Source organism: Larimichthys crocea, chromosome XIX (genome assembly GCF_000972845.2).
Source record: "Larimichthys crocea isolate SSNF chromosome XIX, L_crocea_2.0, whole genome shotgun sequence".
NCBI lineage: Eukaryota > Metazoa > Chordata > Actinopteri > Sciaenidae > Larimichthys > Larimichthys crocea.
Genome location: NC_040029.1, coordinates 12,602,497 through 12,673,833, shown reverse-complemented (window position 1 = coordinate 12,673,833; position 71,337 = coordinate 12,602,497). Strand labels below are relative to the sequence as shown.

Below are 71,337 nucleotides of genomic sequence, written 5' to 3'. Positions count from 1 at the left end.
ACTAAAAGACTATTCAACAAATGTAAATGTCTCCAACATGCTGGTATTCCTCTCAATATTTCAGCCTTAGGATTCATTTTAAAGGAGACCTTCAAAACATTGTTTGTCTGGAACATAACCAAGTGCTTACTCATGGTGGAATTGTTTGGTCTCTATAAATAATATTAGAACAAGTTCCACCCAGACCTGTTCTGTATGGAGAGTGTCATGAGATTAGTTATGATTTGGTGCTATAAAAATAAAATTGAATAATCAGAAAACATGAACATAGTTTATTTTTTAGCAGTTTGATGTGAGGAAATATTTTTGTATTTAATATTTTCAAACATGTGTCTTTAGGGCAGTATGTTCAGGCCTTCCAGACTCACCCCAACAACCCGCTGCACAGCCTGTGCGTGGGTCTCACCTTCTTCCACATGGCCTCTCAGAAATATGTGGGCAAACGACACACGCTGGTGCTGCAGGTACGGTGTTTGTTTCATGCAACTTCTTTCAGCTTTACAGTCACATCCCGTAGTGTGTTCAACATGCAGCACATGTATGTGTTTAGGGTTTCTCCTTCCTGTGGCGGTACGTGGAGCTGCGTGGAGAGTGCCAAGAGAGCATGTACAACCTGGGCAGAGCGCTGCACCAGATGGGCCTCACACATTTGGCCATACATTACTACCAGAAGGCGCTTACACTCCCTGCACAGAAACTGGAGGTCTGTATGCATACGACAACCAGACGAGTGTTTTTATAGTGACTTTTATCCAGAAGTGGAACTACATCCACAGCTATTTTGCAGCCCTATAAGATGTTTCCCTCTTGTCCTTTCCTGCAGGGTATGCCGGACGATCAGGTGGATCTGAAGAGAGAGATCGCCTTCAACCTCTCCCTCCTCTACCAGGCGAGCGGGAATGTGGAGATGGCCCGGCAGCTCATCAACACGCACTGCATTGTTTGAAAGTGCACACAAAGTCTTCATCGTCTGAGCCAGTGTTTCTTTTTATTTAAAGGACTAAAAATGATTTATTCATATGTTGATAAATGCTGAAATAAATAAATCAATATTTTAATAAACCAAACATTTTTTGGGTGTTTAATTAACAAATAAATATTTTATTTCATTCATATGTATTTTTTTTTTTTACAAAGTACATTCATTTTTTTTTTGTATTTCTACTTTTCCAATCGATTTGATTTATTGGTGTTAATAAGCAGATGATACTTCGATTGGTCACATGATCCTTTCAGCTGTATTTCTTTTGGGTTCGTCTGGCTGACCAATCGTGCTTTACAGTGAGAGTGACACCACCTACCTTATTAACATACAACATAGAAAAGATCCATTCAATCATTCATGGATGTATTCATTTGTTATATATTTGCTGTATTTAGTCATTTTTTGTCCTCCATATGAAAGCAGCTCTTGTCTTGACATTAGAGATTTTATACAGTTAGGTCATGTATGTAATTGAATATGCTTTCATAGCTTTCTGATTTTACAGCTCTGCAGACACTGTTGCTAAATGAATGTAGATGTAATCTCATCAAATACACTCATGTCTGATATTGGATTTTCTCATGTAGGATTAAACGTGTACACGTTCATACACTTTTAACCCGTAATGCTGTTCTAACCCATTTTGGCGAGACAGTTTTAATAACTAAACAATCTCCGCCTGATATGTTTCTATATTTGTAAAGAATAAAAACGTGGGATGTCGCTTGGACGTGTTTTTTCTTTATTTGACAGTGATGTGACAAAAAGATGGACGGACAGACTTTTTCTTTTGTTGTTGCAGGGATTAAGGCGGTGGGATTATTTGCCAAATCCCTCCCTCTCTCCTATCCCAACCGTCTGCTTTCATCATGTTTCCTTCCCCGGGTCACTGCACACCATCTAGGCCAGGGGCAGGCTAGGCCTGCTGCTGAGAGGAAGAGTAGTGGGGCTACTTTTCCCCTGACACGGACTAATATAATCAGTAATATTGTTCATAATGCAGTGTAGAAGTCTGCCAACTGAATCAGAAAAACAACAAATATGACCGCAAAGGTCCAGTGTGTCAGATTTAGGAGTACAAAATCTGGAAGGAATGGAATATAATATTCATAACTATGTTTTCATTAGTGTATAATCGTTGTGTATTTGTTACCTCAATACGAGCCTTTTATATCTACAGACACTGGGTCCTCTTCCATGTTTCTGCAGCAGAACTATGGTGGCCCTGAAGTGCAAATCACAATGGCAAATCAGAAAACACAACAGCAAATAAAAAAACACAACAACAAATAAACACATTCTTCTTAAGTCTGACAAACTCAAAATACATATTTATTTTGACTTTACACAGACTTTAATAGCAGTGCGTAAGTTGTCACTGGCGTCGCTCATATTCTGCCATTGTCGTTTCTGATTTGCTGTTGTGTTTTTTGATTTGTTGTTGTGTTTTCTGATTTGCTGTTGTGTTTTCTGATTTGCTGTTGTGTTTTCTAATTTGTTGTTGTGTTTTTTGATTTGCTGTTGTGTTTTTTGATTTGCTGTTGTGTTTTCTGATTTGTTGTTGTGTTTTCTAATTTGCTGTTGTGATTTGCACTTCAGGGCCACCGTACAGAACAGACAAACTAAACACTGGCTCTAGATCACTGCTTCTCAAACTTTGGTACGAGTACGAGCAGTGTGGCAACCTCCTTGTAGTGGTGCTCTACAAGGAATCTCTGAAATAACTTTTGAAAAAGAGACAAATTAATTTAAAAGTTTTTCATTTCCTGTCACTTCCATGCAGGTAGCATGTAGCTCCCATCCTTAGTATGTAAGTGATGGTAAACTGCTTTTCCATTCAAGTGGTCTGTACATAATTCAACTTTATATGTTCTGTCATACACAATACAATGGTGGGTGTGTCTGACAGGCTCTTAATGGGGGCCCTTTTGTGTGCTGGCCCCTGGGTCAGCTCCTGCCCATCCCCCCCCCCCCCTGCATTAAACCCGTCATATCACGTCACTGCCCTCCGTCCTGTGGATGGGATTTGATCCCAGGATGCCCTCATTAAACCTGCATATGAAAGCTGTGATTAAAATAGTAATCCTCCCCATGCTCTGTAATTGAAATCATTCCTGGTAAAATAAATCAGCTTGGAATTCTCAGCTGACCCCTCCAAGGTCCCCGAACCTCAGGTTGAGAACCCGTCATCTACAGAGTGGGGGGGTTGGAGGCTGGTAGGAGGTGTTAGATCAGTTATTTTGATGCTGAGCTCCACAAGGATGGACTCCCACAACAAGGCCTGGCGTTAAACAAAGTTCCCAACCAGAACATATACCGTTCCTGCGTGTCCCCGGGCTGTTGTGAGCAAGAGTGCGGGGCTGCTGTGGTTCGACTCCGGCATGGAGGAGCGACAGAGGACCGGGAATAAAGTGGGAGAAGCGGCGGAAACGGAGAGGCGGATGTGAAGTGTTCAGCCAAATAAATAAGATATGAACCCGTCTTTCTACCCAACCTGGAAACATAACGCCGCGGAGAGAACGAGACGGCAACCATGATTTAAGAAACGGGGATAATAAACAGCTGAGGGAGGTTTCGCATTGACCGGGGGAGGCAGCGGCGCTGCGCCCGGGCTCTGGAGAGCTGGATCCCGCTTGGAAGCAGATGAAGGGTCGGTGGTGCCCGGGCCGTGTGGACGTCCGTCGTCCATGATTAGCGACTATTTCTTTTTTGGCATTCAGAGAGGAGGGTTGAATCGCTGTAGCTAAAGGTAAGCGGTGCCTCACGTGTGTTTATTTCTGCACATCATGTTGTTGCTTTGAGCTTTTTCTGCACACCACTGTGTTTCATCATGTTTTCTCCCTCACTCATCAATCAGTCTGCACGGCTGCCTCCTGCTATTGTGAGCTGATGAAGTCATGCACTTGCAGCAACAGTAACAAACACAGGCCTTTACAGCAACAATAACAGATCCCAAATGATAAATAAAAAAAACAACCTGCAGCTCCATGTGCTGCTGTCACAACAGCAAAGGGGGATCAGCAGTGATTTGTGATTTGTGGTGTGCTCACACAATCAGATCAATCCCTGAATTACAGGGCAGCTCATCTCCTGTTTCCTCCCTAATAGCTTCATGTAGGATTCTAATCTGTGTATAATAAACTCCAGTGTAGGCTGAGGTCATGTTTGTCAGCAAATGAATTGGCAGGTAATTGATGATTGTGTTTGCCTCATCATGTGGCTTTCTTTGGGCTTTTACTTTCACATGTGTGACTAAAATCAGATCATCCGAGCGGCATAACATTTAAGTTTGGACGCTCAGTGAATGGTGCAGAGAATGACATTAGAACTGGGAGGTTTCCAGTATCATCCATATACTCCACCATGCTGCATCTTGGCTTTACACTCCAATACAAGGGGGATTTCTCAAGTGTATTAAGCCTATTTTTGACTACGAGGCGTATTGACCTGATATATGAGACCACTTTCGTTGCATTCTGTCCTGTGCTTTTCCTTGAGTCCTGATCTGCAGCTGAAAAATACATTTTCTTAATTGTTCTTGGGTAAAAACTTTGCAGCCATGTCGCGTTAAAAACGAATAAATCCTCCCGTGTTGTAACCTCATCAGTCTGTTAAATGTGCCAGCATGCGGTCGAGGTTAAAGCTGCAATAGCAATAGGATCTCATGAAAAATAAATAATCTAACCCACAAAAGTGTGGTTAGAGCAGAGAGGAATTATCTGTCACTGGCAGGAGACCCCGTAGATCAATCCTGTTCGCCCCCGCGATATCTCAATGTCAGGCACTGAATTTGTTTAACTCACAGGTGTGACCCCGATGACATCATCAGGGTTACCTCGAGTTTAGCTGTGGACAAAGCAGTGGCTGGTTAATTTGCTAACTGACTACGACTGAATACTGAAGCAAACCTTAGCTTGACGAGGTGTTTGGAAACACTCTGTCTAATTAGCAACTAACTGGTCTAGGGCTAACTAGTCAAGGGCTAACTAGTCAAGGGCTAACTGGTCTAGGGCTAACTAGTCTAGGGCTAACTAGTCTAGGGCTAACTGGTCTAGGGCTAACTGGTCTAGGGCTAACTGGCCAAGGGCTAACTGGTCTAGGGCTAACTGGTCTAGGGCGAACTAGTCTATGACTAACTGGTCTATGACTAACTGGTCTATGACTAACTGGTCTATGGCTAACTGGTCTAGGGCTAACTGGTCTAGGGCTAACTAGTCAAGGGCTAACTGGTCTAGGGCTAACTAGTCTAGGGCTAACTGGTCTAGGGTTAACTGGTCTAGGGCTAACTGGTCTATGGCTAACTGGTCTATGGCTAACTGGTCTATGGCTAACAGGTCTAGGGCTAACTGGTGTTGGATAAAGTCTGATGTTACAGTGTCAAGAACCGTCACCAGTGGGAAACTACTAATGTGTGTTAGCGCTAATCATGCTAATCAAACTATATATTTCCTGGCGTGGCGCGTTAATGGCGCGACAACCGGGCGGAGCATTAGCGCCAACATTTGACTGCCAAAATATAAATATATAAAACTCAAAATAAGAAGTGACACGACACTGGTTAAGTTTTAATAAAAGAAGTAAGCTAGCTAGCCGGACATGCTAACATTTGTAGTCCCCGCGCATTGAAAATGAAGCTACCACTAGCAGCAAGTTAGCTTAGCAAGAAAAGGGGGGAAGCAGCTAGCCAGCATATTTAGATATTTTTTTTATATATATATTTGGTTACATTTGTATAAATCAAAAGTGTTGAAATAACAACTTGTAGTTTTTATGAACCGGACTATTTCTTGACTTTGGACTATATTTAGCATACAGACATGAGAGTGGTATCAATCGTCTCATCTGATTCCCAAGAAAACAAATAACAATAATAATAATAATACATTTTATTTCATAGCCGCCTTTCTGTCACCCGAGGACACCTTATAATAAATAAGAGTAGACAGCAAATAACAGAAACAAACAAAAAGTATTTCAAATTACAAGAATAAAACATTAAAAACAGGTTAAAATAGGACAATGCAATTGAATCAGCTGGAAAAGGCTATTATAAACAGGTGGGTTTTAAGTGCAGACTTGAATTGTGAGAGTGAGTAAGTATATATCCCAACCTATTTCATCCAGACATAAGCCTTATAGTCATTACTTTAACCTCTAACCACTGTGTTGTCTTTGGGTACACATTCGGTGGAGCTCTGTGTCTGACATGTTGGACCGGACACTTTGCACGAGAAGGCCGTGAAACAAAAACACACACAAACTGGCACAGAGGAATGTGATGGGTGTGCTGAGGACAGGAAGCTGTTGCCTCTGACGGGACCGCCTCATTGTTCTCCAATCACGCTACAGCTATTTCAGGAGTGTGTGTGTGTGTGTGTGTGTGTGTGAGATAGTGGTCCTATCTCAGAGGTCTGCTTTTGTATGCCAGGTTTATACTAGTAAATGACACTTAATGATCTTAAATTACACCCAGCCAGAGGCAGAAGCAGTTAAAGGGATGGTTTATATTTCCCTGTCATGTCTGGCTGTGCCTCTCCCTGCGGGCAGAGAAGTGTACCACCCTAACACCACAGCGGTATTTGGGCAAATAGGACGAATTTCTGGCATCTTTTTACGGACTGGGTCAGTCTTCGCTGTGGCTCCACTTTGTGATTTAATTAGGCTGATGGGATTTTTTTTCTTTACATCTAAATCTTGCGTATACTGCGGCTTTTAAGCTCCGACACTTGCATCATTCAGTAATGTAGCCTTTTCCATACAAGCACAAAGCCCAAACGCTGCCCCACCTAGAAGAATATCAGCAGTATTTTGATTCCAGTGGAGAGTTCTAGAGCTGGAGGGATGAAACGCTCCTCCTGTCCTGCCCACAAACATTCAGTCTTCATAGGAAACACTTGTGAATGTGCACACATCCTTCTTTTGCCTTAGCGTAGGATGAAAGTAGGACCAAATCAAACACAGGTTTTGGGCGTATATGTGCATTACTTCCAACAAGCACACAGAGCCTATGTATGTGTGTGTAGCACCATCATCACTGGCTAGCAGTGTATTGATGTCAGTGCCTGGGTCTGTTTTCACTGGGTTGTGTGTATATTTAGTCACAAAGTCTCACCATTTATAAATAACCCGCAGACTTGAAACTGCTGCTGGAGGAAAGACTGCGCTCAGTGTATCTCTTAAACACTTCAGGTACGGAAGCCTGCATGGACAAACGAATGAAGAAAATATTTCGTTTTGGAGGTCATTAAAATAATTTGTTTGGTAGAGTTGGTGAGAATTAGCTCTGCAGTTTTTCCTCAACCCTGAGGCGTTTTAGTGACTGCAGCTGTCAGCGAAAAAAGCTCTGATGAACCCACGGTACAGTTCCTGCTCAGCACCAAACACCAGACAGACACAGTTAGAGAGACTAGCTGGTGAACACAGTGCAGCATTTAGCAGCTAAAGAGCCAGATATCTTTCTCAGGAGGTGGTGGAGACCAAAACAGAGCTGAAATAAGACTGAACATTGATTTCAATTCACCAGATGGACACGAAACAACATTCTAAATCAATGCTGTTGCTCCATGTCTGCTGGATATCTAAATCATAGACTATGTAAAACATAAACATATGATGTGATGTCACCCCTTCCATTAAAAAAATGTAATAAAATTTCAACAGGTTCCACATAATTGTTATTTCAACTCAAAAATGTTATGTTAGGATTTTAAATTACATTGGTCCCTCGTTTATCGCGGGGGATACGTTCTAAAAATAACCCACAATAAACGAAATCCGCGAAGTAAGTTTTACAATTATTATACATGTTTTAAGGCCGTAAAACCCCTAACCACACACTTTTATACACCTTTTTACACGCATTTTGTACAGTACTCCCTTAATTAATCAGGACGCAGAACACGCGTGCGGTTCTCACTCAGCCAATCAGGATGCAGAACACATGTGCGGTTCTCACTCAGCCAATCAGGATGCACAACACAATGCATGTTCATACTGTACAGTACGCTGTAAAAAAAAGCATGCAAAATTACACTAAAAAAGTCCGCGAAACAGCGAGTCCGTGAAAAGTGAACCGCGATATAGCGAGGGGTGACTGTACATAAGATTTTTTGAGTTGAAGTAACTAAATACAATTAAAGTCAACATTTAATTATAACAATAATTATTGCGTGTTGGTGGCTCTGCTTGTTGCCATCTTGGCAGTCCTGCCTTCGCCGCTAGTCAAACATGGGCAGAGATGTTCAGCGTGGGTGGCGGCTCAAACAAGCCACCTGTAATACCATCCACCTGTCAGTCAAAGTGGCCACGCCCCTTAATTCTGCATAACTTTAAGCCTTAATATAATGTGAACAGGTGAGTTGTATATAAATTCACCCTCAGTACAGTTGTCATGAACAGGGAAATTAGCTATAGAGACCAAAACAGTTTTTTGTACCAGGCTGTAAACATGTTTATTTCTGCTGTGAAGTTGGACATTTCAACATGGGGACTTATGGAGACTGACTCAACTGCAGTTTTTAGCATTTGCGTGTTGGCTTTATTTTAAAACCGTGGAAGTTTCTGCTTGGTCTGTGATGTTTCTGTTCATCTGTTGGTCTAGTTTAGGCCTCCACACACTCACACAGTTTTTGACATGGATTTGTACAACAGTGAGCCAGCGAGGCATTATGGGATTTGAAGACAAGATGACAAGATAACCGCATCAGGGAGTGGACCTTTTAAGCGGATGGGGTAGCCTTGCCTCTGCAGCAGCTCACCTCTAACGTTATAGCCTATGATAGCACACACCTTCACGAAAACCGCGCTCAGATGACCACACACACAATTAGAGTGCTGGAGGCGGCAGGGCAGTAGGGCAGCGATGAGTCAGCTACAGTCTACACACTGCATCAGTCCACTAACTGTCTCCTCTTTCTATCTGTGTGTGTGTGTGTGTGTGTGTGTGAGAATGTATTTGTGTCAAGTGGTGCATGTGTGTGCGTTTTTACCTGTGTGTGTGTGTGTGTGTGTGTGTGTGTGTGTGTGTGTGTGTGTGTGTGCAGCTAGCACGGCGCCAGCAACCCCTCCCCATCATTCAGCCTGTACAGAGCTGCAGTCTGCTGAGGCGGAAATACAACATGACATTCTTCAAATGGGGGGCTGGGAAATGTATGCAAACTAGGAGACTACTCACGATGTGTTCACTGTCCTCAGATGGCAGGTTTTCACAGCATATTATGTTATGACACAAGCTATTAGAACTTCTGATCATGGGTTAGACTCTGATAACCAGATCGAGCCTGCCATCCATCATACAAAGGCTGTGATTGAATTCAGTTTAAAGACTTCTGCAGTATAATCACATTAGGCATATTTGTCTGTTGTGTTATGACTCTAGTGTGGAACAGAAATGTATTTGTCCAGTGTAGAACCACATGACAGACTTCAAATACAGCACTAATTCTACATACAAACCAAAGTAATGATATTAAAAATGTATTAATTATAAACAGGGATTATAATATATATATATTAGATTCCATGGGAGGTTAGGCTGGGGAATTTCAGAAATATTCAAAATAGGAAACAAATGAATGGGAATTAACTGTAAATTGTGGGTAATTTAAACAAACTGTATCATATCCAAACATAAATATAAACATTTTGTTTTGTCTCCAACAGACATGCAAAATAAAACAATAAAAAAACATTTAACAGATTTATTTGTAAGTAGAACTTTATCAAGTTTGAATTATTTTATTGAACAATATTATGTAGTCCACCAGCTCAAATGTGTGTCTTCAACAGTCTCTGTGTGCTCTGGGCTCTAAAGTGTGGTCCAGGTACAGAAATCACCTGTGCAGGTAGGGGGCGTGGCCTCATTAGTCCTGTAGTAAGCAGTGTGCTATGTGCATGTGATTGAGGAATAGCAGATATTCAAGTAGACCTGCATGAAATCTAGTTGTTTTAGTAAAGATTAAGCTAAAATATATTTTCACCAACTATATTTAAGTTCCCTGTTAAGGACCAACCTTCAATTTTTAAAATTCACGGTTTATTCCTGTAAATTCACGTTAATTACAATGGAAAGTTACCAAATTCATGGAATTTTGCAACCCTAATCTGAAAAACTTCAGGAGCTGCTTTATAAAATACTTTTGATCGAGAGTGACTGGTGGAGGAACTTGTTGGCGTGTTGTTTTATCGTTAAAACGCCAGTTGAATACTCCTTTCCTCTTTTATTTTGTAGGACTTTAAGAACCGTCTCCAAGTCGAAATTTGTTTTTGTCTTCAACTAAAGTTGTGCTGAAGTCAAACTTCTACCTAAAATATGGTATCAAAGGAAACTATCAGGAGGCAACTTGCATTTGTGCTACTTATTTAGAAGTCGTTTCCCCAAACAAATAGTTACACATACAGTGTAGAGTTTCTTTAATATGTCCTAAAAAAGACAAACAAAGAGTGCAAATGGCCTTTAAATCTTAATTCTAAAACCAAGACCTGTTTGACTTGCCAGCTCTACTGCAGTCCAGTAAATCTGTGTTTCTTTCTCCAGCTGACTGAGGCTGAGATGTTTCTTCCACAAATATTTTCTCCTCTTCTCTATTCAAACTTGGTTCAGTTCAGCTTCAACTCTCAGCGGTTGAAGAATGCGGTGCTTGGCTCCGGCTGACACTCAAAGAAGTTTAGAGTTAAGCAGTTGGTGTGAGCACTGCAGAGTTTTATGTGCATGCCTAATGTGGAATGCTCGGCTGTAAGACCAAGGCTGACTGAGGTCAGAGGTCAGCTCAGTGAGAGGACAGGAGGTGTGGTCAAGGGTAGGTGGAGAGGTTTTGTTACAGGTTAGGTATTAATATCTCGACCTTTAAGTGTGACATTGAATGTCACAATGGATGGAAATTAAATTAGAGTGGGCAGTGTTAGAGGAGATGGACCTGCTCTCTAATGACACACATCACTGATGCTGCACCAGCTGACGTGGTTTAACATAACTTACTCTAACAGGGTGTAGTCAGACCAAGGACCATGTGTCATTTCTTCTGTAATGTAGGCATGTAGTGTTATTGATCCTTCACATATACTGACTCATGAGTGTGTGTTCATGTGCAGTATGACTGTCAGACTACATAGAGCCTGCAGTCACCAGGAGCAACAATTGTTACCATGACAGCGAGTTGTCTACACAATCGCTGACATGTGAATGTATCATAAATAATAGATCGAATATGTATGATTTTAATTAGGGCTGCACGTAACATTTATTTTCATGAATCTGTCAGTTATTTTCTTGGTTATTTGATCAGTTGTTTGGTCAGTAAAAATGTTTCCCAAAGCTCAAGGTGATGTTTAGTTTCAAAGGACTGAACAAACATCAAATATTCATGTTGGAGAAGAAAAAATGACTCAAAACAATTCACTTCATATTCATTTAAATGTTAATTAAACAGATCGATTAATTGACTATTGGTTGCAGCTCCATTCTGTATAAAGTATAAGTGAGTATTTTTATAGAGTGGTATTAGTATTTCTATTTAAGTAAATGATCTGCTTCCTTCACTTTTTTCCAATGAAAAAAGTTGCATTATGGGGATTGTAGGATCCAGCTTGACACGTAATTTGGACTAAAACTCAGAACATTTGATCTCATTTCTATCCTCAACGTCAAACCAGATCAACAATGTAACACATACTGATAACTTACACTGGGGAACAATTTTTGCTGTTGAGTTAGATTTTTATGCTGATTAAAATTGGCGTGCTGATTCCAAAATTGCAGTCAGTTTTTTTTCTAGCACGTTAAGTTTTTACCCTCCAGATAAGCAAAATCCCACTGATCAGCTGTAGTAAGACTTGCCAGCTGATTACGATTGGACTCATCTACAGCTACGTGGGAACTTGTTTGTGCAGTCACAATTGGGACAGTGCGGTGAGAGGTGTGCGCAGCTCCCAATAGGTCAGTACTATCAATATCTGCAAACAGAAAGCAAGCATAGTAGAATGAAGAGGATTTGTGCTGGCTCTTAACCTTGTAACCATGGGCATACCGTTGTAAGTTCTATTTGGTTTGATGCTGTTTTTGTAGTTTTAAAAGCTTGTAACTATTCCATCTTAGTGTTTTATTCCATAGGTATATATTTCCTTTGTTCCAGATCATGTCTGCTCCTGCTACTTCTTGTCGTAAACAACCCTGACTCCTTTTGCTATATTTGTGCTAGTTTCACCATTCCAAGTCAGAGGAAAGCAAACATCAGTGCATTTGTCAAACAAGCATATTTTGCATATTTTAAAGTAAAACTCTGTGATCAAGACAAGCCATGGGCCCCTCACAAAGTGTGCAAGCAGTGTGTCGAGAGTTTCTGGATGTGGACCAAAGAAACACGTGAAAAGTTGGCATTTGGTATCCCCATGGTTTGGCAAGAGCAAAAAGATCATTGCAGAGACTGTTACTTTTGTTTAGTGAAAACAAGCACATATCTGTTAGGTACAGTATTTTTCATATTTTTTAAGAAAACGGGGAACCTAAAGTTAAAAAACTTGACGTGATAGAGAAAAACTGAGATCAGTTTTGGATTCCGCACCCAAAAATTAGTTAAAAACAGCTGTCAGACCTAACTCAACAAAAATTGTGTTCCCCAGTGTTATTTAAAAGAGAACTCACTGACAGCTGGATGTGTGTGTTTCTCTATGCATGTTTGGATTGAGGTAGAGTTTCACAGCAATCTGTTGAGTTTATATTTGTTGGACAGCTGGATGGCAACATAGCTGCAGAGGCAGACGGATGGATGCACGGACGGAGGGACGGACGGGTGGATGGGTCTCCAGCTGCAGATTGAAGCCGTGTGTTAATTCACATGGATTAGAAAAGGCATTCTGTCAACAGCAAATCCCCCATTCTCTGTTTTAATCCTGCTGCTGGATCAAGGACACTTACCTCCCAACAGCTTCACGTGTGTGTGTGTGTGTGTGTCTGCGCACATTTCTGATTAGTTTTATAAGGACGAGAGGCAGCAGAGTGTGTGTTTGTGCAACAGGGTTTTAGTTTGTAGTTTGTAGGTTCTGGAGTGTTTCTGAGAAAACCGTGACGAGTGTGTGAGTGTGCTTTCATTTGTTGCAAAGTGTTCAGACACACAGAATGCGTTTGCATGTGTGTGTGTGTATGTGTGGTCGCTGTTTGGCACAAGTGACTTCAAACTCTGCCAGCTGCACCATGCTTAGCACCGAGCTCTGTCCAGAGCTATTTATAAAACTGTCCAGATGTGTGTGTGTTTTATTGTCATATCTCTCACTTCATTGTGTGTAATAACAGAATATATGACAGGACAGGAAATCATATTTAAAACTAATATTAAGCACCCAACATAACATGTAACTTTGACTTGTCATTGTCGGATGTCTCCATCATGAGCCTGAGAACTTTTCCTCCATGAGTCTATTTCTAGACGACGGAAAGTGCGAGTGATTTTCTGTGTTTTTCTGGACAGAGGTTATCAGTCACGTCTCAACTAGACTACTTCCTGTAGTGTTTGTTTTATAGTGTGTTCCACTTCCTGTGAAGAAGAGTTTCCATGGCTTTATTTTGTCCATAGGAAAAGGCGTGCCCGTCTGGGACTGTTGTGACAGAACAGTTTGGACAGGATCTGCTCTCATTATCCTCGGCATGAGCAAAATGCGGAAGTTCAAATACAGTTTTCAGCTAATGGCACTTTTATAGAAGCCGGTGCTGAAACTGGAAATCCAAAATATTGGCAAATTGCAATATTCTTAATAACTTCAGTCATCTTGTATTTATCTATCGATTACCAGGTCAAACGTCTTTTTCAAAGCCTGAATCTGAAGGCTTCCCCTCGGCCGCATTATATTAAGAGCCAGCGATTTTTGTTGGTGGAGACCAAAAATGGAGCTAAAAGACAGTAAATATTCATCGAGGCTAAAGCAGTGTTAGCCGGTGAATTATAATTTTCTTTGGAAAAATAGCTTTAAAAAGTAAGATTAAATTAAGACTGAGATTACTGATATTGATAGAAGTACAAACAGGGTCTGCCTCCCTGTTGGTGAACTCTTGTTTTATTAGTTGATTATTTTTATTATTTAGGGAGCCCAACTGATACTAGATTTTTGGAGCCGATACCGATACAGAGCATGAAAAAGTAGGGTCAACACAGGTGTTTCTAATGATGCTAATTAATATTCTGTTCCTTAATTAGCATCATTGGTAACACCTGTGTTGACCCTACTATTTCATGTGACAGTGGCTGCTGTGACAAAGATCTATTCGGGAATAAAAAGTTATTTTTACAGTTTAAAAGTAAAACTTATTGTCCAAAATGACATCAATTTAATACATTTAATAAACATATAAAAACACACAGAGAACATCTCTTTCTGCATTATGTTCTCTAAAAAAGATTGTTTTAGATTTTATTTATTTTTAGTTCTTAACATCAAGTACATCCATCATTTATTAAGGAAAAGGCTAAATAATTGTCATTTACATTTGTTTTAATCTGATGATGACACAATAGATGTAAACATGCAAAAGCAAATCAGAATGTTGTATTGTATATTACTTTATTTCTGTGCTGAGTTTGTTTTATTTTGACATTTAGAACCTTCCATAATATGCCCTGAATCTTTTTTTCTTCCTCTTCTACCTCAATAATTTATTTAGGTGCATCTCCTCTACATCCTCTCTCTCTCTGCAGTTTCCTGTATACCTCTCTCTCTCTCTCTCTCAGCAGCACGTTGCACAACTAATTTAGAAGCGTTACAAGCGTGTATGGTATGTGTGTGTGTGTGTGTGTGTGTGTGTGTGTGTGTGTGTGAGCGAGCGCACATCCATTCAGTCTTATAATGGCAAGAAGGATGGAGAGAATGAGAGGAAGGAGGGCAGTCGCGGCGGAACATCAGGTCTGACGTGACTGGTGCGGAAGCTGAGACGTGGTTTGGCGTAATCACCTCTCACCATGGCAACCGAAGGGTGTGTGAGAGCAATTGAAAAATTTAAAGATTTTTTTTTTTTTCTCTTGAAAGGAAAAAGTGAACAGGAGTCTGTGTGTGTGTGTGTGTGTGTGTGTGTGTGTGTGTGTTTTGAAAGGTCAACAGGATATGGTTTTATTTCTATCCATCCAGGAAGTGGAGTTGAACCTCTGAACTAGCTGCTGGTGGAGACAGCTTTACACACTCATTGTGTGGCTGTCTTTGTGTAGTGAAGTCATTGTAGAGTAGTATCAAAGGGATGTAAAAAAATGTATAAAAATATCCCCGTTTATTACAGAAACCATGATGTCGTAGGTTCGAAATGCTCGCAGAAGTACAAGCATTTTGTAGAGTCGGGAGATATTTTTTGTGGAGCTGCTAGTAGATTAGCTTGGTGTAAAAAACATGAAACAGCTTGATGTAAAGATGAGAAATACATATCACAGACCACGAAGAGCACAGACGCCCCTCACACAGTTAGTATAGTATAGTATAAGTCAAATGTTAGCATGAATAAGTAATGCCAACATAAAAAAGAAAGTAGCATAAAATAGTAATGTCAACATAAAATAAAGATAAGTAACGTTAGCATAAAAGACAAAAGAAATTATAGCATGAAGAATGATGTTTTGTTACAATTATGTCTAAAATATGCTATTTCTAAAAGTTTTATATTTGATTTCTGGAAATCATCTTGCAACCCTCCCTTGCTGCCGCACTGGGGTCCCGACCCACACTTTGGGAACCAGTGACTTAGATTACAGGCAGGGTGTACCTAGGGGTGGGCGATATATCGAATATACTCGATATATCGCGGCTTGTTCTACGTGAGATGTATGAAATTACTATATCGCGACCATCGAGTACTTGTCACGTAAATGTTTTAAGCCATCTGCATTTAATTCTCCGGAGTTTTGCCTGTGTCACTCACTCCTGGTGCTCCTCACAGCACGCAGCACACTTCCCTGCACACCCAGAAAAATCCCCTGCGCGCAGCGTACTTTTGTATCAAGTGAGGAGAGACAAGGCCCACTGGCCCACTCCGGAGGCATACGCGCCGCGGTCACCAGAGCAGATAGCTGCCAGTCTAGTCAATGAGAGCACTCACACAGGGCGCGTCCCAGAAGCGTCTCTCCGCGTCACGGCACGAGCATTCCGTAGCATTTCTATTTTTGACTTGAGTCGCTGCTAAACCTCGTAAATTTCAACAGAGCAGATCGCAACAGACAGGAAATCCGACACAGAATCAACATAATAAACTTCCGCCCCCTTTCAAAATAAAACACAATACTCAGTTCATGTAGCTTTTTACAACTTCACATCAACGTTACGTCATGACCGGTGGCACCAGGTGATCAAAGATCGATCAAAGGGTCTCAACGAGAGACTAATTGTTGAAGTGGAACAACACACAATCATTTATGACACAACAGATGCTTTCTATAATCTCCTCCACGTCGGAGAAGCAAAGTCAGCTGTTTGTTGTTGTTGTTTTCTTTATACACTGTTTATCGCGGGGTCTCGGGTACGTCCAGGATTCTCGCGTGATCTCGCGTGAATACGGCCGGCTCGCTACGCTGCCAAGACGCACCCGGTGTGAGTTGACGCAGGGCAGAGGACGCAGCTAAAAGGCGGCGCAGCCGTTACATAGAAGGGTCTACTTGAAGCATCATACTGATGTTATTTTTTGCATCAAAGGGTTGAATTTAACATTCATAGTGATTTACAGGATAAATAAAAATATCGAGATATATAGCGTGTATCGCGATATAGCTTAAAAATATCGAGATATTGGTTATAGGCCATATCGTGCAGCCCTAGGTGTACCATAAAATATAGTTCCTGCTCTAGATGATATAACAAAAGACAAATAGTTATTGATTAAATCCTGCCAATTCTCTAAAATAAATCTTTCTTCCTCACCAGTTTCTATGCAAAACTCTGACCAGATGCTTAATGGCTAGCAGAACATGTTGAAACAGCTGTAAATAATAAAATGAATAATGGCTGTGTTCCATTTAGTCGCCTCTGTTTGGAGGCCCTGTTACACACTGTCATATCCTACTGGGACACATGAATAGAATGTTATTAATAACACCTGTGACACTGAACATTTTCCATGCCACTCCCTTTTCATCTCCTCACAAACTTTCAGTACCTCTGCTTTGGTTTTAACGTTTTTTATACATTTTACAATGGTATCAAAGTAAAAAGTGACAAAATATTCCCACAAATACTGACCATCACCCCTCTCCTTGTCCTCCTCTTTCCCCTGTCTTACCGCCTCTATCTGTCTCTCTCTCCTTGTAGGTCTCCAACCTCCCCTTCACCCTCTCCTCCCTGTGGGTTACAGGATCGCCCTGTCATCACCCCCTCCTCCCCGGACAGACCAGCGGAAGGATTCCCGGATCGTCTTTCATCCCTGATTCCCAGTCTGTCTCTCCGCCCGCCCCCTTCATCAATTCCTTTTGTTCATAATGGGTACCTGGATTCATTTACAAAATACTCCCCCAGTGCCCTCGAGCAAGGCATTGCTCTGCCACTGACGTGTTTGTCGATATGGACGGATGTCCTCGAGGGTTCAGAGGGATAAATCGACATTCCCAGTGGAGACGTGATCTACATGACTGATCCGAGGGCAAAAAAGTAGAAAGAGAGTTCAACTATGCTTCAGACTGCCTCGTGATACCTTTAATGACGAGTGGAATCTGAAGTGCCTTGCTCAGGGGGACTCCAGCAGGACCACTCCTCTTCCCTTCATCTCCTTGGTTCTTCACTTTGGTCCTTAGGTGGCACCTTAAAGCTAAAGGGCCCACGTGTCTCCTTCCTTCTTTTCCCCTCCCTTACTTCCTCCCCCCTCCCTCTTTGTTTTCTTTCCTTGGACCGCCCACCTGACCTCCACCATTCGCCCCTCCCTCGCAACGGCCGTCCTCCCCCCTCGCCCCCGTCCCCAGTCATCCTCCCCCTCCACCTCCACCTTCTCTGCTCCCTCCTCCCCCCACCACCACCATCATCATCATCATCATCACCCCCACCACCGCCATCCTCACCCCCAGCCCCACTCCCACCATCACCAGCACCACCATCACCACCCCCAGCTCCCCTCCTCCCCCCCTCGCCTCTGGCCACCTTCCTTCTCCTCTTCCTCCTCTGGGGTAACCATGGCGATGGCTGCCACTGCCTCCACCTCTGCCGCGCCCCCGTCGTCCTCGTCGTCGACCAACGGGAGCGCCCGAGAGCACCTGCTGGCGGTGCGTCGGCGCACCCCGCACTCCCGGCCGTACACCATCGGCCCCGACAACCTCCGCAGCCTGTCGGTGCAGGGAGCCAGATCCTCCACCTCGGCATCCTCCTCCGCTATGTCGTCAGGGAACCAATCAGAAGCGTCAGGGGTGGGGCTCCAGCGGGCCAATAGCGACACTGACCTGGTGACGTCAGAGAGCCGCTCATCGCTCACAGCGTCCACATACCAGCTGACTCTGGGCCACAGCCACCTGGTCATCTCCTGGGACATCAAGGAGGAAGTGGATGCCACCGACTGGATCGGCCTGTACCACATCGGTGAGCTAACTCAAACTCACCTCCCCCCATCGAAGTGTGGAACACACAAAAGCCCCCCACACTAGTAACGTTAGATAGATAGTCACATCTAGTCTGGTAGAAGCTAGTGTTATTTCCAGTCTGTTTACCAAGCTACACTAACCTTTAAGTTTTTCGTCCAGGTCTGAGTAATTCTACATGTACTGTGTTACACGAATCTACCTTTACAGATTTAATAGTTAATTTCACTGTAACTCCAATGAACAAGCAACAAAGCAGGTTTCTAGCTGCTCCTTCTTTCCTGTCCACTAAGCTTTTAATTGTTTCTCAAATGGACCTCCATTGTGGTCTGTTCTTGCTTGCTCATCGTCCTCATTCCCGCCTGTCTTCCTGCCTCTCAAACCCATGCTGTCTGTCTCTCTGCCTGCCCGTCCACATGTCTGTCCTCCTGTCTGTGTCGGCGGTGAAATAAAAGTCGCTGTAGAACAGTGATATGATGGCGCTATTGAAGAGGTTGTGATTTGTAACTCATCTCCTCAAGGTTAGAGCATTACATCAGCCCCGCTGCTGCTACATTAACCGACTAATGGATTGTGTGTGTGTGTGTGTGTGAGAGGAAGGGAGCAGGTTATCCTGAAGAAAGTGATGCTGACTCAGTGTCAATTGCATTTAAGAGCAGTATGTTTCCTCTCATATTACACTCTTTCCGCTCACACACACACTCATCATTTTCCTGCTCGTCCTGTAGTGATGTTCTCATCAATGACAGAGGTGTGAAGTGAAGTCAAACCTGTGTACTGCAACAATACCAACATTCAAAATGAATAAGATCTAGCCAGGGACTTACCATCAGCATCATACATACCTTCATCATAAGAGGAAAGTCTTCTTCACTCTAAGGGGCCGTAAGAAAATTATTTGGACGTTGAGGGAGCTGAATCTGACGTCTCACTTTCTAAAAGGCCTCCCCGGGGTTGTTATTATATTTGTTGAACTGCCCTTGACTTGGAAAAAAAACACCTCCCTCCCCCAATACAGACATATAATAAAGCATAAATATTTAATATTGTGTATACCAATTTAAATATTTAATATCTAAACTAAAGTAGCCCAGAACAGACAAGCGAAACTAACACCGGCTCTAGAATTTTATTTTATTTTTTGCACCATTTTTCACCAAATCTCTTATAAAGAATGGACAGAGCATGAGTCACCCATAGGTTTGCACCTACCTGTCAATCAAAGTATCCACGCTCTTAATCCTGCATAACTTCAAGCCTTAATATAATGTGAACAGGTGAGTTGTATATAAATTCACCCTCAGTACAGTTGTCATGAACGGGGAAATTATCTATAGAGACCAAAACAGTTTTTTGTACCAGGCTGTAAACATCTTTATTTCTGCTGTGAAGTTGGACATTTGAACATTATGGAGACTGACTCACTTCTGGAGCCAGCCTCAAGTGGCCACTCAAGGATTTATAGTTTTTAGGACTTCCGCATTGGCTTCATATCCACCTATGAAGGTTGCTGCTCCATAGTTCTTCATGGTAGGAAGGAGAGGGCGAGGAGAAGGGACTGCAATCAGAAACGACAATGCTACATGCTGCTAAATCCTACACACTGGACCTTTAACTCATACTAGTAACTACAAGCCAGGATATGTCCTGACTTGTAGTTACTAGTCTCTTAGAATATACATTTTAACTATATTTACCAAAATGAGTTAAATGAGACACATATTGTTAATTGATGTAGCCAGTTAAGTAATATCTAATATATAATAATATTTTTTAAAAATAATAACAGTGAAGGCTGAAATCACAAATAAAAGACTCTCGAAAGCTCTCTAAAAATTCAGGCTATTTTCCTTTTCAACCCAAAGAAACAAACTAAAAATTGTTTTTCTGACTAATTATTTATGTATAGTCCCTAAACTGCACACAAGCATGTCTTCTCAACGCTACAGCACTACAGTAAAATAAATAAGTCCATAATAAAGTGTTATTCTGGCCCCTGGGCTCCATGATGCCCTGTAGTTCTCAGGCTCAGGTGTGAACCAGCAGCTCCGAGCAGCCAGTGAAATACACACCATTTTATAAAAGCTAAGGTCATCTCTAACCACAGGTGACTGGTTATGTGTGTGTGTGTGTGTGTGTGTGTGTGTGTGTGTGTGTGTGTGTGTGTGTGTGTGTGTGTGTGTGTGTGTGTGTGTGTGTTTGTGTGTGTGTGAATGAGAGTGAGTGTCTGTGGACAATCCTTTATTCAGACAGAGAGCGAGCACAGGAAAGGTGATCCCTCCAACCTCTCTGCTGCTCAGTATTGACCCACAGGCAGGGGGAATTTCTGGGGTGGTTCTCTCCAGAGGCGAGCCGTGTTTCCAGCCTGGCTGTCGGCCATGCTCCCCTGGAGCCTGAGCTCCATAACCTCTCTGCTGTCTGACCTGTGTGTGTGTGTGTGTGTGTGTGTGTGTGTGTGTGTGTGTACCATTTCTCAGGCTGTAGTTTATAAGGATGATTGCAGGGTTACCGGGTCAGACAGGTGTGTGAGGAATACTCGCTGTCACCAACAAAGATTCAGGCCTTATTGATGGTGACCGGGTGTGACTGAGGGCAAAGTGTGTACTATATACTGTGTGTATGTATATATATATATATATATGTGTGTGTGTGTGTGTGTGTGTGTGTGCGACTCCATCAGCATGGATCCATTAGGACAAGGGACATTTGTCACATGATGTACACATTAATGTTTGATGGCACAGACAGGGACGTGGTTTATAACCTGAGGGCAGTTTTCTTTCAGGAACCAGGAAGGAAAGACTGTCAGGGGTAGTGTGGCATCATGGATCATACAGTGGCCAGGATAATTATGCATAAACTTTTTATCAGTCATAAACACATACAGGATAATAACCCAGTATATAAATAGGTTAATGAGGGGAAATAAATGTTGAATAAAGTTAATATAAGCGTCAAAATGCAACATACTTTAAAATATTAATTACATGTGGGGGTCCTTGGGTTATGGTGTAGCACATTTATTTTAGACGTCTTATGACTGAACTACCTAACTGTATCTAAAATAGTTCAAACTATTTGACTACAGGCCTCAGACTGTGTGTCCAGCTGTAGGTAAAAAAGAATTGATTACAGAGACATGGAGTCAATGATTGGCAGCTTGATTGTGATTGATGGACTGATGTTAGGGCCGTGTGTTACTGGAAATTGGCTGTGATGGAGTGTTATTATAGTATCACAATATTATGGAGTAAATACTCCATGATTACGGCACCAAATCCAACTCCTAATTTAGATGTTTTTGTCTCTCGTGTTTCCTCCCATTCAGACATGTTTAAAAAACAGAACAGCTTGTAGCCTATTTACATAAATCATCATCTTGCCGAGGTGTCCATGCATGCTGCTGCCTCATTAAGTGAGTCAATAGGTCAATAGTTGGATGTGCAGCTGCAGGATGTGACCTTGCTTAAATGTTCTGTTAATTGTTTTTTTTGTCTCATTAACTATTAATGTCCTGTTATTTTTTTGGCTAATTTACAGAATCAGCAGACAGAAACACAAAGGTTCAGCCTGTGAGTGTAAATGTGTGTGTGTGTTTGACAGATGAGACGTGTGTGGCCAACGTGTGGGACTCAAAGAATCGAGGCGTGAACGGCACCCAGAAGGGACAGATCGTGTGGAGACTGGAGCCGGGGCCCTACTTCATGGAGCGTGAGTTGACTCCACAGGCTCTGAGCTTGTCTTAAAGTCTGGAAAAAAATGACCCTGATGATCATTTTGTGTCTGTGTTCTCTCTACAGCTGAGACTAAGGTCTGCTTTAAATATTATCATGGCGTAAGTGGAGCATTGCGAGCAACGACACCTTGTATCACTGTCAAGAACCCTGGAGTACTGGTATGTTCCATCTACATCTCCCTCCGGTCCCTGCAGACACTTCTCAACCTTGAATATTTCACCATCGTATTTTCTCTGTCTGCTCCATCCTTAATCCTGTGATCTGATTGAACTAGAAGTAAAAGCATTTGATCAGCTTTATTATCTTACCCCCTTATCTGTGCTGATATTTAGGACAGGCAGCTGAGCAATTACAACAAATCTAATATATTAATCTTATGTAAATAGAGTATTGGTAAATATTATAAAACTACACTTTTTATTAATGTATCCTTCATTTTCACAGTTATCTCAACAGCTGTTGGATGTTGCCATGAATTCTGGTTCAGACATTCATCATAATAATGAATTGAATTGTAATAACTGACTTTACATCTAGCGCCATCCTACGGAGCCCCTAAAGGGACATGAGGGAAAAAAAAAAAAGTGAAACGTTTCTAGTGAGCACGAGATACTTTCTCGTGCGCACCAGAAAGTATCTCGTGCTCACGAGAAAGTATCTCATGCTCACGAGAAACCTTGGGTTAAGCACAGGCAGTTGGAGAGAGGGCTGGCTCAATTCGTGGCAGCGGCAGCTAGTAGTGGCATTTAAATGCCGCGGCAGCTGCTGGTGTTATGGGCATCTGTTTTTAATTTTATTTTATAAAACAGTCGTCAGAGTTGTATTAGCCTTGTTGGTAATAGGTAGTTGGTATTACGTGAGTTCTGCATTAATTTGCAAGGTTTTAATTAATCTCTCAACTGCTGCGTGTGTGTGTGTGTCACGACAGTTGCCGGTATCTGAGGCAGCTGCCACCGCCTTAGCAGCAGGTCCGTAGCAGCTGCGGTTGAGAGAGATGTTGAAAGATTAATTAAAATCAATGCAAATGCTAATACAGAAATCACATGATGGTAATGTTACTTCCATCAAGTCCAATACAACAATGATTGTTTTATAAGATAAAAAATCAAAACAGATGATCAAAGCATCAGTAGTTGCCGTGGCAGGTCACCTGCGCCACACAGCGGCAGCAGTGGTAACTGCCCCAGACACCGGCATCACTGCGACACAAATCGCGTGATGGAAATGCCAATACCAGGGACACAACACTGACGACTGTCTTGTAAAATAAAAACAAATGCCCATAACAGCAGCATTTGCGGTGGCAGTGCCAGACACCGACACACACACATACACAAACACGCACAGGGGCAGGTCCGTGGCAGCTGCCGCGGCATTTAAATGCCACTACTAGCTGCCGCTGCCACGAATTGAGCCAGCCCTCTGTCCAACTGCCTGTGCTTAACCCAAGGTTTCTTGTGAGCACAAGATACTTTCTCGTGAGCACGAGATACTTTCTGGTGCGCACGAGAAACGTTTCACTTTTTTTTTTTTTTTCCCATGTCCCTTTAGGGGCTCCGTACCATCCTCAGGTCAATATATACTTTGTCCAGTTATTCCAAATGTCTCACCAAAAATCTGCAGAGGTAGTATTCCCATCAGCCTCATCTGTGGTTTGCATTTGCTGCTAATTATATCATATCATATCATATTATATTTTACCTACCAAACATGTTAGCCTTGGATTGTGAGCACATTAGCATTAAGTGCCAACAAGTAGTGCCTTAAAGAGCAGGTAGCAAGGCTGTAAACTTGTTCAATAAGTTCAGTTACACCTTATGATTTGTAAGGAGACTAAAAACACCCTAGAAGTCTTAGGTTAACTTTTAGTGAGTCGAAAATGTTCTTCAGCTTGTCTAAGACAGAAGCTGGAAACATGTTTTTTTGGGGATGTAGTTGAGTCAGTGGAGGGAGGTGGATGTCACTGAGGCAAAGAGACGTTTGCTCCAGTTAAGTCAGTAAAAGTTAAAGCAGTCATCTTGAATCAGAACTATCAGACCGTTATTCATCTCCCTCTCTGATGATTCCTCCTTTTAACTTTTCATCAAACACTTGTTTTTTTTCTTTTGGACTGAACTCGGTTCACTCTAAAAATGGGAACCCACTCATTCTGCTCTCTTATTGGTTGTTTTCTCATCAGGTGGGAAGCGAAGGCCAAGTGGAGGACCAATCAGGGACTGAGCACTGTCGGAAACTAGTCAGCTTCACCCTATCAGGTGAGGGGAATGATTCAGTAGAATTGTGGTTGTAAAAAAAATAAAAAAAATAACACAACATGCTGACGACTGTGTGTTTTCCGCTCCAGACATCCGGGCAGCAGGCCTGAAGAAGGGCATGTTTTTCAACCCCGACCCCTACCTCAAAATGTCCATCCAGCCCGGGAAGAGGAGTGGACTCCCCAAGTTCACCCACCACGGCCAGGAGAGACGCTCCTCCATCATAGCTAACACCACCAACCCTGTGTGGCACGGGGAGGTCAGCACAAACACACACAACTACGTGCACTATATCATCCACAAAGAATGAAATGAAAGTGTTAATATGTGGTGTTCTGATATAAGAAAATAATGAATTTAGCATCAGGAAGACGTTATTTTCATATAACAGAACACTTTAGAGTGAATTATCATGCATATACCATTTTTCAAAGTTCATGGTTGATACTTACTTTCCACTGTTAATACACTATCCACCTGTGATATGTCTTTAGTTTCCTGTCTTCACTAGAAGTGTTCTGTAGTTTGCTGCCTCCATTTTAGATCAACTTTATAACATAATAATAAAAAAAGGAAGCACTGCCAGAGCTGGTAAAACAAAAACCTTCTTCCACGGCATTCTTACCAACAATGACTGCTATTTGAGGCGGTAGCGCTGGGATCAGCTGGTCATGTTATAATGAATACTAGAATACAATACGACATTTTTTATATGGCCGTCTTTAACTTTCTAAAGTTAAACCAAACCTCTTTTGTCTGTATGAGCTTCAATAAATCACATACTTATTATTGTTCAACATGATCAAGAGACGCTGGCTGCAGACCTCCACTGCCAGGCACCTACCTCCACTGTCACGCACCTCCACTGTCAGGCCCGGAAAGGAACAGGATACATTTCAAAATAAAACTGCAGACCTCCACTGCCAGGCCCGGAAATGCAAGGGATACATTTCAAAATAAAATCGTGAATTCGTGAATGCACTTCCGGTTGAATCGTTTTCCTCACAAATTAATCAATTAGTAAACAATGACATAAAATCTTTCAATTTCCGGTCTATTGTATATATTGTTTTTATAGTAAACTTTTGTTTGGTCAGTGGTCATATATATATAGGGGGGGGGGTATGATAATATAGTAATAATAATATATAAGTATATATATATATAAATATATATATATATATATTATATATATATTATAATATATATATATAATGTTTTCATACCATGATTAATTATTAATCAAATCAGTTAGGATCAGATCAGTCAGATCTGGTTATTAGACACAGATAAATTTAAATATAAATATTTCAATATTTATCATCACGTAACAGTGTTACACACATTAGTAGCTGTAAACACTCAGCATTAGAAAATACTAGTTGTGTTGGTGCTTACATAAGGAGTAAAATTTAGAATCATCACTTTAAAAGTTACATACGTTGTTTTTGGTGCCTGTTTGTTTCCCAGATATATTAGTGTGTGTGTGAATGGGTGTATAAGAGGCATTAACTTAAAGAACTTTGTAGAAAGGCGCTTTATGAAGTTCAGTCCATTTCCTTGTATTAGTTTACGGGCAGATCTGCCACATCCAATATGGCGGACACGTTAACGTATTGCAGCAACGGATCAACCTGCTCAATGAGGCATCTGAAAATGAAAATGACCCTCTCAAAATGTCCTCTCCACCTCCCCACCCCCCAAAAAATGTCATCACTTCCGGGCCTGACAGTGGAGGTGTGTGACAGTGGAGGTCTGCAGCCAGGTGCCTCTCAACATGATGATTGCTCTAAATGATATAATTAATATAATCAGTTTCTGGCCTGATTAATCAGAAATCAGCTAGTTTATGTTTCATGACGACGACTGGTTGGGAAAGCAGATTTAATATATGATATGAAAGAGACTTTTAAGAATTCATATAAGGTTAATAACTTATAATAACTTCACATAAAATCATCTCACTGATCTGTGAGTTTTCACGGTACAAACATGAAGCTAACTGCTTCAACACGTCTTAACTTTACGGCAAACAGTCAGTGTCAGGCTATACGTCCTCGTCGTCTAAAGTTGGAAGACAAAAGCAGAAGTGTAGAACAATGAATAGAGCGGTCCAATTTATCTCCTCAGTCTATCTTGTAAATATAAAAGTACACTTTTCACTGTCCATCTTGTAGAAATACACCTTTGTGGCTCTGATGACTGACGTGTTGGAGATCGAGGTGAAGGATAAGTTTGCCAAGAGCCGACCAATCATCAAGCGATTTCTGGGTCAGCTGATCCTCCCTGTGCAGAGACTCCTGGAGGGGCCGACAGCAGAGTATGTACACACACACACACACACACACACACACACAGGTACAGGTACAGGTTTTTAAAACAGAAGCTGTGTTGAGAGATGTGTGTATCTGCACCCTTGCTTACTTTTAATGAGCACTCAGACAGACAGAAAGGACGTCTCCACACACGTGACCTTCAGCACTTAACCTTCAGCGTAGTTCAGTCAATACCGATCAATACGGACCAATCAGCTCATTGTCCAGGCATTGATTTGATATCAATCTACAACTAAAGACGTCATGTACTATGGTGAAGCGTAGTGTGTAGTGTGTGTGTGTGTGTGTGCGGTTTCTCACAGGTTGGCAGTTCACGTCAAACTATTGAACACTTCCATTCATATATAAACCTTGTACATATATAGGAGTGTGTATTCTCATATCTGCATGTGTGTGTGTGTGTGTGTGTGTGTGTGTGTGCAGAGATCAGCCAGTCAGCTACAGTCTGTGTCGTCGTCTCCCTACGGATCATGTGAGCGGGCAGCTTCTGTTCAGAGTGGACATCACCTCCACTGGACAAGAAGGTGTGTGTATATTATACTTACTTTCATAAAAGTTCCATGCTTTTATTTTGAAAGCCACATTTCCCCTAAACTATTCAGTCTTCTTCTGTCCCTCCTCCTCCTTCTCCTCCATCTACTCTTCCTGTCAGAAGCTTCCCCAGACGCCGTGGGAACCATCTTGGGTGGCGCAGTGAACGGTGACCCCGGCAGTCCCTCCGACGACGAAGACCTCCCTCACCCGTCCTCGTCCTCGCGCGTCACATACGGACCCTCTCCCACGGGCTCAGACGAGGGCTCACTGATAGTCAACAGTGCTTGTTACTATGGCGACGACAGCGTGTGGCGGGAGCCCGGGCAGATGGGAGGAGAGGAGGATCTGCTTTCTGTGGCTACAGGCGGCCACACCCACCGGCAGGTGTCACTCAACGACTACCTGGATGCCATCGAGGCGCCGCGGAGCCCGGGGGACCGGCCCTTCATGGGTCCTTCGCCGAAACTCCGCTCCAGCTTTCCGACGGACACACGGCTCAACGCCATGCTGCACATAGACTCAGATGAGGACGAGGAGACAGCGGGACAGCACAGGGAGCAATCACAGGAGGCGAGGACACAGCAGAGTACAGACTTATCTGGGAGATTGGCTACATCAGAGTCTGAACAGGGGGATGAGGGTCCAAAAGCAGAGGCACAGGGGCCGGCTGAAGCTGGAACAGGGGCCATAACAGAGGCGGATTCCTCTGCTGGAAATGAGCCTGCAGGGGCTGAACCTGAAGGTGCAGCTGTAGACCAAACACAAGCAGGAACATCAACCACCGCTGAGACTGCAGCTGGGACCGGAGAGGTCGCTGGAGCATCGGCGGAGGCTGCACCAGTCACCGGAGAAACCTCCACAGCTCCCAGCTCCTCTCAGGCATCAGGAGCTGAAGCAGCCGCAGCAGTACCCACGCCGGCGGAGGCTGTGGTGGAGTGTACCTGTCAGGAGCAGAGCAGCAGAGTGGGTGCAAACCAGGAATTACCCTGCAATTCCTCACTCGGACCACTTTCACCTATTCAGGTGAGCGGCTGTAGTTCAGGTGACTAAAAGATACATGTGATGGATGCCAGGTGTTTTTTTTTTAAAATCTTCTTCTTCGTCTCTCTTCAGGAGGTGGAGACGAGGACAGAAGTGGCTCCAAAGGCTGAGGAGGAAGGGGCGGAGTCATCGAGCAGCGAGGCGAACGGGCCAGTAGCAGCAGCTGCTCCGACCAGCGACAACACAGCTGACACTGATGGTAAATGTTTTAATTAGTACAAAGCCCGGTTACACTGATGCTTGCCCAGCTCCGGTTCTAGCATGACACTCACCTGATTACAAGTCAGTGTAGCATCAACGTGATTTAAACTCTGTTAGTTTATGTTGGATAAGTTCCATAATGTTGCTTTAAACTGAATTGCTGTGTGTGTGTGTGTGTTCATTTTAATCTACAGTCCTAGTAAGTAACCTGCTAAACACTCATTGCGGTGTCACACAGTTGTTGCCTGCGACGGTAATTTGTGGCAGCCTCAGTAATTATCCCCCACAGACAGACCTACAAGCTGTTACTCCCAACACAATTTACATGGCGAGTCTGCGAGTTTATTCCAAGCCTGCGACGGGATCTTAAAATAAAGCGTCTCACCTCTTCGTGAATGTGTTATGCTCGGTAAACTTGGTCTGCAGTGTCTCAGTCTGCTGCTTGTTTGAATTACAGGAGCGAGAGCCGGCGGCGGCGGGGACGGCCAGGCGGAGGAGGGGGAGGAGGAGGAGGAGGGCGGGGGTGTGTGGAGGAGGAGGCCGTCCATGCAGGCCTCAGGAGGCGTGGCCCAAAACCAGGAGCCGAGCGGGGCCAGGGAGAGTCCGAACGGGGCGGCGGGGGCTGAGAGAGAGCTGGGTGAGGAGAAACGGATATTTTTTCCTAACCTCTGTTATTCCAGTCGAAATAATTAACATTTTGTATATTAGTTTCACGCCTCCATCAGGTGTGACCAAGCAGCTCCACCGCAGCAGCTGGAGGTTAATTGCTCTTCTTAATGGTTCTTATTGAGGGAATCGAGGGGATTAATCATTCAATCTCCTTCTGGAGCGACTCCTGCCACTTCTCTTTAACTCAGCCAGAGCTTATTAGCTGAGCTACCACGGGCTCAGTGGATAAGCAGGTGTATGTTGGTGTGCATTGTCATAGATATGAGAGGAACCTTCCCCGTGTTAAAGAGGTTTAAGCCTTTTCTTGTGTTTGAAGCGGTGCAAAATGTCTCGCCGTTTTGATGACATCATATATCGTGTGTTTGTCTGTGTCTGTTTGTGTGTGTGCGTGCGCGTGTGTGTGTGTGTGTGTGTGTGTGTGTGTGTGTGTGTGTGTGTGTGCATGCAGGTGCCACGGCTCAGGTCAATGGCCACCAGTCTTCTGTTCGCTCCCTGCCATCTATCCGCCATGACATCAGTCGCTACCAGAGAGTGGACGAGCCACTACCACCTAGTGAGTGTGCGTGCGTGTGTGTGCATGTGTGTGCGTGTGAGTTACAGTGTGTACAGTACTAGTGTATATAAATTGTTTATAACACATGATGATGTAGTTATAAGCAGATTTATGCCAGTATCTCTAACAATCATATTTAGAGATAAATCCATCTACAAATCATTCACAGGCTGGTTTCAGTCTTTTTCGAAATGGATGCAAAATACATGAACATTCATTCTTGACTTCAGAAACCGCAGCTTGACAACTCAAGGTCCACTTACTGGTTTTTTGTTCCGGAGCTTTCAGTCTCGTCTTGTTATCAGTTGTCAAAAACATTTCTAAATATCTGCTTGCAGCTGTAATATACCGTTAACTCCTTCTGTTAAATAGGAGTGTTTTTTCCTTTTCCAGTATTCTTTGTGCAAATGATCCGTGGTGTGAGGCCAAGCTTTGTCAAAAACTCTGAGACATAATATAATGAAGCTCTGTGGCTTAAATGGATTCATTATTTGTCCTTTCAGTGGTTTTACACCTTTGCTGAAATGTATCAGTGATATATTTGTTTGTTGAGATACCAAACCTCTGCATTTACCTCCTCAGCATGGCCTTTTTTATTGTGTGTGTGTGTGTGTGTGTGTGTGTGTGTGTCTGTGTGTGTGTGTGTGTGAAAACAGACTGGGAGGCTCGTATCGACAGCCACGGTCGGATCTTTTACGTGGACCACGTGAACAGAACCACAACATGGCAGCGTCCCACCGCTCCGCCCGCCCTGCAGACCCTGCAGAGGTCCGACTCCATACAGCAGATGGAGCAGCTGAACCGCAGGTCAGAACACACACTGAACTGAACTGTTTGATTGATCACATTATTAACCGTCCTCGTGATCATTAACACATGCATGCACACCTTCACAGGTATCAGAGTATACGCAGGACGATAACCAGTGACAGCAGACCAGAGGAACAGCTGGCCAATGAGCTGCCGCCGGATGAGACTGATATGCACCCCTCCATCCCAGGTAATCTTCTCACTGCACTGCATTCTGGTCTTTGTAGTTTGAAGTCCTAGAGCCTTGATTTGTGTACTTTTTTCTGTGTGTGTGAGTCCTAGAGCCTTGATTTGTGTACTTTTTTCTGTGTGTGTGTATGTGTTACAGAGCTGCGTAGAGACAACAGTGTGGCTCAGTCCAGTTCCAGGTCTCGCCTCACCCTGCTGCTCCAGTCCCCCAGCGCTAAGTTCCTCACCAGCCCCGACTTCTTCACTGTGCTGCATTCCAACCCTGTACGGACGCTCATTCTCTTCTTCTTCTCTTTTCTTTCTTTCAGTCACACCACCCGTCTTTTTCCCAACATCCTTCTCATAGATCACACATACCCTGTTGAGCCGCATTTTGTAATAACGGTGCATTTTGTAATAAACGTCCAAAATGTAATAACTTTTTCATTTCATTTTGTAATAAAGCCGCATTTTGTAATAAACTGCCGCATTTTGTAATAAACTGCCCCAACGCATTTTGTAATAAATTTTGCCGCATTATGTAATAAGTTATTACATTTTGACAAGATTATTACCAAATGCAAAAAATCTGCAATTTACATAATATTCTCTGTTAATGCAACCTTTGAATAGTGTACTGATAGTAATTGCTAAGTAATAGGCCTAGCTTTTACAAATACTTTAAAGTAAAATAAAATACAATTAACAAACAAATAAACTATGCTTTAGAATTGTTATTACATAATGCACCATGTTATTACATTTCCTAGAAAATAAAAAAGTTGCAAGTGCATTTTGTAATAATCTTGTCAAAATGTAATAACTTATTACATAATGCGGCAAAATTTATTACAAAAATGCGTTGGGGCAGTTTATTACAAAATGCGGCTTTATTACAGAATGAAATGAAAAAGTTATTACATTTTGGACGTTTATTACAAAATGCGGCTCAACACACCCATAAGGGACTGTATGAAAATGATTGGGGGGGGGTCAGAAAAGCATGAGAGTTATGTGTTTTTTTTTATTTTTTATTATTATTTCTTTGGGAGGGAGGTGTTTTTACTGATCCCAGATTACAATTTTTTTTAAGAATAATTAAATCAGAAAGATGCCTTTTGGGTGATCAGGTTAAATATGAAGCTACATCCAAATTGCTTAGCTTAGCTTAGCATAAAGAGTGGAAGCAAAGGGAAACAGCTAGCCCAGGACTGTCCGAAAGGAACAAAAACTGAGGATTTAGCACAAAAGGAAGATTCAGGGTATCACCACCAAAGATATTCCAATTCTTCCTGAGGGGAAAATTTCATGGCAGACCATCCATAATGTTGTGATACTTCAGTGGTGGGACGAGTGACATTGCTGTCTCGAGCCTTGCTACTAAATATGGGGGCTGGAATATTCACCGATTTGTTGTTTGGAAAAAAAATCCATTCTTATTTGGGATCTCTGGGAATTGTTGTTTTCTTATGAAATGGAATTGAATATTTGCCCCTCCCCACCCAAATTGCAATATCCTCATACAGTCCCTTGCACATAACCAAACCACATATGTAATGAAGGTGATTGTTGGGACAGTTCACTTAACAAAACTTGTCTCCTTTCTCTGGTGGACGTGTTTCCTCTCTCTTGTCTTTCCTCTTTCCTCCCTCCTCTCTGCTTTCTGTTCCCTCCTGCTTTTCTCTCTCTCTCTCTCTCTCTCTCTCTCTCTGCCTCTACCACCGTATCTCAGAGTGCCTACCGTATGTTCACCACCAACACGTGTCTGAAGCATATGATCAGTAAGGTTCGTCGGGATGCTCACCACTTTGAGCGCTATCAGCACAACAGGGACCTGGTGGCCTTCCTTAACATGTTCGCCAACAAACAGCTGGAGCTGCCCAGAGGCTGGGAGATGAAGCACGACCACACCGGCAAGGTGGGGACGACACCTCAGACTGTCTCAAAGGGTCTGCGGGTTAGAGATGGAGCTAAACTCAGACCATAAGCTGTCTATTCCTGCATTATTTGGATTCTCCTTTCCAAACTATCAAGAACGTGGTACTTGGAACTTGATGTAGATGTAGCTGTGACTGAGGACGGAGTGTAGAATGGACACTTGACAGTTTCTTGTGCGTGTGTGCAGCCTTTCTTCGTGGATCATAACTGCCGTGCCACCACCTTCATCGACCCCCGGCTGCCTCTCCAAAGCACTCGGCCCCCGAGCATCCTAGCTCACCGCCAACACCTGACCCGCCAACGCAGCCACAGTGCTGGTGAGGTCAGCCCACGACGATTGGTAAGACACAGAAACACACACACACACACAGTGTTTGTTGCTCTGGTGGACAATAAAGTATCCTCTCTCTCTCTCTGTAGGTGGGTGAAGACCCTCGTCATGCCGGCCCACCCGTCCTGCCGCGGCCTTCCAGCACCTTCACCTCTGCCAACAGGGGGCAGTGCCAAGACGTTGTGCCAGTGGGTCAGTATCTCCACACACACACACACACACACACACACACTGAAGCCTCAACCCGTTAAATCAAATTTGACCTACATGAACACGTCCGCTCTTCTTCTAGCCTACAATGACAAGATCGTGGCGTTTCTTCGACAACCGAACATCTTTGAGATTTTACAGGAGAGACAGCCCGACTTCAACCGGAACCACTCACTCAGGTGCGCACACACACTCTGTCACGCACGGCGTACGGTATTTATATCTATGGCTTCCATACGAAGTGTTAATGTTGCTATGACAACAGGGAGAAGGTGCAGCTGATCCGCACAGACGGAGGTTCAGGATTGGCCAGGCTGTCAGGTGACGCTGACCTTGTCATGCTGCTAAGGTGAGACCTCCCTTCTTCCCTCTTTCCCTTCCTCGGTCTCTCCATCCCTCCCTGACGTTTGCATCCTTTTTTCATCCTTCATTTCTTTTTTCCTTCTTCTCATATACTTCCCTGTCTCCTTCCCTTCCTTGTCTTATTGTATTAGCTGTGGATCACTTTCCCTCTTTACTTCCTTGTTCCTCCTTAATGTATTCCCGTCCTTTCTCTCTCACTTTCAACTTGAGTCACTTTATTGAATTAATTCAGTTTATTCAATCTCTCTCTCTCTCTCTCTCTCTCTCTCTCTCTCTCCCTCTCCCCTGGCAGTCTATTTGAAGATGAAGTAATGTCCTATGTGCCTCCTCACGCCTTACTTCACCCCAGCTACTGTCAGTCACCTCGGGGATCACCCGTCTCCTCCCCACAGAACTCGCCTGGTAGGAGACTCGAGTCAAACACGTACAAATACATTATATTGTGTTGAAAGCTGACATTATGAATCATTATACAGAGTTATGGCGGTTGGTAGAAATGACCTCCTATGCCTTCGTATGAAGCACGGTGTGTAAAGTACCTCTAAAGCTTCAGTACGACGATCACTATGGCTGTGTCCGAAATCACTCCCTAACCACTATATAGTGACCACGCCATTTTGTAGTGTTGTCCGAATGTTTAGTGTCCACTATATAGTGCACTGCATGTATCCCACAATTCACCGCGAAATGTAGTGAACATCCGATGGTCACTAACCGAAGCAAGATATCCCATCATGCATTGCCAGAAGTTCTCTGGGCGCGGAAAGGAACATAAATACGGGAGTCAGCAGGGGGTGTAGTTTGACGGAGGACAGTTTATTGAATTAATTAAAGTAAATGATATCTACTCTAAATTAAAAAGGCACTAAAAAGTAGGCTATCACTCACAATTTGACGACGTCTTGCTAGTCTTAGAAGAGCAGCGCATCTTCCTCCTGATCATCAATAATTGAATTATTGATCAAACACAAACAGCCAGACTGACAGTAGACGGCATTTCTATAGCGCTAGGGGAGTTTTCTAGAATAACTGTGTGTTAGGAGCAGTACAACAGTCACGAGGCCAGTTTATTCTATTGTTTATTTTATTACACATTTCAAAACAAGGCAATTTAAATGGCTTTCTACATTCATTAAAAAAAAAAGTGTAAAACGAACAGCATATAATCAAACATTCCAGTAGATTACACTATAACTTTCTGTTACTAAAGAGCCAAGAGAATAAAATATAAAAATATGCTTAAATAGAAAACCAAATACGAAAATAAAACGTACAGGACAGTAATCAAAAGACTCTAATTTAATAAAAATGCAGTAGTAAATGGACAAGTATTATGTGAGACGACATTAATGTGGTACGTTTTAATTGTGCGACAGCAATGACGTAATTACCGGCGCCAAGAGAAGTGTCCGAAAGTGTCCGAACATTTTTTCTGTTGAGCTCACTATATAGTCCACTACATTTATTTCCCTATGTAGGGAGTAGGGAAGGAGTGAGTGATTTCGGACACAGCCTATGTCTACATTTGAAAAAAGGACGAACAGTTGGGAAGAGAAAGAACGACAAATAAACTGCAGGACTCAATCACAAAATAACCACATGGAACGTGTTTCTCTTTGCCTGTAGGTACTCAGAGAGCCAATGCTAGAGCACCAGCACCCTACAAGAGAGACTTTGAGGCCAAACTGCGCAACTTCTACAGGAAACTGGAAACTAAAGGCTACGGCCAAGGACCAGGGAAGCTAAAGTAGGAGGAATGTGTTTGTCTGAAGGAAACAGCCTGTTCTGTTCTCCGTCTGTCCACTCGCTCACTCGCTGTGTGTTTGTGTGTCTCAGGTTGATCATCCGTCGTGACCACCTGCTGGAAGATGCCTTCAACCAGATCATGTGCTACTCCAGGAAAGACCTGCAGCGCAGCAAGCTCTACGTCAGCTTTGTAGGGGAGGAGGGGTGAGTACGTGGGAGAGTTGCAAAAAGATGTTGTATTTTTGGCTTCTCATATCTGAATGCTTCCACCACTGCACTGCATGTAGTATAGATAAATGTGTGTGTGTTGCAGGTTGGACTACAGCGGGCCTTCCAGAGAGTTCTTCTTCTTGGTTTCCAGAGAGCTGTTCAACCCTTACTACGGTCTGTTTGAGTATTCTGCCAACGACACCTACACGGTCCAGATCAGCCCCATGTCGGCCTTCGTAGACAATCACCACGAATGGTGAGAGGCAGTGGTGAAGCTCAGATGTGATCTTTAAGTATCCCGATTACTTTTTTTTACTGTGTTAATATGTTTGTGTGTTTCAGGTTCCGGTTCAGTGGTCGTATTCTGGGTTTGGCTCTGATCCACCAGTACCTGCTGGATGCCTTCTTCACCAGACCCTTTTATAAAGGCCTGCTGCGCATGTACGTACAGTGTGTCCAGACATGTATGCACACACACACACACACACACACACACACACACACACACATTTTTTAAACTCTGCATTAAGTTAGATATTAAAGTGTACTTCTTTTTATAGCCAGAGTGGTTTAAAGGGACCTCAAACTAGGGCTGCACGATATGGCCTGTAACCAATATCTCGATATTTTTAAGCTATATCGCGATACACGATATATATCTCGATATTTTTGTTGTTGTTGTTTTGTATTGTTTATTTCTAATGAATAATAATGTCATTATTACCTTGATAGCATTGTAATTGCTCAGAATCAATGTAGAACAGTAGATTTACACTTGCTGTATGAGACACACCTCTTTTTATAGCATTTTAACACTTGTCATATTTTTTATGAATTTTTAATACATTTCATGATGTAAATATGAGCTTTAAAGCTCAATAGCTTCCAGGTCATGTGACCTATTGGCTCAAAATCAGTGTAGAACAGTCGATCTACACCTGCTATACGACACACACTCTTTTTATAGCATTTTAACACTTTTTTTAAAATTAATTTTTAATATATTTCATAATGTACATATATGAGCATTGAAGCAGTGCAGGATCATACTTGGCTTATGAGACACACTTTTTAAAATCAATAAATAAACCTTTAATACATTTAACACCCACGTCTTATTTTGAAAATCGGAAGTGTCCACACGCAGTATTTGCCATAAAGTCGGCAATAAGGGCGCACTTGAAAATATTGGAGCAGCTGACATGACCACACGAAAACGAGAGACGGCTGGCGTGACCGCAGTTGTTTTTCTTCGGAACCAAGTCGTCCGTCTCCAGGAGTGAGTGACAGGCAAAACTCTGGAGAATTAAATGCAGACGGCTTAAAACATTTCCGTGACAAGTACTCGATGGTCGCGATATAGTCATTTCATACATCTCACGTAGAACAAGCCGCGATATATCGAGTATATTCGATATATCGCCCACCCCTACCTCAAACTATAGTAACCACATGCACATATAAACCAACACTCTCACATGCACACACACGTATTCTCGTTTTCTCACCATGCAGTCCCTGTGACCTGAGTGACCTGGAGTATCTGGACGAGGAGTTTCACCAGTCCCTTCAGTGGATGAAGGACAACGACATAGAAGACATGCTGGACCTCACCTTCACCGTCAACGAGGAAGTCTTCGGACAGGTTAGACTATGTGTGTGTGTGTGTGTGTGTGTGTGTGTGTGTGTGTGTGTTTCCAAAATGTATTTTATGTGGAAAGAGAAAGAGGAAGGACTGTTTCGATTCCTCTGTAGATCAATCAGTTCAGTGTTTTTATGTGTGTTTTATAGATAACAGAAAGGGAGCTGAAGCCCGGCGGAGCCAACATCCCCGTCTCCGAGAAGAACAAGAAGGAATACATTGAGCGGATGGTGAAGTGGAGGATAGAGAGAGGGGTGGTGCAGCAGACTGAGAGCCTGGTCAGAGGCTTCTACGAGGTACGTCTGGCAGAGGTTGCATGTGAGCTGTTTGAATTTCTCTGCAGAAAATGTATGATATGTTGTGTGTGTGTGTGTGTGTGTCTTTTCCAGGTGGTGGATGCCAGGCTGGTGTCGGTGTTTGACGCCAGAGAGCTGGAGCTGGTGATCGCCGGCACAGCTGAGATCGACTTATCAGACTGGAGGAACAACACGGAGTACAGAGGAGGTATGGAAACCTTTTCCGCCTGATGTCAGCTCGGGCAGTAAATGTTTTTGACTCTGTTCAGGATCATCGTGATCTTATCGTCGTAGTGACATGACGTAATGTGCCGTATTTAGGTTACCATGACAACCACATCGTGATCCGGTGGTTCTGGGCAGCAGTGGAGAGGTTCAACAATGAGCAGAGGCTGCGTCTCCTGCAGGTGTGTGTGTGTGTGTGTGTGTGTGTGTGTGTGTGTGTGTAACATTTAGACTAATGTGTCAAAAGTAACTTACTCTTTTCTCCCTCCTTCAACTCTGCCTCTTCAGTTTGTGACCGGGACGTCCAGTATTCCTTACGAGGGCTTTGCTTCTCTGCGAGGAAGTAACGGACCCCGCAGGTTCTGTGTGGAGAAGTGGGGGAAGGTCACCTCACTGCCCAGGTAAACACATCTCATCGAGGTCATTTTAAAATTAAATTTAGGAAGTTAATTATATCATTTATACATACATATTTCTTGGAATTGTTGCTTTTCCACTTCAGTTTTTGAAGATTTTTGTTACCTTTGGACAGAACCAGGCTAGCCGTTTCCCCCTGTTTCGAGTCTTTATGCTAAGCTAAGCTAATTGACTGCTGGCCCAAGCGCATATTAAACATCTACTATCATACATACATCAATTTCCTTCTGCTTATCCGGGGTGGAGTTGCAGTGGCAGCAGGTTCAGCAGGGGCATTCCAGCGCCTCCTGCTGGATCCCAACGTGATCCCAGGCCAGATGGGCTTATATAGTCCCTCTAGCAGGTTCTTGGACGTGCTTACCTCCAAAGGAGGCATCCTAATCTGATATTGTCTGACTTTTAGGTTTCAACATGTTAGTTCTTTTAAACATAACTAGCACAAGAAAAAAAATACAGCTGACCTACACTTGTCTGGACACAGATGGAGGGCCGAAGCTGCTGCTCAGCAGGAAATAAGATGTAACCAGTGTCTGACATCACCTTCTGTGGTTTCTCTCCAGAGCTCATACCTGTTTTAACCGGCTGGACCTGCCACCGTACCCGTCCTTCTCGATGCTGTATGAGAAGATGCTGACCGCCGTGGAGGAGACCAGCACCTTTGGACTGGAATGAGGCCCTCTCACCTTTCCACCCACCCAGTTCTCAGCTCCTCCCCTAGAGGATGAAGAAGGGAGCCGTAATGAAAGCTGGGCTCTGATTCAAAAAGCTGGATTTAAAGTCTGATTTCTGGTTTAAATTTAATTTATAATGGGCTATATTTTCTATTTTAGGCTGGTCAGATCTTTGAACCATGACAGAGGTAAACCTTTTACTGCATCTGCACGTATTTCGCACCTACTTAGTAACACGCTTTCACCTGTGTGATGTGACGAGTCAAGACCCGCACTGCCTTTGGGACCAGAATCATAACTGCCAGGGTTTGATCGATCTGAGATCGGGGTGTTTGTTTTCTTTTGATATCAGGAGGGTTTAAGTTTCTGAAAGAAGATTCAACCACTGCCTTCTCTGCAAAAAATACCGAGGGGACTCTTTTATTCAAGTTTGGATGGACCTCAAAGGATTCTACGGCCTGTCCAGGACTACGAGCTTCAGCGATGCCCCTCGTTGTAGTACAGCGTCTCCTTGTGGCCTGTTCAAGTGACTGCACTCGTGTAGATAGTGCTGTTGTTTCTCAAAGCCTTTCGAGGAGCACCTGAGATAACCTTTGGTAACGTTTGTGGGATTTTCCAGTGAACTTCTCCAGCGGATTTCGGAGACCCCAAATAGAAGCTTTGGTATTGTTGTTACAGTATTTTCATCTACAAGAAAAAAAAGTGATTTTCTAATGACGTGGCAGTGACATGTTGTGATTTGAATGTAAACTAACTTTATGAAGTAGATTGTGTGGGGAGTGATTTTCTACCAAATCTGGATCAATTGGCAAAAATAAATAAATTTAGCCACAACTTACCGAGTTAGCGATGTGTTGATGAATAAATTAAGTTACTTAGAGTTTGTATCCATATCCATTGACTTTGATTGTATTTGATTGAAACTAGCTTTGATCCAGATCTGTTTTCTAAAATTTGTTAAACTTTCTCTACACTCAAGCTATGTAGACTGAAAGAAAGTTCACAAAGTACACAAAGTCAATTGAGTGTCCACACAGCAGTGGCGGATCTAGAAAATTTGACATGGGGTGGCAAGAGGTTAAAATGACCACTTCTGCAGGTGAATATCTAAATGTCATGCATTTTACCCCCTTTCCTTTTTGATTTTCTATCAGCAGTCCGCTTCAGTTACTTTGACCTTCAGTAGTCGTGAAAATGTTTTTTAAAATCCATGTTTTACATTGAATGAGCATATGACTAATAGGCTAATCAATCCCTGAACATTGAACAGTGAGTCATATTTTAACTACACAGTCCCATCATGCCTAAAATAAGACATTTATTTATTTGCTAATTAAATAAATATAACTGACCCAAGTTTCAAACATAGCACCATTTGTTAAACACTGTAAAGATTTGAGACTCCTCCATAGTGCATTTACACGTTAAATGCTAACATGCTATTGTTTAATAGGCATACTATTACACTATATTTCCATGTTTAGTGTCTTAGCATGCTAACATTAGCTAATTTATAAAATATAATTGCAATATCTTGACTCAACATTCTCAAGAGTTTCTGACAGAACACCATTTGTTCAATTTGAGACTCAAATTTTTACAGTGTTGAACAAATGGTGTTTTGTTTGAAACTTTTAGGCACTAGATGCTAACATGCTAATGTTTAAATAGACATGCTACTATACTATATTTCCATGTTTCGTGGTTTAGCATGCTAACATGTGCTAATTAGCGTTAAAAAAAACTGTGGTAATATTTTACAGTTATAGTTTGAGGAGTAAAGTAGTGGGGTGCCTCACTCACCACCACCTGCCCCCTCATGTCTCCCTCTAGACCCGCCCATGCCAGAACTGAAAAATGTCACCAGGCTTGACTACAGCTGCTGGTGTCAAAAATACAATTAGGTCCTCAGATTCTTACGTACTCATAGACGTTATCACCCTGAGACATTAAATAATATCATACAAATATCTCCTCAGCATATTCGCTGTTGCTCATTAGAATAATGCATTTAGTTTCTTTGTTATTTGCTCTTTCTTCACCTTACACACTATGACTAGAAGCTCCGAATGATGGAGACTTTTCTCTTTTCTTTGCTCTTCTACACTTGTGACGTCCCACTCGTGTATTCGTATGGCTGAATTTGATTACACATGCTGTATGTGAACTCTGTGAAATGTCTTTTTCTGACATGAGGAGTTGAACTCTGACACCTTTTAATAGTTCTTCTAGATTTGCACTCTGTCATCATTTCAATGTTGAATGAATTGTATCAGCTCAGTTACCGGGTTGTGAAGTGGAAAGCTCACAGCAGGCACACCATAAACAGTAAAAACCATACACTCCTCATCATAGAGAAGCATGAACATTTTGTATAAAATCCATGTTGAAGGAGCTTGCAGTAAATTTATTCTCTTTTGTACGACATACTTGTTACCGTCCTCTTCACTCACACCCCCCCCCCTGCACTGTGAATGTAAGCACGCCTTGAACTGCCACATAGATATACAACTGTCAACATGCAGGCCTAAGACACCTAAAAGTCAACCGCTGAGTTCCTGAACTAACACAAGCCCATCTCATTTTATACACACAGCTGTATGGAAGCTCATTTCTGCAAAGAAAACAAAAACAATACGGAAAAGTTAGTTGAAATCTGCAAATTCTGACTTACTATCTCATAATGCTGATTTTACGAAATCTAAATTGCTGTCATGATTTGCAAAGTATTTTAGAATTTTGATAGAATTTACTGGCATCTAGCAATGTAGTTGCTGATTTCAACTCCCTCCCCTCACCCTCTCCTTCCAAACTATGAAGACGTGTAAAAGATCCGGCGTATAAAGGCCTTGAAATATGACCATTCTTATTTTCAGGTGAATAGAGACCCTAAATCTGACACACTGGATCTTTAAGTAACAAATTTAGACTTAGCATTTGATATATCTGACAAAGTTCAGATTTTATTTTAGTATCTCATAATCTTCATTTAGTATGTCTAAATTAGTATTTTATAAGTAATAAAGTCCTAATTCTAATTCTAGTTTTATCTTTTTTTTGTTTTTAATGAGTCAGACTTTCCACTGGCTGATCATTCTCACGTTTCATCTTTTTGTTTCTTGTCTTGGCAGAAATGAGCTTCCGTACGACCAAAGTTACAGCAGGCAGACTTCTCCACACTCCTTTTTTATGTGTAAATGGTACAAAAATAACTCTAAAACCTAAACAGCACATTTTATGCAAAGTCAGATCATGTCGTTGTTCAAAATTTTGGAACTTTTGATAAATCCTGGACCTACTGTTTTCCTTGTTTACACTTTTAGAGAATGTACTCTAATCCAGAATTCAGTCAACATTATGTCTGTATGAAGTTGTGCAAATTGAAAGGGGATGAAATCATTCCATTGTCATAATGAAAATAATCTCTCCCTCGCTCAATGCACTGCCCTCTGTCTAACCAGAATGTACCAAAGTTTAGAGCCTAACCCGGCTGCCTCACAACTAACTAACCAACCAACCACTCTTTCTGTATAGACCACCTCACTTTTAAATATGAATGTTTGTCAGCACTCCTCTCCTGAAATAAAATGTCATCTCTCTATGCAAGCTTTTTTCTTCTTCTTCTTTCCATGTCACTTCAAGTGTAACTGAACAAACCGAGCAGGATAATAAATGGAAATCAACATCTGTGTCTGTCTTTTTCTGTTGGAACGTAAAACACAATCTGTCACGTGTTATTTGACATATTTCTATCTCTCTGTTATTTTGCTCCTGTTCTAGCATGACATAAAATGACATCACGTGGACTTCTGTGAAAAATAAAATAGAGGTGAACAGGTCCAGAGTTGTAACAAGCATACAGAAGCGGGTGGTGGTAAGACTGGAGACTAACATGAAGTAACCTGTGACAGTTGGTGCCCATCTTTTTTTGTCTCTGCTGAGGAGGCAGCAGCACCCCCTGCTGTCTGTAAAGAGAAGTGAAAAAGCTCACAGCTCCTGGTAACTGTGGTTACAAGTGTCACATACTCGTACCACCCTGAACACGCCTGATGGTGGGAGCTGAGCAGAGTCAGACCTGGTTAGTACTCAGATGGGAGACCACCTGGGAAGACCAGGTACTACAAACCTTTTGTCAATTCTTTATAGCAGACAGCAGAGGGCGCTGCTAACAACTCTGATACAACCATGTGAGCTTTTGATGGTGTGATGCAGCTTTAACTCATTTAGGTAAACGGTCTGGATGAAATATGAAAATCTAGTGGATTACTAAAAATCTTTGCCAGTATATTAGTTTATTATTAATATAATTAGTATTTAGAATATACATTATCATCTAATGAGATGGAAGATTCATGCTTGATGTTGGAGATGTACATTTCACTACTCCACTTCTTTTCCTGCCACATTTCTTGCAGAGATTTTGATACATATATTACACTGAATAAACACAAAAGACACACAGACATAGATGGCAAAATCTTTATTTAATGATAACTCAATATTAGTGTTGTTGTTGTTTTCAAAAAATTAGCTATAGAGAGCAAAGCTGTTTTTTGTACCAGGCTGTAAACATGCTTATTTCTGCATTTATCATGGGGACTTATGGAGACTGACTCACTTCTGGAGCCAACCTCAAGTGGACCTTCGAGGAACTGCAGCCTGTCAGAACAAAAAAAGGAGACTCGCGTACGTACAAGTGTTAAACAAGCTAACAGCCTGTATGAATACAAGAAGACATGAACAGGCGACACACTAATCTCCTTAAACTACACAAGCACTCTTATTGAAGGGACCCACCAGATAAGGCCTGAGTCATTAAATAACAGTGCTTCAGTTGGATTTTCCTTCTGTTCAGATAGCCCAAGTAGTTAGCCCTGTTTTGTTTTTTCATTTTCACAACTTACAATGGATGGTGAAGATGAAGCCCTCAGATTAACCCGGGTGTGTGTTCTACATTCAGAATGAAGAAGCATTTATTTAGCTTCAGTAAATGTCAAACAGCAACAGTTATGGATTTCTCCGTGTGAACTGTATTGCAAGCCTTGAGAAAGACAACGTGGAGGTTGGCGTTATTTGCAGAAGTTGTATTGCACTCGTTTTTATGAAGAAAAGTGACTTTGAAGCAAAGTACTTTTAAACTTTTGCATACTACTTGAGCCTTTACTCTGCAGTATAAGATGGCTAATGAAAAGGAGCCAAGATATCTCGAGGATGCAGTGGAACAGGGAAGGTCACGCAAGCCGACAGAGAAAGCACTACAGGAGAAATTACAAAGGCACATAGCACTGAGGAGACACAACTTAGGAGCTCTGACGAGTAAAATAAGGGACGTGGAGACAATGAGTGTCACACCACGGTGAGGTCAAGTTGGGTTTTTGTCCTGTCTCGTCATTTCCTGTTTTATTTTGATATTTACCTGCCCTCTCGTTTCAGGTGACTTGCCTTTCCTCATGTGTCACCGGTCTGATTGTCTTCCCCGCCCTGATTGTTTCCATCTGTTCCCCATTACCCTGTGTATATATTGTCTGCGGGAAACTAATCACTAACTACAAAGTCACCCACAGATGATAACTGAAACAATCTTATTTATTCACCTCTCTGTAAAAAAAAGTAGTGCATCATTTAGTCTCTAATATAGTGTCCTCCTTTTTATCCCTCAGGTCCTGAAGCTATACCAGTGGATGAACTTATCCAAAAATATTTCACTGATGGCCATAGTTATGAAATAATTTTCAACTTACTAAAAACCAAACACAACATATCAGTCAGTCTTTGCAGTCTAGAAAGAAGACTAAAAGATGCAGGCCTGACCAGGAGGATCAACTACACTCCAATTGCTACTGTGCAGGCAGCAATATCCGAGGAGCTGAAGGGATCAGGCCAGCTTTTAGGGTATACAGCGATGTGTCTTTCTTGTCGTCAGACGAGATGATGTGATGTGCCTCATGGCAGAGCTTGATCCATGTGGAACAGAGAATCGCCGCAGACGTAGATTTGTTCGAAGAGCATCCTTCAATGGGACCAAACGAAATCTGGCATGTTGATTTATTAAATTAAAACCTTTTGGAATTTCCATAAGTGGCTGCCTTGATGGCTTCTCCAGAAAAATTATGTGGCTGAATTGTGGAAAGACCAACAACGTCCCTTCGGTTATTGTTCAGAACTACATCAACTGTGTAGCTGAGTATGGAGTTTTTCCAAAGCGGCTGACGCACTAGCAATTAACATTAGCATGTTAGCATTAGCATGCTAGCAGTTAGCTTTTGTTTAATTCCTAGTGGCTAATGTTAATTGCTAACGTTAACATGCTAATGGTAACATGCTAATGCTAACATGCTAATTGCTAGCATGTAAACGCTAGCTGCTCCTGTGTCTAAATAAACATGTTAAAAATGATAATATTTGAGGTGTGCGGGAATTTTCTAGTACTGAATTTTCTGAGCAGTGTCAGTAATAATGTATGGGGGCGACGGGGCCAGAGTCAGACACACTCAAAATTTCTTTGGAAATTTTCTAGTTATAACATAATGTTTGCAAAATTAAACATAAAAAAATACCTCTGAAACACTCAGAGGTAACAGAGGCTATAACCTTTAACCTATAACATTTAAAATATGGTTGTCAAGGAAAAAAATACTTTCCATAAACAAAAATAGACAGCAAGTCTTCAGTATTTGTGTAAAACTTCAAAAAAAACACAGGGGCTTGAGTTTTGTAACCCCCTACCCCCAAGCCTGAACAGCTCTATTTCTTAATGAAAGCATTCCACTCTGCCATGGCTCTTTTGTACGAGCCTGTGGTGTCTCGCTCGTGGATACTGTCCTGTAAGACTTCTGTCTGAATGACAGAGAGAAGGGTCGCCACACACTTAGGATAGGTGAAATGCAGGGTGTAGTAATAACCCTTTAGATACAGCAAACCTTCACCAAGTTGTTCTTTGGCAAATGTAGTGACAGGAGTGTTTCCAAAGACCAAAACAGGGCTGAAGAGAGTTCTTTTCTGGAGGTAGCTGGCTCTTCTGTTGGCTGGAGAAGAAAACAAAAAACAGAAGTTTTTTCAGGGTATACTAAAAACTGCTTGGGCAAGTGAACTGAGATTTTTTTAACACCATTATGTACATCTGAGTGTTGTGTCCGGAAAAAGATGAAGCCAGAACCCAAATGCAGAGTCGAGTCAAAAAAACAGTTTATTCTAACAATGTCCAAAACAGAAAATCACCTTTCAACAGGGAAAAAACGATCGACGAAACAAACACTATAAGAAACCCAAAAAACCCACAACGGGAAACTAAAAGTAGCAACCAAATCAAAATCGCTCCACAAGGGAGGAAAAACAAACACTCACGACTACCGTGGCAGAGGAAAAAACTCAGGGAAACTCGCAGAGAATATCACGGAGGGCAGGAAGCTGCGGCTCGGGAAACTCAGCAAGGGCATGAATCGCTGGACAGGGGAAAATTGGTCTGGCACTGAGGAGAAGTTGGGCTGAGCTTAAATAGCTCTGCTGAGGAGTTGATAGGGACCAGGTGTGCCTTGTTACCGAGCCTGCAGCTCCGCCCTCCTGCACGGCTCCTAGGAGACCGAGGGGAGGAAACACACCAAAACAGAATAACAGTACCCCCCCCTAATGAACGCCACCTGGCGTTCTACCTGGGTTACCCGGATTGTCTCGGTAGAAGTCCTGGCTCACCAGTGTGGGATATATCGTGCTCTGGAGGCGGGGCCCTCGGAGTGGGATGGGAGATGGCAGGTTCCGGGATGAGCGGAGGGGCGGGGTGGAGCGGTTGTCTCCGACGAGCCTCTTGTCTCTCTCTCCCTCGTTCCTGAATTCTGTTATCTAACTTAATTGCTAGCTCTATGAGTTGATTCAAAGTCTGACTTTCCTCTCTTACTGCCAGCTCATCCTGTAGGTCGCTCCCTAGCCCCCGGCTGAAAATTGTTTGCAGTTCTAAATCCCCCCACCCGGATTCTGCAGCCAAGATGCGGAACTCTAACGCGTAGTGTGACGCAGACTGAGATCCCTGTCGGTGGTCCAATAAACGGGCTACCGCCTGTCTGCCTCGTACAGGGTGATCAAACACTCGCCTCATTTCCTCTGAAAATAGCTGATAATTGGATGTTAGCTCGGTGTGTTGAGTGGACATAGCTAACGCCCATGCTGCAGCTCTGCCTGAAAGTAAACTCATTATGAACGCTATCTTAGCCTGTGGAGTAGCGTATGTGTTCGGTTGCTGATTGAAAACTAATGTGCACTGGTGCAAAAACTGCCCACATGTGCCTAGATCCCCCCCATACCTAACGGGGATCGGTATGTAGGGTTCCCTCGAGTGAGGTGAGGCGGCGACGACCTGGTCAGGAGGCGACTGGGAAGGCGGAAGTGCAGCGGATGAGCCGAGCTGATCCCTGAGGACGGCTATCTGGCCTCCCAGCTGAGTCACGTTGGCGGAGAGCTGCTGCAGGTGCTCCATTATTTGGTGGAGAGAGGACTCATGCTGGTTAACTAGCGCGGCCTGGCTCGAAAGCGCCTGTCTGAGCGACTCCGTCTCTGCTGGGTTCATATCTGACCAGACCAATCTGTTGTGTCCGGAAAATGAGGAAGCCCGAACCCAAATGCAGAGTCGAGTCAAAAAACAGTTTATTCCAACAATGTCCAAAACAGAAAATCACCTTTCAACAGGGAAAAAAACGATCAACGAAACAAACACTATAAGAAACCCAAAAAACCCACAACGGGAAACTAAAAGTAGCAACCAAATCAAAATCGCTCCACAAGGGAGGAAATAAAACACGAGGAAAAACAAACACTCACGACTACCGTGGCAGAGGATATCACGGAGGGCAGGAAGCTGCGGCTCGGGAAACTCAGCAATGGCATGAATCGCTGGACAGGGGAAAATTGGTCTGGCACTGAGGGGAAGTTGGGCTGAGCTTAAATAGCTCTGCTGAGGAGTTGATAGGGACCAGGTGTGCCTCGTTGCCGAGCCTGCAGCTCCGCCCTCCTGCACGGCTCCTAGGAGACCGAGGGGAGGAAACACACCAAAACAGAGACAACAGAATCACAACAGTACCTCCCCCCCCCTAATGAACGCCACCTGGCATTCTACCTGGGTTACCCGGATTGTCTCGGTAGAAGTCCTGGATCAGCAGTGTGGGATATATCGTGCTCTGGAGGCGGGGCCCTCGGAGTGGGATGGGAGATGGCAGGTTCCGGGATGAGTGGATCCCTGAGGACGGCTATCTGGCCTCCCAGCTGAGTCACGTTGGCGGAGAGCTGCTGCAGGTGCTCCATTATTTGGTGGAGAGAGGACTCATGCTGGTTAACTAGCGCGGCCTGGCTCGAAAGCGCCTGTTTGAGCGACTCCGTCTCTGCTGGGTTCATATCTGGCCAGACCAATCTGTTGTGTCCGGAAAATGGAGGAAGCCAGAACCCAAATGCAGAGTCGAGTCAAAAAACAGTTTATTCCAACAATGTCCAAAACAGAAAATCACCTTTCAACAGGGAAAAAACGATCAACGAAACAAATACTATAAAAAACCCAATAAACCCACAACCCAAACTAAAAGTAGCAACCAAATAAAAAAAAACACACGAGGAAAAACAAACACTCACGACTACCGTGGCTAGGAGACAGAGGGGAGGATTAGGGAGGAAAACACACCAAAACAGAGACAAAAACAGAATCACAACAGATATCCCTGGATGAATCCCTGGATGTTGTTATTTTTCAATCCTTCCTTTTTATATCTATTTTTACTCATTTATTATTATCATTTAGTTAATCACTGAACTGAATATTTAGCTTATCACAATTAATTATCACTTTTTAACATGTATGTGAGTTATTACAGTGTATTAAAAGTTTCTGTCTGTAAACCTTTCATAGTGTAGACGGGCTCTGTTCAGGAAACTGTTGGTCTAGTCAGAAACAGTAGCAGTGTCAAGAGGTCACAGTCTGTAACCCCACGTAGGTCCAGAGTAGAAAACAGAAGCCTCCTGACACTTGTCTGACTGAATAATTGATGTCACCCAGTTTGAGGATTAGATAATAAAAAGTAAAATAAATTTATGTGACCAGAAATTTCATCACAATGACTTAATTGGACACATAGTATGGCCAGATCCAGGCACTGAACAGAACCAAATCAATATTTAAATTTTTCTATTTTAATGTTCTTCTTGTATTGAATATACAAACTGTTATTGGGAAAATTAAAAAACTAAAAAAAATATTGTCAGTCAGTTTTATTTCTGGGGGACAGTTTTCTTCAAGAAGGACACCCTTCAGACCCTGAGAGGTAAACTCCAGCACATCCACACTACAGCAACACTAATGATAATCTTATGACATACACACCAGACACTATAGGTGTTGTGGAGAAATTGCTGAAGTCAAAGGTCAATGGTGAGGTCAGGAAGGAAGAAAGTGTTCAGGAGCCTCTGATGTCTTATGCTGTATTATTTATTGACGCTTGATCAAGGAGAATCAAAGTACATCAGAAGTGCCTGAGTCGGTCTCACATTCTGCAGAACTCATGCTGGTGGATCGACTTTAAACCCCAAGATAACACCCAAATAATATACGCCCAGAACTAGTCAAAGAGAATGTTTTTACCCATGGAGGTGTTATTGTCAACATATTCTAGTCTGGAGACACTGTGTCTGTTTATGTTAAAGAAACATCAATGGCAAGCTATCTATAATGACTAGGATGGTGAGTATCTTGAAAAGACATCTTGAGAGGGTCATCAGAGCTTGTGGCCGTCTCTGCGTCACTGGCAGTGGAGTCATCGCTTGGTATAAACATTTGCTTCAGAAGTGGCTCTGAATTCCATCCTTGGCTTTTGGCAAACATATAGGCACATTCAAAGAGACGAGGAAACATTGACACCGGATCAAGTTTGGCCGCGTCTTTAAAACTGCAAAAGGAGAAACATAATTGGATTATTAAAAAACATCCTATCTACAATCTTCATTTACAATATGTCAGTGGTTCCCAAGCTTTATTGTAATAAGTCATGAGTACAGTGAGGTCAAGTTTAAAGTGAAGGGAGAAGTGATTAAACTCATAGTAAGGAATCAGTCATGAAAAACATTCAATAAAAGATCATTAAAATACCTAATGCTCAATGTTCCAAACTTTTGCAATTGTTGAATGAAAATGTGTTTCCTCAATGAATGAATGAAAAATGACAATTACCTAGTGTCACTGTGACATTCTACGATCCTTCCATCAGAAGTAGTGTGAGAAATAATTGAGAAAATATCTTTTTAATCTTTTTTTTTTTTTGCCTTTTCAAGCTTTATTTGATAGAGACAGCTGATTAGTGACAGGAATGTGGAGAGAGAGATGGGGAATGACATGCGGGAAAGAGCCACAGGGTGGATTTGAACCCTGGGCTGCTGTGGCAAGGACTGAGCCTTCGTACATGGAGCAGCTGCTCTACCAACTGTGCTAAATGAGTCCCTGAGAAAATATGTATTTTTGGTGTTAAAGGTGAGTTTATTCTTGACATATCATTTTGAAGTCACTTTAACTTACTGGTGCTGATAGACGTTTCGTATGAAGCGCAGTAATCCCAGCATGTTTTTAGGGTAGCCTGTCTTCCTCCAGTTCTGCAACTTCGTAACCAACTCGCGTGGAAACTGTAATGCCAAACATTAATATATATCTATATACACATATATGCACTATATATACAGTATACACAATAGTTAAGATGCAGTCACCTCTTCCTCCCACTCTGTAAAGGATCCTTTTCCAACACATTCGTTCATTGAAGAAATTAATTTATCGTCTTTTATCGGTTTTCTACAGTCTTCCACCTCCTTTCTGTTTCCAACCTCTTTCAAGTAGTTAACTCTCCTGGAAAATTAAAAGAATGATAACAAATTTGTCTCAACTCATTATACAAATGGCAATAAAAAGATATTACAGTCAAGATGTTGATTAGGAAGGGAGGAGTGACGTCAGGTAAATAATTTCTTTTGATGCATCTCCATGCGGGCAGCTCTATAAATGGCAGTCTGTCTGTTGCTTCACCACTTTGGTTACATTTCCTAATCGCTACTTAATGAAAAGAAATTTGTAATTCCCAAAGGATGAATTCTCACAACTCAACTCTGCCTTCTCTAGTGCCGTCATCTAAAATCAAACTTTTGTGTTGGTTTTGTTACAGTTTTGAGTTTGTTCTGTGTTTCCTGTCTTATTTTGTAGTTCTACCCCATCTGTGTCTTGTTTAATTCTGCTTCCTGCCTTGTTTCCCCACCTTTTTTGATTCTGCACCTGTCCCTGATTAGTTCCACCTGGTGTCCTGTGCATGTCTATTTAGTTCCTGTGTTTCCTTGTCTGTCTGTTGTATATGTCTTGTTCTGAGTGTGTCTGCTATAGTGTCCTTGTGTTCTTCTCTCCAGTGTTTTTCGTGTGTGTGTGTGTGTGTGTGTGTGTGTGTGTGTGTTTTATGGTTCCCAGTTTTGGATATCGCCTGTTTTTGACCCTGCATTTTCTTTGCCTTTTTTGGATTGTTTGCCTGGTTATTGAGTCTTTTTTTTTTTTGGTTAGTTTGTTTTTTGTGGATTTTTCTTGGATTTTCTACCCTGCTCCTATGTTTCTTTGCCCTCACTGTTTTGTTATTAAAGTTAGTTTGTGTGTTATACACTGGCCCAAAAATACTTTTTTTTCCATAAACAAACTTTTTTGAGTACAAAATAACTTATTTCTTTTTCAGAGGGCTATAGTTAGAAATGTGGAAGGCAGAAATCTCTTGTGCACATGCTCTATAAAAAGCAAATGTGGAAGATCCAGATAATTTTATTAATTTCACCCTGCCTCCAATGCTGCATCCTGAATCTGAATCTGAACTAATTGGCCATGATAACAAAAATATTTTACCTTTCCGTGGACCAGAACAAGGGATGATTCAAGCATTCTTCCACTTTTGGTCTTTTCTGTGGTTCTGCATCAATCATCATCTTGATGAGGTCCTTTGCCAACGCATCTTTAACGTCGTCCAAATTGTACGTCCCTTTATGAATGTTGTCACAGGGTACAACACCGAAAGGTTGGTCTCCTCCAGTGTAGATGTAATAAATCAGCATACCTGCCATCTGAAAAAAATATCAGTTTAGCTACTGGATGATGTTTCACCAATTTAGCAAGAAGATTTGTGTAGCAGAAAAACAAACCTTTATGTCAGCCTCCTTAGTTTCAACACTGCCAGTGGGCAAAGTTGTTTTTCCTGTGGGTAATCGTCTACTTTTGCCAAAACCAGCTAATCTCGCTTTCCTGTTAACATCTGCAGGACAAATGATAAACATCGATTGAGGAAAATCTTATATTGAACAAAAAAAAATCCAATATTTTGTGTACTATTTTTTTTTTGTACTTCTCTCACCAATCAAAGTGTTCTGTGGTTTGAGATGCCCGTGGAAAATTGGAGGATTCTGACAGTGAAGCGCCTTTAAACCATCGAGCATCTGAAAGACCAGTTTCTTTTGATCTACATCCTTTAGTTTGATGTATTCTTCTAAAGTGTATTCACAGAGATGAAGAGCAAGATAGATAAACTTCTCATCCTCTTCATAGTCATTGTATCGCACAATAGGTGCATCAAAAAGCCCTGAAAGTCGTAGAATTCCCTCCTCATTCAGCACTTGATTTGAGTTGGATTTGGGCACTTTTTTAATTGCAAGTTCAGTTCCATCCTTTTTCAGCCCTAAGTAGACTTCAGTCCCATCACTCTTCTTCGCTATGCAGAATTCTGGATTATTTATATAAAACATGCTCCTTATTCTGGTCACTACACTTTCCTCACTACTGTGAAGCTTCATAAATTTGTCTCTCCACCTCTTGCTTTTTTGTTTCCATTTGTATTTTATTACTGATTCAGTTGGTTTGAGGTTAAATGGCTTCACATTTGAAGCGGACTCCATTATAGGAACGGATAATTGATCAGTTGCAGGGAAAATGTCATTGTTTGGGTTTTCTGCCTTTTCCATCTTCTTCTTGGTTTCAGCTGTACAGTCCTCACATTCCAAGAAATGCTTTTTCAGTTGTTTGAGCAGTTCTTTCAGCTTGTCATTCATTTTCATATCTGCATATGTCAGTATGTCCTCAGGCACTGAAGTTACTCCCACTGATGTAATGATGCTCGCTGCATGTTCAACTGAAAGCAAGTTTGCAAATATACCGTAGGTGTAGACTCGAAATTTAAAGGGGTGTTGGTCCTGCACAAAATGAACAATTGTCTTGCATAACTTCTCAACAAACTTAAGATCCCAGCCATTCATGCATTTAGTTTTCTGCATTATCACATAGAGTGTTTTCAGTACAGCCTTCCATGTCTTCTCATGTCTCTCTTTTTTGGAAAACCGATCCAGTAGTTTGTCAATAATATCTAGTGCCTGCTCATTTGGCACGTCTTTCATTGTGCAGAGAACTGCACGTAACCTATGAACTTCTATTGGTAGAATTGTCTCAGGGATATTTGGTAAGTGACTGGCGACTCCTGCAATGTAGGTGTTCCTATTTTCAGTGTCCTTCAGCCATTTGATAAATCCCAGGTCGGCATTTGGTCCAGTTTCAGAAAAAAGTGTTTCAGTCATGGTCAGAAGGGTCTGAGGATGCTCCTGCAGCATGTCCCTGTAAAAAGTTGTGAAGACTTCTTCAGGTGATGATTCCACTCTGGCTTTCTTCAGCTTCTTCTGGTTGTTGTTAATGTGTGTCTCTGTCAGGAGGGCTGTCCTTTGTAGATGTGGGAAGATGTTCAATTTGCTGTGACAAAATTATTGTATAATTAGTATTACTGTCACATTGGGTTGCATAATAAACTTTAGATAAGCAGCCAAAAGTTACCATGAGAATTTAAGCTTAAATGTTCTCTATCATTCTCTTTTCTTTCTTCCAGTACTTTAAGAAACTCAAACGAAACTCCATTTACCAACATTGTATTTAGGTGAGTGCAGGTGGGGATGCTTTTAGAAGTCATCGACACAGTACAGAGGTTACATCTGCCGCTTTGTGATTCACAAACCGATCAGGCATGTACCTGTGTATCAAGCATGTACCGGCATGTTGCTAATGATTCAACACGCACAGTGCCACGCCGAGCCTTCACTGACTGTCTAAACTTAAACTTACTCACAACCAGAATTCAACTTTAAACAAAATTATTTCAGGTACATATCAGAGGATTGCAGGAAAATGAACTTACAACATCGAAATACGTCGAGTGTCCTTCGAAGTAAGTCCACGTGCGTCCTGGTTTTTCTTGGCTCTCGCATGCGGAAATGGGATGGGCGGAAGTCACGTGAGGACATGCACTTCCTCTTTCTGACCTATGTTGCTGTTGTGCTGCAATCACCTGTACTCATATTACATAAACTGAAATGATGCATTATGCAGGTGAACATTATTTCTATTCTATTACACTTACTACTACACTGTTAAATGTGCAGGCTCAGACTTATTAAGTCAGTTTTAGCCCCATCAGCTTCCACAAAGTGGAACTAACCTGCTCATTAAGCTAGTCGTGCTGGATGGTTGTGTGTCTGTTGTCACCACTAGTGTTTATGTCTTACCTGCTCCCTTACTGACAAACATGGCAGTTATTTTACAGCACTTCGCTGCATCTGTGGCCAGTGCTTTTACAAGCTTCACAAGCCTCTCCCTCTCTGCTCCACCCAGCACTGGTCCTGGCCACATTTGCGCCCCGGGCGACCAACCCCCCACCCTCCAGGGCGAACATTTTATCGTGCGCCCTTACGGACGCCCGTGCGCCCCTGGATGCGCCGTGCGCCCCCATCGGTCTGTTCGCCGCCCCCCTCTGCCTTGTCAACACCCCGCTCCCGGGGCGCCTGCTCCGCTAACTTAATGAGCGGTATCGAAAATTCGCGAGGTTTTTTTACGTTTTCGGGCACTCGTGCGCCCCCCACGGAGACAGCGCCCTGGGCGGCCGCCCACATTGCCCATAGCTAAGACCGGCCCTGGCTCCACCTTTCCTCTTGGGCTGTTGATCTCGCTTCATTTTTCAAGCATGTAGAACTACAGGTGCAAGCATGACCCGAACCGAGCCTTTGGTCCCGACCATCAGAAATCGCCCGGAAAAAGGGCTGGCTCAATTTGTGGCAGCGGCAGCTAGTAGTGGCACTGACCTGCCGTGGCAGCTGCCAGTATCTGAGGCAGCTGCCAATCACCTGCCACGGTAGTTGCCGGTTTCTGGGGCCAATCACCTGCCACTGCCTTAGCGGTGTATGGGGAGGCTGCCACTGACCTGTCGAGGCAGCTGCCAATCACCTGCCACAGTAGTTGCCGGTTTCTGGGGCCAATCACCTGCCACTGCCATAGCGGTGTATGGGGAGGCTGCCACTGACCTGTCGAGGCAGCTGCCAATCACCTGCCACGGTAGTTGCCGGGTTTCTGGGACCAATCACCTGCCACTGCCTTAGCGGTGTATGGGGCAGCCGCCACTGACCTGTCGAGGGAGCTGCCAATCACCTGCCACAGTAGTTGCCGGTTTCTGGGGCCACTCATCTGCCACTGCCTTAGCGATTTATGGGGCAGCTGCCACTGACCTGTCGAGGCAGTTGCCAATCACCTGCCACAGTAGTTGCCGGTTTCTGGGGCCAATCACCTACCACTGCCTTAGCGGTGTATGGGGCAGCTGCCACTGACCTGCCACGGCAACAGCAGCTGTTATGGGCATCTGTTTTTATTTTTTATTTTATTGAACAGTCATGAGAGTTGTATTTGACTCGCTGGCAGTAGCATTTCTATTACGGGAGTTCTGCATTAATTTGTAAGGTTTTCTTAATTTATCTGTCAACCGCTGCTGCTGTGTCTGAGGTAGCTGCTGCTGCTTTGTGAATGAATGTGTTTCTTTTGGTAGGACTAATTGTTACTCTGTGATGATATTCATTTCTTTGCTTCAGAGTAACTGTGAAAAAGAGAAAATGATGACATTATTGTTAAATATTTAGCATACAGGTGTGCAAAATAATTTGAACTAAAACTCTGTATTTGCTTCATGTGCTGTATTTGCCAGCTTGAGTAGTAATTTCATTTGGACAAAACGTTCAAATCAACAGTGGACTTCAAAGCCGCCAAGTCCATGTTTTCTTTCAAAACACAATATATGCTGGAAAATAGTACAAGACTAAGACCATATATTACTGAAAAGTGGAGTTAAAAGTTTCTCACCAGTTTTCGGTCCAGGACTTTTTGGGCTCAAAACACATATTTGTTTTTACTTTACACAGACTTTAAATAAAACTTTCAGGTTATGTCTAAATCTTGTGTTGTAAAGTGTGTTATAAAGTGTGTGTAGCCTATAGTAAGGTCTGTTCGAGCGCACACACACACACACACACACACACACACACACACACACACATGATTTCCTGTAGATGTAAGTGTACAAAGTAGAAAGTGGAAGTGAAAGTATTCAGACTCTATCTTGAGTGCACAGAGCAGGAGGAGACGTGAATGCTGAGGCAGGGTGAGTGTTAATCCAACATTTGATTTAATACATTATTTTATTAATGTCTGAACACAAACAACTTGATTCCTCGGATTCGCCGGTGTTTCGGTTCAGCGAGTGACCGTGTTAACTGGTGGCCGTCAACTGAACGTGTCAGTGTGACACGTAATTAAAGTTAGAAAGATAGATAGATTGGCACTTTCCGGGATCAATAACTCTGAAATGAAACGTTGTTAAAACACAAAACCCATATTTTTAACCGTAGTAAAACAGACAACGAGCTACAACCTAATGTTCCTCAAAACGAGCCAGCCTCGGAGCCACACCCATAGACATATATACATAGACGCCGCATTGAGCGGGTTGGTCGTTGGTCGCAATACGTAAACGGCGCCGCCATATTGGATGTGGCAGATCTGCCCGTAAACTAATACAAGGAAATGGACTGAACTTCATAAAGCGCCTTTCTACAAAGTTCTTTAAGTTAATGTCTCTTATACACCCATTCACATACACACTAATAATCTGGGAAACAACAGGCACCAAAAACAACGTATGTAACTTTTAAAGTGATGATATAAATATTACTCCTTATGTAGCACCAAACCAACGTATGTATTTTTCTACCAGATCCTGAAATGTAGATGTGACATGAGGGTTTTCTGAATAAAGAGCACAACACACACACACCACACACACACATACATATATATATAGTACACACAACACACACACAACACACACACACATATATATATATATATGATATATATATATAATATATATGTGTGTGTGGTGGGTGTGTGTGTTGTGTGTGGTAACATACATACACATACAACAACACGCGCGCACACACACACAACACACACATATTATAATTATATTATATAATATATATATAATATATATATGTTGGTGTGTGTGTGTGTGTGTGTGTGTGTGTGTGGTGTTGGGGCGCGCGCGCGTGTGTGTGTATGTGTATGTATGTACACGTTAGTGCTCTTTATTCAGAAAACCCTCATGTCACATCTACATTTCAGGATCTGGTTATTATAGACACAGATTAAATGTAAATATAAATATTTCAATATTTATCATCACAGTAACAGTGTTACACACATTAGTAGCTGTAAACACTCAGCATTAGAAAAATACATACGTTGGTTTGGTGCTTACATAAGGAGTAAATATTTATAATCATCACTTTAAAAGTTACATACGTTGTTTTTGGTGCCTGTTTGTTTCCCAGATATATTAGTGTGTGTGTGAATGGGTGTATAAGAGACATTAACTTAAAGAACTTTGTAGAAAGGCGCTTTATGAAGTTCAGTCCATTTCCTTGTATTAGTTTACGGGCAGATCTGCCCGAACCAATATGGCGGCGCCGTTTACATACGATTCAGCGCTCAATGCGGCGTCTATGTATATATATCTATGGCCACACCAACAACATTAGTGTTTATGCAGTGCAGGGACCGTCTACAAAGTGCAACACCGAAAAAAGATATTACAAAGACCGTCTACAAAGTGCAACACCGAAAAAAGATATTACAAAAGTATTCAAAAACTTCACTATAATACAGAGTAGTGCCACCAAACTCACTGCACACTTAATTGATCCCCTACAGATTACACTACAGCATTTATTTGGGAAAATAAGGGCTGATTATTAATCTGAATATTAATCAATAACTTCAATATGATACAGTGTAGTGTCACCAAAATCGCACTTAATTGATATACACAGATTACAGATTACACTACAACTCTTGGTTTGAAAGAAAGGCATTTGTAGTGTAATCTGTAGCAGACCAATTACGTGTGTAGTGATTTTGGTGACATTACACTGTATCATATTGAAGTTATTAATTAATATTCCTAATAGAAATTCCCAGAAATTAGAAAAAGTCCTAGTAAACACTAATGTTGTTGGTGTGGCTCTGAGGATGGCTCGTTTTGATGAACATTAGGCTGTAGCTCGTTGTGATGAACATTAGGTTGTAGCTCGTTATCTGTCTTACTACGGTTGAAAATATGCGTGTTTTGTGTTTTACCAACTTTTCACTTAAGAGTTATTGATCCCGGAAGTGCCAATATCTTTCTTCTAATTAGACACCTTATCTCGTAGGTGTCTAATTTTTTATTTTTTATTTAATCCAGTGAATGCAATGCGCTTCCGTAGAAAACAGTTGTTTCTCTTGGGAGATCTTGCAACAGTTATCGCTGTGTCACCAAAAATGTTCTCTAACAACTCAAGTCAAAGTTCAAGAACTTTTCTGAATATTTTATGGAGAAAATGTTTTCTGGTTTTCCCTTTGCTGACATGGGGACATCATTTTAATGGAATGGTGATTTCAAGTGCAACTTGTTTCACCTCTCAGACTGACTGAAGTCCAGAAGATGGAGGAAGAGGAGGACAGAGCAGAGTCTCCAGGATCCAGATGTCTGTCTATGAAGAGTGACAGAGATATTCCTATGAGCTTCAGTAAAAAACCTGGACCTTCAGACACAAAGTAAGAGAACTGATACTAACTCAATAACTTCAATATATACCAGCATAACTAAGGGTTGACTGTGGCTCAGAGGTTGAGTGGGTCGTCCACTAATCAGATTACCGTATCAGCGATTTGATCCCCGGCTCCTCCAGTCTGCATGTCGAAGTGTCCTTGGTCAAGATACTGAACCCTAAATTTCTCCTGAAGGCTGTGCCATCATTGTGTGAATGTGTATTAAAGGTTAGCTCCTCAAACTGATGAGCAGTTGGCACCTTGTGTGGCAGCCAATGCCATCAGTGTATGAATGTGTGTGAATGGGTGAATGAGATATGTAGTGTAAAGAGCTTTGAGTGACCTGAGCCAGCCCTAACTATAAGCTTTATCAAAAAGGAAAGTCTTAAGTCTATTCTTAAAAGTGTTGACTGTGTCTGCCTCCCGAACCCAGAATGGTACTTTGTTCCACAGAAGAGGAGCCTGATAGCTGAAAGCTCTGGCTCCCAATCTACTTTTGGAAACTATAGGAACCACAAGGAACCCAGCATCCTGAGAGCGCAGTGTTCTAGAGGGGTAGTAAGGTACTATGAGCTCTTTTAGATATGATGGTGCCTGACCATGAAGAGCTTTGTAAGTAAGGAGAAGAATTTTAAATTCTATTCTAGATTTAACAGGTAGTCAGGAAAAGCTGTAATCTGATCTGATCTGAAGAGGACAAATGCAAACTTTTAAAGCCCCTCATTATCAACAGCAGCAGTTTGTGTATTTTATGTAGAGCTTCATAAATCAAAGATTTATGTAATCTGAATAAAAACATGTTGGTGTTTGCAGAGTTCAGTCCAACAGACGGAGAGCAGAGTCTCCAGGATCCAGCTGTCTGTCTATGAAGAGTGACCGGTCCAGAGATTTTCCTATGAGCTTCAGTAAAGAACCTGGACCTTCAGACACAAAGTAAGAGACTGTTTTACTGTAAACTGACCTGATGAAGATAATGCATTGAGGATGAAGACTGATGCAGACATGCTGTGTGTCATACAGTACACTGGTGGTCTACCACAGTTATTTAGAGCACTTCTAACCTCAGTTAAAACCTAAAGCTGCTCAAAGTGAAGGATCGTCAGCTTTCTTTAATGGAGGACTTTTATTTTGAAACAGCTGCAGGAAGTGTTTAGTTTATATGAATGACAGACTACAGACAGATCACTGAAAGTTAATTCAAACAGAAAAGTAACGACACTTTTACTCTTCTCTCTCTGTGAACATCTGAACTTCTAGACCCAGAACAAGGCGTGGACTGCAGACAGCCAGTCAGACCAGCACTGTACAAAGTAAGACTGTCCATGTACTTCTCTATATATTCTTTTATCCATAACTTTTTATTGCTGATGAAATAATCAGCAGACTTTCTTTGTTTTGTCTCAAATGTCTTTCTCTGTTTCAGTAAGTGGTGGTCTGCAGGAGGTTTTAGATGAACATAAGATCAGTCTGAAGACGAGATGTGAACGTGTGACCGAAGGAAGTGATGAAACAGGAAGTGGAACCCTCCTCAACAGGATCTACACTGAGCTCTACATCACAGAGGGACAGAGTGAAGAGGTTAACACCCAACATGAGGTGAGGCAGCTTGAGACAGCTTCCAAGAAGAAGGAGACCCTCCATGACACTCCGATCAAATGCCATGACATCTTTAAAGCCTTACCTGACCAACAGAGACACATCAGAGTCGTTCTGACCAACGGCGTCGCTGGCGTTGGAAAAACCTTCTCAGTGCTGAAGTTCACTCTGGACTGGGCAGAGGGCTCGGAGAACCAAGATGTCAGTCTGGTGGTTCTGCTCTCGTTCAGGGAGCTGAACTTGATCAAAGATGAGCGGTTCAGTCTTCTCACGCTGCTCCATGTTTTCCATCCAACATTACAGAAGGTCACAGCAGAGAAGCTCGCTGTCTGTCATCTTCTGTTCATCTTTGACGGCCTGGATGAAAGCAGACTTTCACTGGATTTCAACAACAAAGAGCTCGTGTCTGATGTCACACAGGAGTCATCAGTCAGCGTGCTGTTGACAAGCCTCATCAAGGGGAATCTGCTTCCCTCGGCTCTCATCTGGATAACTTCCAGACCTGCAGCAGCCAATCAGATCCCTCCTTCACGTGTTGACAGGGTAACAGAAGTACGAGGCTTCACTGACGCTCAGAAGGAGGAGTACTTCAGGAGGAGAGTCAGTGATGAAGATCTGTCCAGCAGAATCATCTCACACATCAAGACCTCCAGGAGCCTCTACATCATGTGTCTGATCCCAGTCTTCTCCTGGATCACTGCTACAGTTCTGGACCACATGTTGCCCACAGACCAGAGAGGAGAGCTGCCCAAGACCCTGACTGACATGTACTCACACTTCCTGCTGGTTCAGACAAAGAGGAAGAAGAAGAAGTACAATGAAGGACATGAGATGAGTCCACAGAAGCTGACGGAGGCTGACAGGGAAGTTCTTCTGAAGCTGGGGAGGCTGGCGTTTGAACAGCTGGAGAAAGGAAACATCATGTTCTACCAAGAAGACCTGGAGCAGTGTGGTCTGGATGTCACAGAGGCCTCGGTGTACTCAGGAGTTTGTACAAAGATCTTCAAAAGAGAGAGCGTGATCTTCCAGAAAACAGTCTACTGCTTTGTTCATCTGAGCATTCAAGAGTTTCTGGCTGCAGTCTACCTGTTCCACTGTTACAACAACAAGAAGACAGGGGTACTGGAGGACTTCCTGAAAGAGGACAAATTCAGAGAGGTGGAGGACAATGACCATTACCCGACCGTGGATGTCTTCCTGATGAAGGCCGTGGAGAAATCCCTTCAAAGTAAAAATGGTCACCTGGACCTGTTTGTTCGCTTCCTTCATGGCCTCTCTCTGGAGTCCAACCAGAGACTCTTAGGAGGCCTGCTGGGTCAGACAGACAACAGTCCAGAAATCATCCAGAGAGCCATCAACAACCTGAAGAAGATGAACAGTGGTGATATCTCTCCTGACAGAAGCATCAACATCTTCCACTGTCTGATGGAGATGAACGATGACTCAGTCCATCAGGAGATCCAAGAGTTCCTGAAGTCAGAGAACAGATCAGAGAAGGAACTCTCTGAGATCCACTGCTCAGCTCTGGCCTACATGCTGCAGATGTCAGAGGAGGTTCTGGATAAGTTGGACCTGAATGTGTACAACACATCAGAGGAGGGACGACGGAGACTGATTCCAGCTGTGAGGAACTGCAGAAAGGCTGTGTAAGTCCAGATGTGATGAACATTATAAAGCAACGTAAAGCTGAAGCCATCAGTATTAGAGTAAAGACACACACTTTACACACATGCACAATATAAAACGTCACACTCAAGTTTTCTTAAACTACTACTAAAGCTGCTGATTGAAATAATTCTAGACATGTTAAACTACAAACGTCTACAAAAATCATTTTTGTGTTTATTGCTATCAAGTCAGTGATCACAAGTATCTTCTGTCATCTTCTAACTGTCTTTGTTTGGATGATGGAGGCTCCACACAAGTCCAGCAGAAAAACTTGAGGACTGAAGAGTTTGTGCTGAAAATGTTTTGCCAGTCATCATTTTATCACAACAGTCTTTGTAGTCGCAATTTTACTCCTTTTAGTGGCTGGTTTTAACTTAGGTTTGTATTTTACCAACTATTATTTCTTAATGCCATTAGTTATATTTTTAATCCTTTATTACGTTATGTCAGTTTTTGGGCTCCACAGACGTCTCCAAATTATTTGTTTTGTTCGACCAGCAGTCTAAAACTCTCTCCTGTCTCCCGTCACTGCCCGATCTGTACTGAGCATGTGCAACTTTCAACAGAGATGAGAAGTGAGACTTGTTAGCGACTTGAGTTACCGCTCACAGGGTTACACCGTTCTCCCACCTGCCAAATCCAACTTTAACCCCTGAGTGTTTGAACGGACTGGTCTGTAACCTGGTATATTCCAAGGCTGCTTCAGTAATGTTCACTGACAGAGAGCGTTTCTTAAAGCTTGTCCCATGATTTCACCTTTTCCACCTGGTCACCTTAATGTGAGAAATGATTTGAGTTTAGAACCTGTCAGATTACAGTTTGACTCCATATGAGTCATTAAATGAATGTCATGGCAGATGAAGAGCAGATGGAGTGACGTAATAAGATGCTGAAAATACAAGCAGAGATGTATAAAGTACTGGAGTAAAGAGTGGAGTAGAAGTACAAGTGCTATATCAAAAAACTGACTTGAGTAGACGTTCAAGTGTTCTTTAAACACCATACTTAAGTGAAAGTACTAAAGTATTCAAAATGTTTTGTACTTAAGTATTGCAAGTAGAAGTATGTAAAAAAAATCTACTCAAGTACTGAAAGTAAAAGTACAAGTACTGTTGTTTATATTATTTCAAATATTTATTAAGGCACAACTTCTAATGTTACAGTGTTACAATGTTCATGGTAGAGTTCTGTGATTTCCCATGGTCTGTGAATGCGAGAGCAAGGGGACGGGGGAGCAGGTGAGAGAGAGCACACCTGGGTGAGTCAGGTGTATGAAGTACAGCGCACGAGCGAGGTTGATGTGTGAGACCGGGACTGTTCTGTTGTTTTTTTTGGCGTGGTTACGGTCGACAGTAACCGAGTCCTGTAACCAAAGCGTTCAGCAATAATTGCAGGTTTGTTCAATATCACGTGTCCGGCTGGACGCTACAATAGTAACGAGTAACGATTCAGCACATGATATGATATGATATCCACATTACTTCCTCAATCAGACATTCCCCAAATGTGAGTGCAGTTCCAACTTGCAGTGATTTTACAGCTCATTGAACAACATGTGCTGAACAAACGTAAATCACAGCAGCCTGTTCATCAGAATATGACACGTTTACATTACAGTCATTTGACTTACACTTTGTCTAAAGTTACAATTTGCTGCGTTCATTATGTTGCTCAGGGACACTTTGACATGTGGACAGGAGGAGCTCAAGTTTCAAACCACAAACCTTGTGATCAATGGCTGACCAGCTGATCTACAGACGCACATGTTGATGTGCTTTGTGAGTCCATGTTTAGAATAAAATGTCAGATTTTATTTGACTTTAACTTTTATATTCTCTGTCATCACAGACTTTCTCTCTGTGGACTCTCAGAGCCTCACTCTGAAGTCGTGGCCTCAGCTCTGAAGTCCAACCCCTCCCATCTGAGAGAACTGGACCTGAGTCACAACTACCTGAAAGATTCAGGAGTGAAGCTTCTGTCTGCTGGACTGGAGAGTCCAAACTGTAGACTGCAGACTCTGAGGTCAGTTCATGTGTTCTGCTCTTCTACCAAATTTAAATCCAGATCAGAAGTTTGACATTTCTTTCAGTCTTCTTCTTTTCCATGTTTGTCTGAGCACAAATCACAACAGCTCTTTTGAAAGTTTGTCAGTGTGAACAGTTTGAAATGAGTCTGTACTCAAACTGGATTCATGGTATTGTCATGTTATATATTCATGTTAAGAAAATTGAAGGATTTATCCTTTAATGTGCTGCCATGAAACCAATATTTATTTTTGTTTGTGAAAAGTGAAAAGGACAACACATTTTCAGGAATAATGTCTTTTTATACAGAACCTTCAGAACTCAGCATTTTACAGGAACTTAGACACACACACTGTAAAACTCACATACAGGAGCGCACACACACACACACACAGATCACAGCATGTTATTAATCTGTGTTGACACGAATGGTTTGTCTGAATGTTTGCGGACGTTTGTGAGAGTGTGAAGTAGATTTCCAAATGCAAGTGCGTGAAGTATCATCAGGACATCGGGGGTCCTAGCTATGGGCAATGTGGGCGGCCGCCCAGGGCGCTGTCTCCGGGGGGGCGCACGACGCCGAAAAGCAAAAAAAACCTCGGAATTTTCGATACGCTCATTAAGTAGCGGAGCGGGCGCCCCGAGACGGGTGTTTGACAAGGCAGAGGGGGGCGGGCAGACCGATGGGGGCGCGCATCCAGGGGCGCACGGGCGGTCCGTAGGAGGCGCCGAGAAAATGTTCGCCCGGGGGGGGGGCAATTGTCGCCAGGACCGGCGCTGAGTATCATGTCTGATCTGTCACCAACGACAGGCGACACTTCAACATAATAATAATGATGTCACTTTGTGTTGGGACTCCAGTAAACCAGTAACCTGTAAACAGAAGCATAAATAATCCACTATATTTGTACAGAGAGGAAGACAATATTCATGTCACTTTGAAAGCATCACAAGTGCAGGGACACGTGTTAAAGAGGGTTAGAAAGGTTTGTTTTGACTTAAATGAACAGTTATTTAATTGTCTTATTTATTAATTACATGTTGGCTTTTTTGAATTCTATGGAAAACATCTCTCTCAGTATTTTTCATGAAATTGTTGGAACAGGACAATGTCTGATAATGATGTCTGAGGTCTTCTGTCTACTTCTTAAAGTAGAAATATTTATTTGGTTTCTGTTAGTTTCAGTGTTTCCACAAATAATGCCTGAACGTATATATGAAAAACTAATTGAACAACATATTTTCATAAATAATGTATTTTTATGTTTTTAAACCTGAACACATCTGATTGGATTATAAATGGATTTTTATCAACATCATTTATTCTTTATTCAGATTGGAGTGCTGCAGTTTGTCAGAGATCAGTTGTGCTTCTCTGGCCTCAGCTCTGAAGTCCAACCCGTCCCATCTGACAGAGCTGGACCTGAGCTTTAACAAGCTGCAGGATTCAGGAGTGAAGCTGCTGTGTGATTTTCTGAAGAGTCCACACTGCAGACTGAAGACTCTGAGGTAAGTTCATTGACTCTCTGTTACTATTGTAGATCTGATGTTTAATTAACAATTGAAGCTAATTTATGTTCAGACATAACTTACATCCATGAAGTTGTAAACGTCCTTTTGTTCATATTTTTCATGTTTGTTGTATTAAATTTAGTCTGCAGTCACAAAGACTTGTGTTTCTTAAAGAAACTGTAGAAAATGTCCTCTGTTAGTGGTTAAAGTCAATGAATGTTTAGAATTGTTGGTAAATGGTCAGTGACAAAGTCACTCTGCTCATTTTACATTTTCATAAATAATGTATTTTTGTGTTTTTAAACCTGAACACATCTGATTGGATTATAAATGGATTTTTATCAACATCATTTATTCTTTATTCAGATTGGAGTGCTGCAGTTTGTCAGAGATTAGCTGTGCTTCTCTGGCCTCAGCTCTGAAGTCAAACCCCTCCCATCTGACAAAGCTGGACCTGAACTACAACAAGCTGCAGGATTCAGGAGTGAAGCTGCTGTGTGATTTTCTGAAGAGTCCACACTGCAGACTGAAGACTCTGGGGTAGGACACCATCTTTTACTTCTCTGCTGATTAATATGATGCAAAAGTTGTGTTGACACAAAACTGCAGACATCAGGCTGATATTATACTGATCCACACTAAGTATCTGAATGCTAAAGTCTTTCTTCTTCTGTGGTTTAGTCCATTGACTGTGGCAGAGCAATGTTGAGCTGCATATTTCAAACCTAAATATAACAAGAAAAATCTACACTGGATAATTCACTGTGAACCTCTTCAACGGTGGATTTTCATCCATCTCATGTTTTTGTTTGAATACATGATAATAAAATACATGAATACAATAAATAAAGAAATCATCTCTATTTCAACAGTCAAACAATAACAAATATATTCAGTATTTTTTGTTCCAACATTTTGATGAAACTATATGATTCTTGGTGGAACTTTTCTGTGGAAACTGTCGAGACATGTGGCTCCACATTAGTCATCAATTTTAGATTTCACTTTCACTTTCATTTATCATGACTAACTGGATCAAAGCACGTATCATTGAAGCTGAAGGTGTTTTGAATCAAATGGTACCAAACATTTGATAAACTCCTTGTAGTTTCTGAGATACAGACATTTCTGTTTCATATTATATTTAGTCGTTAGTCACATGGGGTTACTCTTTTCATCCCACAGGAATACATGAAAAATGTCTCTTATGTCTGCACAATGTCAAAACTGGACCAAGAAAAAGCAACAGATGATCATTTTTCTCTTTTCACTTTGATTGCAACACCCTAATCTGTTTTTAGAGATATTTCAATGGACAAACAAACAAAAACAGGAAGTCTAGAAAAACTTGTGCTGTAGCCTCAAACTTTGACCCATTTGAAGAATTTCAATGTATTTATGCTGAGCTCACCGAGTGCATTAAGTGCTGTAAAGGAATTTCTACACATTAATGGGACCAAAGATGCTTAGATTTTATGACTCCACTTTTCCTCAAAGAAATATTGTCCATGTCTTTTGTTCACATTTGTCCAAAATTTATCCTGACGTATTTGTCAACTTTGTAAACTTTAGGATCTTGAGCTGAATCTTAAATTCATTTCTGTGGGTTTTTATTTGTGTTTGGCTGCACAACGTGAGTTTGTATAGATGGAGCCACTGGTGGAGCTGCAGAGTTTAAGAGGTGAAGTCACTCCGTCTTTATTGAAGTAGCAGCACGTTGTCATTAATATTAATGAGAGCTCTTTGTCACTTTTTGTATTTGACAGTTGTGAAGCTGTGTCCTGTTGGGTTCAGGTGTTTGGAGTTTCCATTTTCTGAACTTCTACTTTCTACACCTTCTTCAGCTCTGAGAAGATTATTAAACACTGAATGATTTCAAGCAGAAACATTGTCTTCTGAAGTAACATAATTTATTCTTTATTCAGATTGGAATGCTGCAGTTTATCAGAGATCAGCTGTGCTTCTCTGGCCTCAGCTCTGAAGTCCAACCCGTCCCATCTGACAGAGCTGGACCTGAGAGGAAACAACCTGCAGGATTCAGGAGTGAAGCTGCTGTGTGATTTTCTGGAGAGTCCACACTGCAGACTGAAGACTCTGAGGTAAGTTCACTGACTCTCTGTTACTATTTTAGATCTGATGTTTAATTAACAATTGAAGCTAATTTATGTTCAGACATAACTTACACCCATAAAGTTGTAAATTCTTCCTTTTGTTCATATTTTTCATGTTTGTTGTATTAAATTTAGTCTGCAGTCACAAAGACTTGTGTTTCTTAAAGAAACTGTAGAAAATGTCCTCTGTTAGTGGTTAAAGTCAACGAATGTTTAGATTTGTTGGTAAATGGTCACATCTGTATACAGAAGATCCTCTGAACTCAGATTTGTTTGAAATGATCAAGTTTACTTGTTGAAGTAGAAATATTTTTTTCTACTCATTTTAGAGAAAAACTCATTGATTGGGGTATAGTAATGTTGAGCTGCACATTTCAAACCTGAGCACATCTGATTGGATTGTAAATGGATTTTTATCAACATCATTTACTCTTTATTCAGATTGGAGTGCTACAGTTTGTCAGAGATCAGCTGTGCTTCTCTGGCCTCAGCTCTGAAGTCCAATCCCTCCCATCTGACAGAGCTGGACCTGAACTACAAGAAGCTGCAGGATTCAGGAGTGAAGCTGCTGTGTGATTATTTGAGTCCACACTGCAGTCTGCAGACTCTGAGGTCAGTAGAGGGTTGCAGTCAGTCCATGTTGGTCTCAGCACTATTGTACTAAACACAAAGTATCAAAGCACAGATCCAATATTTCCTGTAAACCTCCGACCTTCTCAGCTGCTGCTTTCATCAGTGAAGCTGTCAGAGGAGAATGGTGACAGGCTTCAGAATTGGACAGAAAGACAGAGAGAGAGAGAGAGAGAGAGAGAGAGAGAGAGAACAGTCAGCCAGCCAATCAGATGAGCCAGAAGCTCGTTGTGATCATGTGTTTTAGTGATCCATTTTTTTTTTATTTGAACAAGAATACAAGTTACAACCAAAAGACATGACTTATTAATGGACAATAGAGACAGTTGAAAATTGACTGTGACAACTAAACAATAGTACAATAATAACAGTAATAGTGATAACCCTGCATCTCAATAAGGTGCAAGAAAAAACAAACCAAAAGGACATAACAAAAAAAAAAAACAGGAGGGAGAAAAGGGGCACCACACCCCACCCCACCCCAGCACCACACTCACACTGGAGTATATTTATCTGACGTGCGCACACACACACACACACACACACACAATCAGGGGAAGCAAGGAAGTTATGAGTCTCACAAAAAGGCATTACGTAAAGGAAGAGCTTATCTTATAAGTTCTTTCAGTGAGTCAGCTGCTGCATGCCAGTTGTTTATGTAAGAATCTCAACATAAATGACTACATTTCCAAAGAAAATAATACAATATTACCGCTGCATTTTCCCACACAACTTACCCTCAGCGACACAAAGCGGGACTGTGAGGGCAGAGGGGAGGGGCTACAAGAGCCCAGGAGGTATGCAAAAGCCAGAGTGCAGGAAAGTCATTTAAACAGGAAAAATTCATAAAATAATGGGAAATGAAAATAACTCATGGAGATAAAATTCATAAGTACTCAAAATAATCATAAAATGATAAATAAAACTTACAAATACAAATTGTAAATAATAATTAATAAAGTGCATTTTCTCTCAGATATTTTTATTGAATTTTACATATTTCACATCACATCACATTTGCATGTTCATACATTGTATGTTTTCTAGAGTAATCCAACATTAACACAAACATAAACATCCCTCCCCTCTCACAAGCAACACCTACAAATCATGATTCCTGAGTATTATTCCTGGAGTGTTATAGGGAACTGCTGGGAGTCAAGAGCTGAGTTGCGAGATAAATAAGAATAAACTAGCTAAACAAATAAAACAGGATGAATAACTAAGTAAAGATAAATAAGTAAGAGCAATAAGCAAGAGTATTTAGACATTGACTGATACAGACTCTGGAACTGACAAAAACGGACAAAGAAGCAAAGCAAAGGGAACGGGGGCCGATATTTCAATTTGGCTTAAGGTTCTCAAAGTATTTCAAGAAAGGTCCCCACACCTTCTGGAACCTCTTGCTCGAGTCGCAAACTGCATAACGGATCTTTTCGAGGTCTAGACAGGACATGATGTCCCTTAGCCACTGAGCATGTGTAGGCGGGGCAGCATCCCTCCACCTCAATAGGATTGCACGCCTAGCCAAAAGCGAGGCGAAAGACAGCGTACGACTTTTGGTTGCAGTGAGGCGCATGTCATCCCCACTGGTGGTGCCGAAAAGGGCAATCAATGGGTCGGGCTCCAGTTCAAGATTAAGAATAATGGACAAGGTTTGGAAAACATCTCTCCAATATTTTTCCAGGCTTGGACAGGTCCAAAACATATGGATAAGCGAGGCCTCCCCTCTCTTACATTTGTCACATAAAGGATCAACGTCAGAGTACATATGAGATAACCTGGCCTTAGATATATGAGCCCTGTGCACCACCTTAAACTGTAACAGACAGTGACGTGCACAGAGAGATGTAGAATTTACCAGCCTGAGAGTGGAATCCCATACATCATTTGACAGTTGACAGTTTAAATCCTGCTCCCAAGCAGTCTTAATTTTGTCCAGAGGGGTCTGTTTAATGCCCATCAATTTGTCATAAATTACTGATATTAACCCCTTACGTGTTGGATGCATACCAAGTAACTTGTCAGCGATGGTTACGGTGATTGCCTTAGGGAAACTAGCCATCTGAGATCGGAGAAAGTGTCTTACCTGCAGGTATCTAAAAAAATGAGTGTATGGTAAACTAAACTTATCAGACAGTTGTGCAAATGATGATAAAGTGCATTTTTAACTCTGTTACATGTGTACAGAGTAGAACCTCTGCTGAAGTCCAGTAACCTCAGCTTCAGTCTTTGTATGAACATGTAGGACCTTTAACATCATATATTTATCTGTCCATGTGTCCAAATGTTTTTAGAACAGACTCCACATGTAACATAACATGTTTGATGCATTCAGGGACTGTCAGCACTTTATTTCCACTGTGTACTTGAGTGAAATGTGCAGAGTCACCGCCACTCCACTTGTGGTCCCTGCTGGTCTTTATACTGGATGTGCTGCATCACTGACTGACAGCTGATGAAGGGAGTCTCTGTAAACACTGATTCATGACTTCTGTTGTCTGTCTTCTTCTCTCATCAGATGGGTGTGGTTATCTCTGTGAGAGTGTGAGTGCTGAGAAAGGTGTTTGTGTTGAGAGAGGATCAGCCGAGTCCTGATGATCCAGAGAGGTCGAAGCAGCAGCATCAGCTCTGACTGGGCCGAGCTTTATCCACCAGAGACTGACGGAGGAATCACAACGAGTGGAGATGACTGTCAGTGCTGCAGTCTGAACTGCTCTGAAATCAGCTCCGCTGTCAGACACAATGTCAAGTCAAGTCAAGTCCTCTGGATCATGTGACATTCTTCATTCATTCATATATTGTGAACCCAAAGAGCTTCTACAGATCAATTCTGTTCATGACAACATAACTGCAGATGAACTCTTATCTGAACAGATTTTTCTGCTTTGCTTTCTGTAGCAGCGCCACCCTGTGGAATGATGGTGAACTGCAGTTAATGTCCATGTTTGATTTCTAATT

The 71,337-nt window shown here is 42.1% G+C and overlaps 4 protein-coding genes and 1 long non-coding RNA gene across 9 annotated transcripts in view; 4 read left to right on the top strand and 1 right to left on the bottom strand.

Annotated features, from left to right (window-relative positions):
• gtf3c3 (general transcription factor IIIC, polypeptide 3) overlaps positions 1 to 988 on the top strand; it is a 10,092-nt gene extending 9,104 nt beyond the window's left edge. The window contains exons 17-19 of the mRNA XM_027291763.1: positions 340 to 464; positions 551 to 703; positions 824 to 988. Of these exons, the coding sequence (XP_027147564.1) occupies positions 340 to 464; positions 551 to 703; positions 824 to 946 (401 nt within the window). The 3' untranslated portion in view covers positions 947 to 988. The remainder of the gene's footprint in view (positions 1 to 339; positions 465 to 550; positions 704 to 823) is intronic.
• A 17,036-nt stretch (positions 989 to 18,024) lies between these two features.
• hecw2b (HECT, C2 and WW domain containing E3 ubiquitin protein ligase 2b) lies at positions 18,025 to 42,455 on the top strand. 4 transcript variants are annotated; one of them, XM_027291679.1, is made up of 30 exons: positions 18,025 to 18,502; positions 22,105 to 22,212; positions 22,302 to 22,396; positions 24,418 to 24,493; positions 24,583 to 24,752; positions 26,671 to 26,813; positions 27,253 to 27,353; positions 27,485 to 28,386; positions 28,477 to 28,603; positions 29,063 to 29,242; positions 29,723 to 29,833; positions 30,484 to 30,634; positions 30,724 to 30,827; positions 30,966 to 31,090; positions 32,538 to 32,723; positions 32,931 to 33,083; positions 33,164 to 33,266; positions 33,367 to 33,463; positions 33,550 to 33,633; positions 33,940 to 34,049; positions 35,274 to 35,394; positions 35,484 to 35,597; positions 35,707 to 35,859; positions 35,946 to 36,044; positions 37,119 to 37,248; positions 37,395 to 37,541; positions 37,635 to 37,749; positions 37,863 to 37,948; positions 38,055 to 38,167; positions 38,744 to 42,455. In XM_027291679.1, the coding sequence occupies exons 1-30, from the start codon at positions 18,103 to 18,105 to the stop codon at positions 38,853 to 38,855; spliced, it is 4,716 nt and encodes a 1,571-aa protein (XP_027147480.1). In that variant the 5' UTR covers positions 18,025 to 18,102; the 3' UTR covers positions 38,856 to 42,455. The 4 variants fall into 4 exon arrangements, with proteins under 4 accessions (XP_027147480.1, XP_027147481.1, XP_027147479.1 ...); XM_027291680.1 differs by having other exon boundaries at positions 27,482 to 28,386; positions 29,723 to 29,827; XM_027291678.1 differs by having other exon boundaries at positions 27,482 to 28,386.
• Positions 42,456 to 49,321: 6,866 nt separating this feature from the next.
• On the bottom strand, positions 49,322 to 54,293 carry LOC113748292 (probable serine/threonine-protein kinase ireA). 2 transcript variants are annotated; one of them, XR_003464232.1, is made up of 6 exons: positions 54,064 to 54,293; positions 52,246 to 53,624; positions 52,037 to 52,146; positions 51,744 to 51,958; positions 50,394 to 50,717; positions 49,322 to 49,770 (listed from the first exon to the last, which is right to left on the bottom strand). XR_003464232.1 is itself a non-coding variant. In XM_027291458.1 (5 exons), the coding sequence occupies exons 1-5, from the start codon at positions 54,066 to 54,068 to the stop codon at positions 50,567 to 50,569; spliced, it is 1,860 nt and encodes a 619-aa protein (XP_027147259.1). In that variant the 5' UTR covers positions 54,069 to 54,293; the 3' UTR covers positions 50,268 to 50,566. The 2 variants fall into 2 exon arrangements, 1 of the variants encoding a protein (XP_027147259.1); XM_027291458.1 differs by lacking the exon at positions 49,322 to 49,770 and having other exon boundaries at positions 50,268 to 50,717.
• A 1,939-nt stretch (positions 54,294 to 56,232) lies between these two features.
• On the top strand, positions 56,233 to 60,251 carry LOC113748286 (uncharacterized). Its single transcript, XR_003464225.1, has 4 exons — positions 56,233 to 56,346; positions 58,710 to 58,841; positions 59,649 to 59,768; positions 60,093 to 60,251. It is a non-coding gene; the product is annotated as an uncharacterized LOC113748286 (long non-coding RNA).
• A 522-nt stretch (positions 60,252 to 60,773) lies between these two features.
• Positions 60,774 to 65,681, top strand: LOC113748350 (protein NLRC3-like; the record flags this gene model as incomplete). The annotated part of the gene is made up of 4 exons (XM_027291829.1): positions 60,774 to 62,077; positions 63,948 to 64,121; positions 65,459 to 65,511; positions 65,665 to 65,681. Coding segments are annotated over 4 exons (1,548 nt in total), but the record flags the coding sequence as incomplete, so codon positions are not given.
• Between the last annotated feature and the right edge of the window lie 5,656 nt (positions 65,682 to 71,337).

Bases quoted from the DNA above. Each gene is read 5' to 3' on its own strand.
- LOC113748292 (XM_027291458.1), bottom strand. The intron at 52,147-52,245 runs GTGAGAGAAGTA...TTTGTCCTGCAG, and splicing joins ACCACAGAACACTTTGATTG to ATGTTAACAGGAAAGCGAGA. The intron at 50,718-51,743 runs GTAAAATATTTT...TTAATTTTCCAG, and splicing joins TTGTTCTGGTCCACGGAAAG to GAGAGTTAACTACTTGAAAG.
- hecw2b (XM_027291678.1), top strand. From the start codon at position 18,103: ATGGCGATGGCTGCCACTGCCTCCACCTCTGCCGCGCCCCCGTCGTCC. The intron at 34,050-35,273 runs GTAGGAGACTCG...CTTTGCCTGTAG, and splicing joins CTCCCCACAGAACTCGCCTG to GTACTCAGAGAGCCAATGCT. The intron at 37,750-37,862 runs GTATGGAAACCT...TGCCGTATTTAG, and splicing joins CAACACGGAGTACAGAGGAG to GTTACCATGACAACCACATC.